Consider the following 69,084-nt stretch of genomic DNA (forward strand, 5'->3'; position numbering starts at 1 on the left):
GCTGCTGCTACGAGTCCAGATGGGAATACCAGGAGAGAGGGACTACTCCGACTCCCGGGATTTGGTGTGGGATATCTCCAAGGAATGCACGACCTGGGCTCTGAGGCAAAGAGTGGCTTCTCACTATTGCCTCCCTGTAGATAAAATTGAAATAGCCAAATACTTCCCTGAGAGATTTGAGTGGCTGCCAATATCTAGCTGGGTAAGATCTGGAATGACAGAATCCAACAGTTGTTGGAGAGGAGCATGTGTTGCATGGGTTGCAGTTGTTAGGGATTGAATTTAAGGAGAATTCCAAACTCTTCTGCTTTTGATTTTATTCAGACACAGCAAATATCCAAGAGGAAAAAGAGGAAAAAGCAGGAGAGTTTGCAGTCAGCACCTTATCACCTGAAGGATGGAGACATCATTGGGGTGAAGGTAAATTTCCCTGGATTTAATTGTTGCATGAGGATTGGGTTCAGGCAATGTCCCCTTTGCAGTGTCTTCATTTCTTCCTGGTTTTCTCTCATCCTTCTGCATTTCTGAGAGTACTGGGATGTGGGTTTGGACCTTGCATTGTGTTGATAGGAAATTTCTTGCTGCTGCTGCTTTTCCTTTTTCTCCTGGGTCTTTTTTCTTGCCTTCATTTTTTGACTTGTTTTTTTTTCGAATTCTGAGTAAAATCCAAGGAAGTGCCCTTTAAAAATCACAATATAGATACAAACCTTTTAGTTATTATAGGTTACTGAACTATGACAGTTCTATTTTAAGGTGTGAAAAGGAATTATTCAACATTGAACTCTGAGCTAGAAGTCAGGCTTAGAAGGAAGGAACATTCCAGCTGGGTTTTAGAGCAGTAGGAGAAAAATGTCATGTTCTCTCCTGCTGTTTTAGCCTATTGGAAGAAATCCATCCCTGGAAGTGTTCCTGGCAAGATTGGATGGAGCTTGGAGCAACCTGGAATAGTGGAAGATGTCCCTGCCCATTGCAGGGGTGGGACTGGATCATCTTTAAGTTCCCTTCTAACTCAAACCATTGCAATTCTAATTAACTTGAAATGAATCAGTGCAAAACTAGTCAAAAGGAACAATCTGGAAATTTAATATGTCAGTCAAGGAACAGCTGGGAGGTAGTTTGACCTTCTGACTTGGATCTCTCCAGTCCAAATCTCCAACCTAATCTCTCCAAACCTTTTTTCATAACAGAACCTTCTCCTTGATGACACCAAGGACTTCAGCACCATCAGGGATGACCTTGGGAAAGAGAAGCAAAGGCAGCTGGCTCTGGAAAAGAGGAAAAGGTAGTGAGCTCTTAGTTTCATTTTTCTTCTGAAATATTCAAAATGTTTGTGGCTTCTCAGAGGATCTGTGGCTGCCCTGTCCTTGGAAGTGTCCAAGACCAGGTTAGAAAGAGTTTGGAGCAACTGGGACAGTGGAAGGCATCCCTGCCCATGGCAGGGGGTGGCAGTGGGTGGCCCATAAGGTCCTTTGAAATCCAAACCATTCTATGATTCGGGCTAATTGGATAATTTTTGAGGCCAGTGGTAGCTGGGTGCTGTCAGAGCACACAGTTCCAGTAATCCTGCAGGGAGCACTTGGATAATTCAAGCTCCTGGCTCTCAATGTTCCTCTCCCTGGTGGTTTTTCTTCCTGGGATGCATGGTGGAGGTGAAAATGAACCCTTGGCTGGCCTGGCCTTGCACAGGCTGTTTTCACAGCTCATTGGAGCTCAGAGTCCAGGCCAGGCTCACCCTGCTAAGGCCCAGCACTAAACATTAACCGTGTCATTTCTGTTTTCCAGCCGGCAGGAGCGTGTCCAGGATCCCTTTTTCCCCGAGGAGAAGCTCCCCACGAAGCCCCGCAAACCAGAAGTGGCTCTTTCCATCAATGTGGGGGTTTTCAGATAGCACCAGGAGCTGCTCTGCCCACACCACCCTGTACTAACCTGGCCTGCAGGGCCTTAGTTCCAGCAGCAAGAGGGGCTTTCCCCAAGGATCCCTGAGGCACAAACTGGCTGTAGGACTCAGGATAACTTCGATTTTCTTCTGCTCTCTCTTGGGGAAGTGCTTTAAGGTCCCTTTCTCAGTGTGGTACTTACTCTCAGGCTGAGTAAATGCACTTTATGGAGGAGGAAAAGGATTGATATATCGTATAACCCCTCAGTGACTCTTTTGTAACCACCCCAAACACTTTGTTGGGTCAGATGTGACCTCTTGCACCATCACTACTGAGATTTAATGCAGTCATAATCATCTCTTTTTAGAATTTTTTCCCATCTCTGGTCACTGAAGTTGCTGCTGATATCAGAATTTGCTTTTCCCTCTTTATCTCTGAACCTAAGTCTGTAGGAGCTGGAGTCAGCCATAAGAATGAAGGGAATATAAAAATCTCTGAGCAAAGTGTAAGAAATTGGCTCAAAAAGAGCAAGTCCAGGATCTGTCAGGATGTAAAACCTGGAGAGACCTGCTGTGGTATGGAATAACAGGGACAAAATCTTAGATTTTGAAGTTTCTGGGGCTTGTTTTGTTGCCCAGAAACTTCACTTTTCACTTTCTAGGGTGTTTTTTTTTGACCCTAGACTTCATGAACAGACAAAATGGTTGGAACAAATGGACAGATCTGTTGTTTATTCTTCAGTGGGTTTTACTGTACTCAGGAAAAAGGCTTGTGTTTATTTTCAGAGCTCCTCTTCAGAGGAATTTCCCTCATTTCTCATCTTTCCAGCTGTTCTGATACCCTGTTACATTGGAGAACCTGTTTCTCTTGGTGTCCTGAGCTGACTTTGAGCAGCTCACTGAGCTGGGCTCCAGGTCAAAGGCTCTGAAGTATGAACTCCAAAGTGAGCCTGATTATCCTTTATTAAATCTGTGCTCATGACAGGACAAAACAGAAGCTTGCTTTTGGGGGCTGCAGTAAATATTTTACCTATTTGCTGTAGATTTGTGTAGATTTTGTAGCAGGAGCTGCCAGTTGAGCAGATTCCTCAAATTTTGGCTAACATGAGATTTTTTCATGTACCTTTTATAGGTTAACACTATTCTGGTATTTCAGACAGCATAAAAATAAAAACTGACACTGCAGCAAAAAAAAGAAGTGAAAAGCACCGTGAAACACACAATTATTATTTATTTCTCTGCATATCTTTAGAGTTCAGCAGGTGCTCCTGTGCTTTTCTGGGGCTGATGCTCTGCAGCAGGGGCTGTTTAATGTCCTCACTCACTTGAATCCTGAAATCCCGGTTTCATGGATACATTTTCTGCCTGAGGGAGGGCAGTGGATGTTGTTCCATCTTAATTTGTGTCACCTTCTTTCCGTATCAGGTGTTCTTGGGAGCCTGGGTTTACAGTAGGGATCAGAGGTGCTGATTCCAAAGGTTTATGTTCCCACATGGTTCCAGCCCATTGGATTTATTTACTGTCACTTTAGTTCCTCTGGTTCTTGCTGGAGTGAGCTCAACCTTCCCCTCTCGAATAACTCTGGTCTCTGCTTGAGAACACCAAGTTTGGAGAAACTGAAATGCAAATTCCAAGTGGGAATTTTGTGCCTTTTGTTCAAGTGTAATGTAGCAGCGCCTGCACTGAACCAATCTTTGATCATTTCTAATGTTGGCTCAAAATGCTTTTTGGTTTTTTTTCTTTAAACTCTCGTGGGCCATTCCACAGTGAGAGAGTTCATGGAAAACAAGGCTGGGGAGAGGAAACACCTTTTGGAAACTGAGTCTTTGTGACTCCATGGGTTCTGATGATTATTTGCAAAGCCTGGAAGAGCTTTCATCTTTCTTTTTCAAGTGTTCTTCACAAAATAAAATATCATTTTTATCTGCCTACTTGGGTTGTCTCTGCATGTCTCACTGCTTGGGAATGGTGCAGAATGGTTTCTGACATTGAGTATTAATTAGCTTAAATTTTCTAATGTTCCTGAACCAACATTCCCATCTCTGGGGGAGGATTCCCCATTCCTTGTGTCTGTTGTCTTTTCCTGAGGCTCCTGGCTTGGTCCTAGCTCAGGGCTGAGTGTAGGAGTAGCTTTGTTTGTCCCATGTTTCCAATCCCTGTGGAGGAAGGAGTGAGGATGGCAGGGAAGGTTCCTCCATCAGGACACAAATTAAAGCCACGCTGGAGACTTAGAAAAAGCCTTGGAATTTTTTTTTTTTAATCCCAATTTTAATGCATTGTTTGGACTGGTTATTTTGAGCAACTGGTTTTGACTGAAATTAGCAGTTAGCTTCTAGAGACTATTAATCCACTTTCTGGGAAATTAATTCTTTTTAGGGTTCTGTTTGTTTCTTTTTTTTTTTTCTTTTTGGTCATCTGCTCATCCCATCTTGCTCAGACCTTTCTGGGATTCTAGACCTGAAGACTGGGGCTTTCCAGAAACCAGGTATTTCTCCCAGGAAATTCCCAGAGCTGAGCTGAAAGATTCCTACATTTCTCTCAGCATCCTTCCAGACAAGCAGGATGCAGAGTTCATGGCATTTCCAAGAGGATTAGCAGGGTTAAGTGGGATATGGGGAAGAAATCCTTCCCTGTGAGGGTGGTCAAGTCATGACCCCTGGCTTTTGGCTCTTGAGTTAAATGGAGCTGTGCTTCCTTGGGGTGCCTCTGCAGGAAAATGGGCAAATGAGGCCAAGTTTAAACTTCCCCCCCAAGATTCCTCCTCAGGCATCTCAGATCCATTGTAGAGAGTCAGTGGAAAAAGATAAACCCAAAATAAACATCCCACTCTGCCAGAGCAGCTTCTTCCCAGTTGTTCTTGCTTCCTCTGAAGCTTCTTCTGTTGCCCTCAGATGTGGAAGGTGTCAACACCTCCTGTCCTTCCCAGGATCACCAGATCCTGGAATCACAGCCTGTCTGGGAACCTCAGCAGCAGTGGCCTGGGGGGGATATAAAATTCCCTTCCCTCGAGCACCTGCTGGCAGGACCCCAGCTGAAATTACCCATTTGGCATGGAAGTGTCTGCTTCCCTTTTGCTGGAAAAATTTCAATACCTGCACCACAGCTAGAGTGATTTGCTTTGTAATGCCTCTCTTTATTCCCAAATCTGATTCTTTAAAAGAAAGGTGTGGGTTGGAATGGAACAGGTGAACCAGTGCCACCCCCTGCCATGCACAGGGACACCTTCCACTGTCCCAGGCTTCTCCAAGCCCCAATGTCCAGCCTGGCCTTGGACACTTCCAGGGATCCAGGGGCAGCCCCAGCTGCTCTGGGCACCCTGTGCCAGGGCCTGCCCACCTTCCCAATATCCCATCCATCCCTGCCCTCTGGCACTGGGAGCCATTCCCTGTGTCCTGTTCCTCTGTCCCATGTCCCCAGTCCCTCTCCAGCTCTCCTGGATGCCGTTTAGGCTCTGGAAGGTTTCGCTAGAGCCTTCTCTCCATGTGAGCACCCCCAGCTCTCCCAGCCTGGCTCCAGAGCCTTGGAGCATCTCCCTGCTCTCCTCTGGGTGTGCTCCATGTGGTCCCTGTTTTCCACAGAGTCACCGTTTAGTGATAAAGCAAAAATAATAAAAAGAAAACTTTTCCCCGTGTGATTCACCTCCCACTGACACGCACCATTTCTCCCCAGCACATTTTATCCGCTGCCTGTTGTGTTCAGGGGCAGGTGGGGCAGTTTTGAGGCTTTTTCCAGATTTTGGGGCTGTTTCCAGGTTTTGAGGCTATTTCTAGGGTTTTGGGGCTGTTTCCGGGGGAGGTGGAGCTGTTTCCAGGGTTTTTTGGGCTGTTTCCTATTGTTTTGGCACTGTTTCCAGGCTTTTGGGGCTGTTTCTGGGGGTTTTGCAGCTCTTTCCAGGGTTTTGGGGCTGTTTCCAGGACACTTGGGGCTGTTCCTGGGGATTTTGGGGCTCTTCCAAAGAGTTTTGGGGCTGTTTCCAGGGGTTTTGGGCTGTTTCTGGGGTTTTTGGGGTTGTTTCGTGGGGTTTTGGGGGCTGTTTCCAGGGTTTTGGGGCTGTTTTGGGGGATTTTGGGGCCCTTCCCAAGGGTTTTGGGGCCGTTTCTGGGGATTTTGGGGCACTTCCAAGAGTTTTGAAGCTGTTTACAGGGGATTTGGGGACTGTTTCCTGGGGTTTGGGGCTATTTCCAGAGGTGAGGAGCTCTTTCCGTAGGTTTTGGGGCTATTTCCAGGGCGTTTTCTTAGTGTTTCTGGGGGCTTTGGAGCTGTTTCCAGGGGTTTGGGGCTGTTTTGGGGGGTTTCGAGGCTGTTTCTTGGGATTCTGGGGCTCTTCCAAAGGGTTTTGGGGCTGTTTCTGGGGGTTTTGGGGCTGTTTCCCGCATTTTTATCCCCTGAGGGCGGAGCGGGGCGGGCCCGTTGCTATGGCCGCGGTGCCCCTTAGCAACGGGCCGCGCGCACGCGCCGCGCGGGGCACGCCGGGAGCGCCGGGCCGGGGCCGGGCGGGTCCCGGTGTGATCCCGGTTCGAGTCCGCGCCCGGCCCGGTCTCGGTCCCGGTCCGGTCTCGGTCCCGGTCCGGTCTCGGTCCCGGTCCCGCTCCCACCGCGATGAACGAGGCGGTGTCGCGGCAAACGCGGGAGACTCTGGGGCAGGTGATCCGCAAGCCGCCGCTCACCGACGCGCTGCTGAGCAAGCCGCCCTTCCGCTACCTGCACGACCTGATCTCCGAGGTGGGGTCCCCCCGGGCTGGGTGGCAGCGCGGGGGATCCCCGGTGTGCTGTGTAAATCACGGGGGAGTTGGGGCATTTCTGGGGTTTGGGGTGGGAAAGGCGCGTGTAGTGGTAGGAGAATGGAGTGAGACTGACAGAGGCAGGGTTATTGGGATATTGGGAAGGAATTGTTCCCTGTGAGGGTGGGCAGGCCCTGGCACAGGGTGCCCAGAGCAGCTGGGGCTGCCCCTGGATCCCTGGCAGTGCCCAAGGCCAGGCTGGAGCCTGGGGCTTGGAGCAGCCTGGGACAGTGGAACATCGCAGAATCAGAGAGTCACTGAGGTTGGAAAAGCCCCCCGAGATCACTGAGTCCAAGCTGTGCCCATCACCTTGTCACCAGCCCAGAGCACTGAGTGCCACGTCCAGATGTTCTTTGGGCACCTCCGGGGATGGGGACTCCACTCCAAGGCCTGAGCACCCTTTCCATGAAGAAAGCATTTCCTGCCACACACACAATTGACTTTACTTCATTTATCTGGTCTTTTATTATTTATTTTAGTAAAAAAATCCTTCTGATTTTATGTAATCACTGGAAGACATCATCTCTATTGAAGGGCAGTTGGGGCAGGTTATTTTTAGGGTATAATTGGGAAACTGAAACAAATATGATAATTGAGGAGGTAAAAATATCTCTTAATTGATGTTTTATCAGGATAAGGATTCCAAAATCAACTTCCTTCAGAAGGCCATTGATGCAGTTGTGATGGTGACAGGAGAGCCACTGTCAATGAAACCTGTGCCACACAAGATTTGTTGAGCAGAGGCTTTAAATGTTCCTAACTTACCCCATTTCTTCTGTTCTTTAGGTGATCAGAGTAACAGGCTTTCTGAAAGGACTTTACACGGATTTTGAGTTGAAGTCAGATAATGTCAAGGTGGGCATGGGACTTCCTTATTTATTTAGCTCCGAGTGTTCTTTGCAACTTGCCACAAGGTTTTTTTTCTCTTTTCTGCATTCAGCACCAAGAACGTGATGTTATTTTTGTGAAGAAGTTGTAAAAGCTCCTGCCTGTGGGTTATATTATGCATTCCATGGGGTGAACACCTATGGATTTGTGCACAGATAGGTTTTAAATAATCTTGTGGTCTCTCAAGAGAATCTATGGCCCTAAACTTATTGCTTTATATATTTGTGTGTGTATAAATACATATACAGGTGATATATAAATACATACCTTACATATCGTTTTTTAATATCCCAGGACTAACCTGTCTAGGATTTGCATTCCACAGTAGCTTTACTGCAGTATAAAACTGGCTGATGGCTGAAAGAGGAGGTTAATGTTATTACTGAAAACTCCTTTTCTTACATCCAAGGGTTACTTTACTCTCTGTTTGCTGCTTTCCCCTGATTTTTGGCTGAGCTGATGCTGAGTTCTCCAATTCCAACCTGATTTGGGAGCTTTGGTTGCTGATTCCTGGCAAGCAAAGCAGTGTTTGTGTGTTGCCACTTAGGCAGCTGATCCCGTGGTGTTTGTTTAACGTAGCAACTGAAGTGTGAGCTCTGGAAGCCTGACTTCTCATCCCTCCAGCCAGTTCTTGCATGTTTTAGTTGCTGATTAATGCATGTGTTTATTTCTGTGACTGCTCCTACCCCTGTCAGGATAACTAAAATTAAGTCATTTATAATCAAATTGTTGTTTGTTTTGGTTTTTTTTTGATAGTGTCCTTGTTGACTCAAAAAGCAAATTTCTTAGCAGTTCCTGATCACATCTTTGTTGCATCTGCATGCTGCTGTCTTTCTGAGAATTTCTTTCATAAGTTTCTTTCACAGCCCATGAGTCTGTGGGGTTTTCCAGAGATCAGGCAGAGGAGATCAAAATCCTGGAGTGTAGGGGAAAACGTCTCAACCTTAAGTTCCTCTTCCCAAAACTGGTCGGGAGGAAGACTTGGCTGCTTCCTTACTGTGATCTCTCTTGGAGTTGTAGAAGATCAGGAGAATAATTTTTATCTGAGTAATCAAGAGGAAAGAGCTGTAAGGAGGACTGAAATCATCAAAGTTCCTTATTTGTGAGGACTTCTATAAAATTTTAATTGGCTTTACTTCGTTTATCTGGTCTTTTATTTTTTTTTACTTCTGATTTTATGTAATCACTGGAAGACATCATCTCTATTGAAGGGCAGTTGGGGAAGATTATTTTTAGGGTGTAATTGGGGAACTAAAACAAATATGATAATTGAGGAGGTAAAAATATCTCTTCATTGCTGTTTCACCAGGATAAGGATTCCAAAATCAACTTCCTTCAAAAGGCCATCGATGCAGTTGTGATGGTGACAGGAGAGCCACTGTCAGTGAAACCTGCACGGGTTGTGGCTGGACACGAGCCCGAGAAAACCAATGAATTCCTTCAGGCAATTGGGAGGTGTTGCTTAAATAAGGTGGGACAGAGTTATTCAGATTATATGCACACAGCAAACAGGGACAGGTGGAGAGGGAATGGCCTCAGGCTGGGCCAGGGGGTGCTCAGGGTGGACAGCAGCAGGAATTTTCCCTGTGGAAAGGGAGCTCAGGCCTTGGCAGGGGCTGCCCAGGGAGGTTTGCAGTGCCCATCCCTGGAAGTGTCCAAGGAACACCTGGATGTGGCACTCAGGGCTGTGGGCTGGGGACAAGGTGGGGATCAGTCACAGGCTGGACTTGATGGCCTTGGAGGTCTTGTCCAACCCAAATGATTCTGTGCCTTAATTACTCCTCTGCTGTCATTAATTGCACAGTAGAGACCCTGTAATAGCAATAACAGCAGAGAGAGAGTTCATGATCTTTAGCAAGAGTTTGAGCCAACTTCCCACACAAATGCATTCTGAATATTAAGGATTTTAATGTTCACTTTATTTGTTTGTCTTTTAATAACACTTATTGGATTTGAAGCACAAAATGAAGCCTCAGAATCTTTAAAATTTTAGGGTACAGACACACCAATTATACCCTCAGTTTCTCACCTTTGACTTTATCTCCTTTCAGTCAAATCTATTAATCGTGGAATGAAAGTAATTTTTCCACTTTGTTTTTTTTAATTATGGAAATTCAATAATGGGGAAATTTGATAACTGGTTGAAAACAACTGCAGGGGCTGTTGTTACACAGAATTATTGCATTCTTTCATGAAATTATTATGTTTTTACACTGAATTGTTACATTCTTAAAATAATAATTAGTGCATTAATTATTTAATGAAGCAGTTTGTTCATTTCAGTGGTGTTTTTCTGTTCCTTGCAGCTGTCCAGTGATGCAGCTGTAAAAAGGGTCTTGGCTGGGGAAAAAGCTGATATTAAAGGGAAACCTCCACCCTCTAAACCTCGAGATAAAGAAAGCAGAGAGCCCAAAGCAGAAGAACAAAAAAGCCATAGGGATAAAGAGGTATCATTTGCATTTTTGGGGGGTTACAGGGGTACCATGATTTATTTGTTTGGGGTTTTTTTAGCATTTTTGTGTTTGTAGAGTCACTGTGGGGTTGAGTTGCCATGTGTTGGAATTAATTTTTAGTGTTTGCTTTCTTTTTAGAGCAGGAGAGACACTGAAATTAAAGAGAGAAGCTCCAGCAGAGACAGAAAACCCAAAGGAGATTTGAAAGACAGCAGAGAAAGAGAAAAGGAGAGGGATAAGCAGAAGAATAATGAAGAGAGGCACAAAGACCCTGAAAGAGACACCTTGAAAGAAGCAGAAAAACAAGAGCGGGAGAGAAGCAAAAGCAAAACGACCAAGCAAGGAAGAGAAACAGAAAAAAACAAAGGAAAAGGAGACCCGGAGCGAGGAGATGACCTCGGGCATGATAAAGGACAGGGAAGAGAGACAAGACATGAAGGAGGAAGGGAAAAGGACAGGCTGAAAGGAAGAGACAAAGACAAGGCCAGGGACAGAGAAGGAGACAAAGATAAGACCAGAGAAGGAGAGAAAGACAAAGAGAGAGGGAGAGGAAGAGATCGGGACAGAGGAAAAAATGGGGAGCATTTCAGGGAACATGGAAAGGAGAAAGCAGAGAAAAAGGTAAGTGGAATGTTATTTTGGGGAAGAACTTGCCCCATGCTGTGGTTGGGACTGTGTTCCAGTGGCCTTCCATGTTTGCATTCCTGCTCATTCAAGAGGAAGGGACCTCATTCCAATCCCCTGCCATGGGCAGAGACACCTTTCACTGTCCCAGGCTGCTCCAAGCCCCAGTGTCCAACCTGGCCTTGGACACTTCCAGGGATCCAGGGGCAGCCACAGCTTCCCTGGGCACCCTGTGCCAGGGCCTGCCCCACCTCCCAGGGAGGAATTCCTTCCCAATATCCCATCCATCCCTGCCCTCTGGCAGTGGGAAGCCATTCCCTGTGTCCTGTCCTGCTCCAGGCCCTTATTCAATTCCCCCTCCATCTTTCTTGCTGGCTCTCCTCAGGTGCTGGAGGGCCTTCTCAGAGTTGGAAGTGGATGGTGTTGAAGGTCTGTTCCAACCCAAACCTGGGTCCCAAGTCTGGGATTCAAGGATTTTAAGTCTTAAACTGCCTTGAGAGCCACCTCTTCATTGCGTTCCATTTTGTTATTCTTCTATTTCCTCTTCCTCTAAATATTTCCCATTCGGTCATTCTATTCTGTTGGTAGAAATTCAAGATTGATGGACACCCAAATGCTTCTCTTGGATCTAAACCAGTTCATTTCTTTCCAGCCCTCAGATTCAGAGGAATCCATGCTTAGAAAACCACAGAAGCCAACTAAAGACAGCAAGTGCCAGCCAGACACTGAGGTTAGTAGTGGAGGAGGTAGGAATATTCAGAGTGTTGCATTTTGATTTGGGAATCCGCTTGAAAACAATGGAGGGTTGAAATGTAGGGAAATGTCAAGTTTTAGGGCTGGGAAATACATGAGATAGATGTTTCCCTGGATTTTTGGTTGTTTATTTATTAAAAATTTCTCTGACCTTGGACCAAGGAAAAAAAAAGTCTACTCCATTTATTTAATTTTGCAGATTTTATTTCTGTGTATTGATGTTTTGGACACTTAGGATCGCAGACTGGTTTGGGTTGGGAGAAAGCTTAGAGCTCATCTCTTCCAACCCCTTGCTGTGAGTTTTCTTTGTCCTCAGAATCTTTCCTGGAAAGCTGATAGGGTTTTTGTATTTATTTTTGAATTTTAGCACAAGTTACTGTTTTGGAAAGAAACTGAGTCCAGTGTTGTTTCAGGGTCCATGCTTTGCAGCTGGAAGAGCAGCTCAGTGCCCCTGCACAGAAGCTGCTGCTTGTGACACCATTGTGCCTCCATCTGCTGCTTCCTGATGACCTGAGGCAGTTTGGGGAATTATGGAGCCACATGGCCAAATGTTTAAAGAGGGAGACTTCAGTCAATGAACCTACACAGGCTGAGGAGAAACAAGGCAGGATCCCAAGTCTAGCAGGAGTCTCTGTACCCACTGACATTGTCTTGTCTTCCCCATGAGATGACAAATCTATGGCTCTTCCTTGACTCTTTAAGTTATTGGCAATGGGAGGGAGAGCTTATAAAAGAGGTTTTTATTTTTAGCCTCCAGCAAATATTCATGGCCAAGTCAAACTTCCTGCAAATTGGGTCCCTAATGGAAATTCTGAGCCTCATCCCAAACTCTCGTCGTGCTCTTGGGCACCAGAATAATGCAGCGGGGCAGTAAATTTTCATTTCCCCTCCTAAGTGCTTTTGGGAGGGATTCCAAGGTTTTGGAATTATTACCTGAAATCCAGATGGCATTCCTGCCTCTGCCTGCTTGTGTAACAGCAAAGGCTGCTTGTTTCTGAGGTGATGAAAACACAAACTTTAGAGCAGAGTGTGGCAAATGTCATAATCTTAAAGCTATGGAAGGGAGAGGTGACATGAAAATGTGCCCAGTGAATTTTGGGAGCTGAGATAGCTGCAAAAAGTGATTTAGAGGGAATTCCAGCAGGAAATCATTGGGAATTACGTCTGCTGGACTAGGGTTGATCTTCTGGTCCTCACAGAAGTTTGCCAGCCTTTATTTCCAGGGATTTACCCTGGTTTAACCCCTGTGGCTCCACTTGAGTCACGTGGCAGGGAAACAAATGTATTCAAAAGCAAGCAAACAACTTTCTGTGCACATGAAGGACATTGAATCATATTTTGTGGTCTCTGCTGCAGAATTAACTAAAGCAACTCTCTTTAGCTTTTTCTATGTATTTTTTCTATTGATAGTTACTGGATACATATATATATATATTCACTGCAATAGAAGTGAAACAGTTCGAGGCAGTACCCAACAAGTCAGCCACTGTTTTTTTCTCCTCAGGGTTAACCTATTTTAACTTTTTACAGCATTTAGTTTAGAGAACAGATCAATTTAGATTTTTTTTTTTTAAATATTCTACAAGTACAGCAAAGCTGTCACTTCAAGTTTAGTCCCTGGCTTTGCTTAATGAGATTTTCTCTATTCATGCAAATCTCAGTTTTTCTTGCTGCTAATTATCGACACCAGCTTTCAAATCTGCTTAAGGCTGACTTTTTTTTGTAATTTAAATGTATTTTTCTGTTGCCAAAGAAACTCTTTGTGTTACCCAGTGTGCAGTAGTCATCACATGGGTATCCATAATTTTCTGGAGCTAGAAGAAAGCAGGGATAAGTAGGAATTAAGAGACATTTGGCTACCACATGGCAATCAGAAGCTGCCTCAAGGCTGGCTCTTGCATCCCGCAGTTTAGGATCAGGGTTGAGTCGTGTTCTGTTCACTCTCAGTCCATCTCAAGATAAAAATCAGATTTAAAATGGCCTTTTGGACATTCTAAATGATGAAGATCATTATTATTTAGACTTGACAAGAGGTGGAGGAGGTCACAGAGCATCTGGTGCTGGTTGTGGCCACAGAACAGGTAAATAATTTCCCCCCGAGGCCAAACACCTTGGAAAAGTCTCTTCCATGTTTCCCATGGCAGCTGGAACTCTTGGCTAAAGCTTTCTGTAATATCCTGTCACTTCTGACCACTTGCAGAATGGGTTTGATTTTTGCCCTGCAAACTCTATTGCTCTGGAAGTGGTCACTTAAAGCAGCCTCTAAGTCCTGCCTAATGAACTTCTGTTCATCTTGGAAGTTATTTTGGTTATGTAATGAAACTGTGGAATTAAAAAAAAAAGTCAGCAGAGAGAACCATTCCATGGAAATCTGCAGGAAGTGGTTCAAATATTTCTGTTCTGGAGCTGGGAATGTGCCTCTCTCTTTGGTGTCACTACATCAGAAATCCATCATTTAAACTTGCTTTAAAAACAGAGATTTTCCTCATCTCTTTGTGTTTGAGAAGTTTTAATTTGCAGAATCTAATACCAATAAAACATCATCTTGCAAGACTTTAGGTGAGGAAAAGATAATTGGTCGATGTTTTCCTAATAAGTCTTATCAGCACAGCACTCAAGTTGGCCTTAGCAAGTGGAGATCTTTCCTTGTATGTTGTTTTATTTATATAAAATTGTACCTGCACACTTTATATTGCAGAGATGGAAAAATACCTCCTGGCACTGTGGATTTAATTAGGAGAAAAGTACTGTGGAGGGTTGATGGAATAAAACTGCTGTTCACAGACTTAATTCGTATTTATTATTAGAGAACCATCAGTAGAGCTGATGAATTAGAGGGGGAAATCACAGTGGCTTATTTTATAATGAGCTCTGAAACACTAGCAAATGTTTTCTTCTGTCTTGAAGTGAGATTTGGCCTCTTTAAAGGTTAATAATGAGGACAGAGCAGCAGCCTGGATGGTTTGCAGAAGGCTCTGGATCGTCTCCACGTGGAAACATAATTACTCAGGCCTGGGAAGCGTGCATGCATCCATCAAGGATTCCACTGTAATGTGTTTTTTCCAGGATGGTGTGAGATGAAGTGTAAGATTTCCCTTTAATGGCTCCAGCGGCTGCTTTTCAAAGCCTTGAAGGGGAATAACCTCTTTTATCTCCCTTTGGAAAGCCCCCCAGTCATAAATATCGTGGGCTTTCTGTTTCTGTGTGCTGCCATAGCGGGTAAACGTCAGCTTTCACCCTGCACCTGCTGCACCAGGCTGCACATGTGGCTCCACAAAAATCCTGTTTGTAGCCATATAAATAAATGACCAAATCCCCTCTTGCAGCAGCCTCAGCCCCTCTTGCCAGCTCCCTCCCCACCTGTGCTAATAATGACCTCACCCAGAGAGCTGCTGGGGCTGGAGTGTGCCAGATGTGCTTCTGACGGGGTTGGAGCTTTCTTTTCCCTCCTTCCGTGGTGTCGGGCTTGCGGAGGTTATTATGAAGAATTAAAATTAAGATGCATCACTTGAAGGTTGGAATTCTGCCTGGTTTTCCTTAGAACATGCCAGAATTTCCTAAAGAGGAAAACCACTTCCTTCTGGCGGAAGGTGTCCCTGCTCTGGGCAGGGGGTGGAAGGGGATGAGCTTTAAGGTCCCTTCTACTCAAACAATTCTTTGATGGCATAAAAATGGCAGAATTTGTGGTTCTCAGGTTATCAGTAGAAACATTGGAGGTCTTTTCCAACCTTTATCATGATCAACAGGGCTGACAAAAAGTCTTGGATGAAAACTGCAAAAAAAGAAAAGCACATAAGGAGGAAGATCCCGGGAGGTGCTAAGCATGTCTCAGGATTTTGGGTAATAGGCAGGATTTTTATCCAGGGAAGTTGCCATTTAAATAATGGACTGTACAAGCTTGGTAGTGCAATTTTTTCAATCCTTGCTTCTGTTTTGGACTGAAGTCTAAAAGGTTTTGCATCAGGTTGAAGAGGAGCTGTGTGTCTGATGCAGCTGAAACACAGAGGTTTGAGAGATTGTAGGAATCTTCCTCCTTATTGTAACCTTTTTATTCCATGGGGTTGGATACTCTTAGTTTGGAAGTTGTTTTTCCATCAAATAAGTTCACGTGAAAGAAAATATCTGCTATTCACCCAGGAAAAAATATCCACAGGTTGTGAGGGAAACAAACTCAACATAAATGTGTGGATCAATTATTAAGTCAATATTTGATATCTGTATAATACTAAGAAAAGCAACACAAGGAAGTAAATTTTAGATATAATGATATAATATTTAAATCTACTGTTATATAAATTTGTGGGCTTTTATTTTTTTTTGTTGTGTTTTGTTTTGTTTTGTTTTGTTTTCCAGAATGAGACTCCTGAAAGAATATCAAAGCAGCCTTCAGCAAAAGGATCAAGGTATCGCTCCAAGCCCGGAGGAGAAGGTAACCACAGGGAGGATATTGTTATTTCTGTCAAATATGCTGGAGGGTTATTGAGTTGGAATAGCAGAAATACTTAAATATCCTCGTTTATGATTGTCAGGGTTTGGTTTGTACTCCCAGCCTGCATTTGTGAATCCAAGAGGCAATTTTGCTGCCTGGATTTGGGATATAGGAAGTGAGACTCGGTTCTGTTTGCTCTCATTCTCCGTGCACAGTTGCAGATACAAATTCAGCCTGCTTTTGGTATTTTCTGTGTAATTACTGTCTAAATTACTCTCTAAATGAGCCTTTAGACTTGTCTGCAACTATTTCTGACATTTAACATTTGTTGAATGTTTACAGCAGAGCAAAGTGAAGGTTTGAGCCTTGAAATGGCTTTAATTTGGTTTAATAGGCAGTTGGGCCAGGCTTTCCAAATATATTACTTCTCTGTGGAGGTGCTTCCTTGGAATTATGTCACCAACTTTTGTAGTTCAGCCTTTAAATATTGTATTTACACACTGCCTGGAACATGGATTGTCTTCAGGATATCCCAAATATTGCACATCAGGAAGAAAGGAATCTTAGCTTAGCACTGCCATCCCTTTGTGTAGGAAGCCAGGAAGAAGAGCCTGGAGAAACTCCTGGATAAAGAATAAATGTGGCTGGTACCCAGAGCTCAGACAGCAGCAGTGGAACTGCAATTTCTGTCTGTATTTCAGTGCCTTTCCCCCTCCTCTTATTTCAGTGATTGAGCCTAATTCCCTTTCAGTGCTTTGTGCCCCTGGTATTTTAATCCTAAAGAAGAAGTCATTGTACACAAATCACGTTAATGTCTCTGTTCAGAAGATTCAGTGACACCTGTGAGTTGATGCCTGTTAAAACCAGGCAGTACTGGTTAAAAATTGGTGCTGTTTAGACTAATGAAGATCTTCATGCACTTAATTTTCCAGTCTCATTATTATTAATCTATATAGAGAGATGGTGTGTTGCTGGGTATCTTCCCAAGCACCCATGTGGTTTTTGGATTTCTGTTTTAGGTTTTCATGTGTCTGAGGCAAAATACTGGAGTTATAGCAGTCCTGCTTGCAGGATAATGAATAGCCCTGTTTGGGCACCTTGAATACCGTGGAAAAACGCTGGCACTTGGGATCTGAATGTGTGTTAATTTAGGAGCCTCATTCAAGTTGGTGCCAGAAAATAGAAATTTTGATGTCACATCTCTTGTGCTGTGAAGTCTGAATAATTTGGCAGCTGAAAAATCCCTGTCTGGATTCCATTAAAACTTCAGCCTTATTTTACTACTCAGTGATCCTTAGCTTATCCTAGAACTTCTTTTATTTCCCAAGATTTCAGTGTGATTTGTTTTATATGGCACTAAACTGCAGTGACCAGACACACACCATTTATGGGATTATCCCTTTAAAACCAGAATCTAGTTTTCCTGGTAAGTTTAATGCATGGAATGACTTTAGGGTGAATATTTTAAAATATTTCTCCTTCCCTGATGCAGCACTTAAATTTTAGTTTACCAGAGCCAGGAATATTTTGGGGCATTACCCCTTTTTTTTTGACACAGTGGGGCTGCCATAGGTGAGTAATCCAGAGGGCAGGAAAACTTTCTGGAGCTGTGCTGATGCATGTTGCACACTGGTGATTATGATCAGAGCTTTTTATTTTATCTTCTATTAATTGGAAATAAATCAGTGTACATCAGGAGGGAATATCTCTTCTCTGTGGGCAGATAAATTATAGAGGTTTATGCTGAATATTTCAGGAGTTCAGTCAGCACTCATTTGAAAAGTCTTTGTGCACCTTGAATGTGATTTATTGACACTGAAGAGGGTTTATTAAACCAGGGTAGCCCTTAAATAAATCCTAGCAGGTATTTAGTTTGGCTTTTTATTTTGAATTTTTATTGGCTCTTGGGTTTCATTTGGCCATAAACTGGTTTGTTACAGGAGCTGTGGACACGAGGAGTGTGGCAGATTGCATTTCAGAGGATGGTGCTGCTGAGCTGCAGGAGAGAAATGAACCAGGCCTTGCAGAAAAACAGAAAGGTAGGGAAAGTGCCATGGAAAGCCCAGCTGGAGCATTTGGGTCAAACCAAGCTGCACAATGATGTAAGGAGGGTGATTGACACTTAATCCAATGGCTGCCACACATTTTAATCACATCTGATTCATATTCTGCCTTGAAAAACGCCCTTCCCCTGATAAAGGAATTCTAATTTCTTTTTCCTATTCTTCTTCGCTATCCTTTTCCAAGAGGCAGATGCTGCACCTGAATCCCTTGGTGGCTTGTTCTCTGTAAGAAGTGAATCTTTGCACGTTGCCTTTTTGTGCAGCTCTTTGGGAGTCTTGGTGTTTGCATTTTACAGGGTTCCAGAGGAAAATTCCACCATCCCTGCATTCTTACTCCTCCATTTCCCCCCCGCCCCAAGCTGGATATAGCTCCCAAGACATGGATTTGTATCCAGCTACAACACCCATGGAGCCATGGAAGCAAAATGCAGGAGGAGGAGCTGGAATTGCAGCAAAAAGCTGCATTTTTGTTCCCTCCAGATCCACATGCTCAAGCTGCTTGGCAGAATGGATCCCGTGGATGTGGGAGGTGTTCCCAGCCCACCTTTTGGCCTCCAGGGCCTCTGGCTGTGGCAGCCTAATGAAATATGGATGGATGGCCAAGACATTTGTGTGACCTTCCCCAGCTGGCAGAACTTCCCTGCAAATTCCCTTGCATCTCTTGGAGCTGGCTTGTCATTTGGGATGCGTCTGGGATGGAAAATGAATTCATGTTATCATTGGGGTGGATGTAAGAGGAGTACCCCCAGGTTCATTATTGATTTGGATTGGATCCCCTGCTGGTGTAAGAACCAAATATTCTGAATCAGAAGAATAATGAAAGTTGGAAAAGATCTCCAGAATCATCAAGTCCAACCTATATCATCGAGCTCAACCTTTATTTTATTGACTGATCTTGATTTTCAGCTTTATTCACCAAGGCACTGTAAACCCTTCATTTTTAGGTTCAGGACCTTTAAGTTCCCAAATCCAAGCCATTCCATGAGCCCAGGATTATAAAACATTGTTTATTAGCTGAAATAAACTGATTTTCCTGGATCTTTTAGAGCACTATTTCTGTCTGCTTCAGTTATATTTTGTTGCAGAGCAATGAGGCTCTGTATCCCAATTTTCCTGGCCCTGGGAGTAGTTCCCAGGTTCTGGATGTAATTCCTGTTGTGTGCTTCATGCCTGACTTGATCAGATTGCAGAATAAATAGAACTTTTCTGAAAAATCAATGTATTTGTCATTTACAGATTAATTTGCCAGAGACTCAGTAACATTCCAGTGACAAAAGAGCAGCATAATACATAGCTGAAAACTTTAAACACAAAAAAGTGCTTTTTAATAAATCAAGCCCTTCTCTAATACTTTTTGTCCTTTTTCTGATGTATTATGGAATCTTCAAACATAATTGGACTGTGTTTAGATGCTTTGAGTAGGCTTTACTCAAGGAGTAGCCACCACCTCAACCAAGAATCCCAGTAGGGGAAGGGAAACAAAAGCATTGAGTGAGATGACGTCATTTTCACAGAGGGGGGATTTTTGCAATATTAAGAAACTTATGAAGAATTTTAACTGTTTATTTCAGTGCAGTGCTAAGATTCCAAACACTGTCATAAAAACCCGAGGTTTTCCTAGCCCAGCTAAGCCCCAATTTTATGTTGTTTTGTTTAATAGAAAGAGAAGAGGAGAACATGGCTCCTGAAAAGCCTGGAAATGGGGAAGCACCTCCTGATGTCGCACCTCAGCCTGCCCAAAGGTGTATTTCCATCCTTTATTATGTTCTTAGTCTATAAACTGTTTCCATGGGATGTTAGCAACATTTTTGAGGAGAATATTGCATTCCCTCTGTGCATTCCCTAAGGATGGGTGTTATGGATAAGGTGAACTTGCTTTTTAATTTGAATGTTTGAATTTTATTTTTTTTTAATTTTTTTTTGGCTCAGCAAAGGCTTGTGTTGCTGTGTGAAATGAAATGTGAAATGTGTGAAATGTGAAATTGATTTTTTCCCCATTCCCACTATTATTCCAGGCGGATTCCCCGTCCTGGCAGCGCAAGGCCAGCACCTCCACGAGTGAAACATCAGGAGAGCACTGAGCTCTTCATCCCAGAAAGGTGAGGGATGAGGGAAATGCAGAGTGGATGCTCCTTGGAGCACACCCTTCCCAGCTCCTCTGGCTTCACCAGTTTGGGGTGGTCACCTCATGGTGGGGACATGTGGAATTCCCATCCCTGGAGTGTCCAAGGAAGGCCTGGACGTGTCACTCAGTGCTCTGGCTGGGGATTGCTCACAGGTTGGACTTGGAGAACTTTTCCAGCCTCAGTGATTCTGGGGTTCTGTGATCTTTTGATGGCTTTTAGTTGAGTTTAGTTTATTCTGGATAGATCTCAGTATTTCCATTCATTCCCCTTGTGTCCCTGGCAGGAGCAGCAGTGCCAAAACGGCCCCAAACGTGATCAGGGAGCAGCAGGATTCTGATGAGGAGGATGAGCAGTTTGTGGTGGAGACAGCAGTGCCCCTGCCAGAGATGCCAAAGGTCTGCTGCTGGTGCAGCTTACTGAACCTTTTTCCCTATTTTGTTTGGAATGTCCAGCCTGGAGAAGAGAAGGCTCCAGGCAGGGCTCAGAGCCCCTTCAAGGGCCTAAAGGGGCTCCAGGAGAGCTGGAGAGGGACTGGGGACAAGGGATGGAGGGACAGGACACAGGGAATGGCTCCCAGTGCCAGAGGGCAGGGATGGATGGGATATGGGAAAGGAATTGTTCCCTGAGAGGGTGGGGAGGCCTCAGGTTGCCCAGGAAAGCTGTGGCTGTCCCTGGATCCCTGGAAGTGTCCCAGGCCAGGCTGGATGGGGGCTTGGAGCAGCCTGGGACAGTGGAAGGTGCCCCTGCCCATGGCAGGGGTGGAATGGGATGAGCTTGAAGGTCCACCCAAACCATTCCACAATTTCCTGCCTTGTTGAGCTATCCCCCAGCTGAATATTTTTGAGTAGTTCCATATTGCAGCAATGCCAACTTTTTTGCAACTAAAGCTCTCTTCCTGCATGTGTAGGAGCCAGAAGTGGAGCTGGGTGAGGATCAAAAGCATGGTACGTTTGCTTTTATCTATATTTATAGAGATCTAGAATCAACCCCTGGGTTTAAACCAAATGCTGAACACTTAAAATGCTGAACAGAGCAGTAAAATCCCTCCTGAGGGAAGGGGTTTGCAACGTTTGCAGGAAAACCAACTTATTTACCCAGGCTTGTTTTCCTGTGCAGCTGGATTGACAACTGTGTTAAGGACACATTTTCTATGCATCCTCAACGTCAGCAGGATTTAAAATTCTGCATAAAGCTCATGAATTAAAGTTTCCTCAAGTGTCAGGTACAGCTTGTCAGCTCTGAGATACGAGGCTGGATTTAAAGACAAGTTCTAGAAAAGTTTGGGAGAAAAAAGGTCAAATAACAAATACCTTGTGTGTCAGTGTTTAAAATACAAAATAAAATGCTGATTATGTTGCTCTAAAAGTTGTCTGCATTGAAAAAACAAACCAGATGGGTTTTGTTTTATTGACTGAATGTTTAAAACTGTTTAGTGTCCACCAATGCTTAGAAAAATCTGGTTTTTCAACAGGTGGGCTGGTGACAAGAATCCTAGAAACAAAGAAGGATTATGAGGCATCACAGAAATCATCCCAGACCACAGACAGGGTGAGGTGGCAATGGCCTTCAAAGAACTGGGAGATCAAATGTTGCAATTGTGACCTTTTTCTTTGCTTTGAATGTGTTTTATTCCAATTATGATCTGTCGTGTCTTGTTTTGCTCATGTGATTTTTTTCCCACAGTTGAGAAAGGGAGGGTGGGTTTTGGTTTTGCTGGGTTTTGCAGGGGTTTTTTGCTATTTTGATCACTTAGAAAGTGTGTGGGAAGGATCTAGCAGTGCTCACAAACCAGAAGCAAAAGCTTGTACCCCCCATATTAGAGTGTCTTCCTCTTACAGTGGAGAGCTCTAGCTTTGTCTGCCTTGCAGAGCTCCTGCTTTGAGAGGCAGCCAAGGCTGAGATGGACCCTTGTGATCCCTTGGCCCCATGGAAAATTCCTAAATCCATTCTGATGTGCTGGGGAGAGGCACTGAGACATTGAAGTGAAAAAAGTTTCATTAAATTAGACAAGTATGTGATGTTTTGGGGAGGTGAATGCATTTCATGAGTTCTTATATCTTCCAATCACATTTAGTTTAATCTTAATTCAGTATTGTAGGGTTTTCCTACATTTCCTACAATTCTTTTCAGGAATGGTCTGTGGTGTTTGAGACCAGCTGTTCCCAGAGCTCTGTGAAATCAGTGGTGATTCTTGAAGACTTCTGAAGCAGACTCCTGTCTGCCTCTTTTGGCTTTTCCTTTCTTTTCCAGCACGTTGGGGTGGCAGATGTGACTCTTGGGGGAGTATCCTCCTTTCTGGAGTTTGGGATTGGCTGAGATCCAGGCCTAGGAGACAGTTCCTTTTGTGTATTTCAAGGGCTGGGGTTGATGAGCCCAGGTAGGGTTAGGTGGGATTTGGGGAAGAAATTCCTCCCTGTGAGGGTGGGCAGGCCCTGGCACAGGGTGCCCAGAGAAGCTCTGGCTGCCCCTGGATCCCTGGCAGTGTCCCAGGCCAGAGTGGATGGGGCTTGGAGCAGCCTGGGACAGTGGGAGGTGTCCCTGCCCATGGCAGGGGGTGGCACTGGATGAGCTTGAAGGTCCCTCCCAGCCCAAATTCCTCTGGGATGATTCTGTACCTGAAGAAAGCAAATCCTTCTAAAAAGAAGAAGCACCTTTAGATTGCTGCCCATGATCTGTTGGGAGTGGTTTTAGCTTTATCCAACTGCTGAATTGCATCCATTTGTTAGAAATGCACTTCTTGTGGTCTCTGTGCTCACTGGAACACCTCTGGCTGTTTGGCATGAGTTTATCCAGCGGGAAAATTTGCCTGCTTGACGAAATTCTGCCTTTTGAGAATTGTTTGGAGACAACGAAGGGTTCTAGGTTGAATCTGCTGTTTCTGCAGCAGCTCCAAAGCTCATTCCTGAGCTGGCACTTGAGCCCAAGCCATGCTGCTGTCCCTGTTCCCGGGTTTCTAACTAGATGGTGCTGTTGGATCATCAGTCCCCAGGCTCAGTTTAGGAGCAGCATTAGGAATTCATTAATGCTGTTGCTCAGCACTCCCTCACTGTGGGCTGCCCTGTTTGGTGGTGTGTCCTGTCCAGCACTGGGCATGGGACAGGATGGAGGGGGAGGATTCACACAGTCACATGGATTTCAAGCTCAGGAAACTTCCTCTGGTGTCTGTGCTGAATTTTCAGGTTGGCTTTTTTTCCTGACTGTGAGTAACAAACTAAACCAGTCCCTTTTTGACCCCTTCACTATTTTTAAATGGCCAATTGTGACCCTCTACAATCACCATTGAGTCCTATCCTGGTTTTCAGCCCCTGAAACATTCATTCAGTGCTTGTTTGGCTTCTTTTGCACTCTGGAAGCCCTGCTCTGCGTTAGCAGTGCCGAGAATAGACAACTCATTCTGGAAAAAAACCTGCTGACTTCCTAGTCCATCACGTGGAAACCTGCCCAAGCTCCTGGAATACCATGGGATCGCCTGTCCAAGCAGCTGGCTGCTACTGCAGGAGGTTCCTTTGCTGCTCCTGCTTTTCAGATTATGGTGTGGAAGTGCTTGGGAACCAGAGAGGGAGTCTGGTTCTCCTGAAATTATGATCCACAGAGAAATGTGGTTCTCCTGGAATTGTGATCCAGAGAGGAGTCTAGTTCTGAAATTGTGATCCAGACACGAGTGTCATTTTCCTGAAATTGTGATCCAGAGAGAAGTGTGGTTCTCCTGAAATTGTGATCCACAGAGAAATGTGGTTCTTCTGAAATTGTGATCCAGAGAGGAGTGTCATTTTCCTGAAATTGTGATCCAGAGGGAAGTGTAGTTTTCCTGACAGCAGAATTGAATGGAAAAGATGATTAAAAATGCTTGGAGTGTGTGACAGGCACTTGACAGTTCAGAAAATAAGAGTTGGAGACACGATTGAATCCTGGGAAATGATTTTAGAGAATGGAGTTGCTGTGACAGTAAAAGTAAAAAAAACCCAAATTTCCAATGTGGCCTTGCCTCTGGGGATATTTCTCTGTTTATTTAATCTGTTTTCCATCAAACTCCCCAGGAGAAATGTCTTCTGCATTGGGGTACAACTGTATTCCAAACTGTGTTGTGCATCACAGAGTGAAATTAAGGGTACTGCCATATTTTTGCAGTAAGGTATCCAAAAATCCAGTGAATACTTGAAAGAAAACTGGCTTTGGGAAATTGCATCTTCCTTCTATCTGTCTCTAGAATGTTCATCCTCCCTCATTTTATTAAACAATTCAATACATCCAAATGAAATGAAATATTTTCTCACTTCTATTCATTAGTCTTTAAAGCCTTGATCTGCTGCCAGTTGGGAAAATGAAGAGGGAAGAAAATAGCAGGCTGAGTGCTGCAACTTTTGTTTAATACATTATTAGCTCCAGTATTCAGCAAAAAAAAATGATCAGTGGGTATACCTGATTTATTGGGGATTAATCAACCAGAAATGAGGTGAAGTTGGTGGATTAATACTTAATCCAAATGTAACACTGGTGCCCTCTCAGGGATGTTTCACACCTTCCAGCTGCTGATGGCTGGGGAACATTTATTTATGTTAAAAACATTCCTCCAAAACCCTTTCTGTGCTGTGTTTCCCAAACATGCATTTGCTTTTTGAGGAGTTTTAATAAAGGAAAAGAAGGGAGAAGGAAGGAAAACTGGGACTTTCATCATCTAGGTTTCGCATGTGCAGAAACTTAAAATAATATACACAATTTTGAGGTCAAACAAAGAGGTCACTCTGGAAATACACAAGATTTTTGCTGCCTTGATTAGCTGTGTTCAGCCTAACAAATTCCTAAAAAAACTTCCTAAATGTATTTGTTTAGAATCTAAGCCTCTAATGTTAACCAGAGAAAGAAACAGATGTTCCATTTTGTATTCCACTTCATTTATTTGACGTGTGGAAAAACGTAGGCAGGTTATTAAATAGCTGAAGCAAGTGGGGAGAACAGAATTCCCATCTTTGCACTATCCAAAAGGGCTTCAGAAAAGCAGCGGCTTGGAGGCTTCTGGGAGGAACAAGTGGGATTGAATAGCTCAGCACCTGGGCAATATTAACTTGAATTAGCAGTGTGGTACATTATGCACTTAGAGCTTAGGACAGATCTAATCAGTGCTGATTCTGTTTGTTTGAAGAGCTGCAGGTCATTGATTTTGACATTAAAAAATCACGTTTTTACATTAGAGCTCTGGGTGTGCCCTCCAGTCCATGCAATTAATGTGCTGTGTTAAGCAGCTGGAGTCAGAAATCCCATCATTTAGGTGTTTGGAGGAGGCTCATCATTCCCACCACAGCATCCTGCCAGCTTGCTGTGTCCTCAGGAATGCTGACAGGGAAATGGAGGAGTTACCTATGGAAGGGTTTTCACCTGTGTGACATCTCTGCTGATGCTGATGTGACGCTAACTCAGCGGGAAATCGCGGCTGCAGGCCCAGAGCTCCTCAAAAGCAGGATTTTTAATCCAGCAGCTGAGCAGCACAGGAGCTCAGGTGGGGAGGGAGTGTATGCTCCAGGCTCCTCACACTGCTCCCAGCTCGCAGGGAACAAAAATGTGGCCCCCAAGCAGTCGTGCTAGAAGCTGTGAACACAGGAACAAGGCTCTGGCCACTCTTGGGATAATCCTGGTGTCAGAGCTCCTTTGTGCCCCAAACCACAGAATTTCTGTCCTGTGGGTGCAGTATAAATCCAAGTGAGCCAGCAGATGGATCTGTGGACACAAAGGATGTGTAAAAGTGGTGAGACAGCTGTGGTTGCCCCCCAGGAGGGGTGCAGTGTGTAAAGGACACAGCACAGGGCCTGTCACATCTTTCAAGGTGCTGGGGCACAGCCTGGGGGGAGGGAAGTTGTTTAACACAAGGAGCAGGTTTATTCCAAGTCCTTTTTCACCAGGAAAGGCTGCTCTTTTGAGAGGAAGAGGTTCTGCACACAGGGAGTGTGAGGAGGAAGGGAAGGCTGGACACAATTGGCACCAGTGTGGCATCGTGGGTGAATTAATGTGCTCTGCTGTCACTGATTACAGCTGGAATAATCTGGCTTGTCTGCTCTGACTCAGAATTCACAGGGCTGGAGCCCCTCTGCTCTGGAGCCAGGCTGGGAGAGCTGGGGGTGCTCACCTGGAGAGGAGAAGGCTCCAGGGGAGACCTCAGAGCCCCTTCCAGAGCCTAAAGGAGCTCCAGGAGAGCTGGAGAGGAACAAGGGATGGAGAGACAGGACACAGGGAATGGCTCCCAGTGCCAGAGGGCAGGGATGGATGGGATATTGGAGAGAAATCCTTCCCTGGGAGGGTGGGCAGGCCCTGGCACAGGGTGCCCAGAGAAGCTGTGGCTGCCCCTGGATCCCTGGAAGTGTCCAAGGCCAGGTGGGACATTGGGGCTTGGAGCAGTCTGGGATAGTGAGAGGTGTCACTGGAATGGCAGGGGTGGGACTGGATGGGCTTTAAGGTCCCTCCCAAGTCAGACCATTCCATAATTCCATGATTTTGCTTTGTATGCTGAATACTGCCCCAAATGCAGGAGATTTTGGGAACTGACTTCTCCCCAGGAAGGCAAGGTGGGTGTGTGGGCTGGTGTGGGTGTTCATCAACAGGTGAACATTCCAGCTCTTTTTTTTTTGGAAGGATTAAATATGAACTGAAGGGAAAACCACCACCCTCCAAAAAATAGAAAAAAAAAGAGGAAGAAAGAGCCATTCTTTTATTTTCTTGTGGATCCTTCCAGCTCAGGAGCAGGTCAGACTGAGTCTGGGAAATGTAGTGATAAAGAACATTGTGTCTCCAACTCCTTGGCCTGTGCCTGAACCCCATACCTGGCATCAGCAGAAAAAGCATCCTGTTCATTTGAAATGCTTTAACATTTACTGTTTCCCCCCTGGTTCTGTGAAAGAGTTTCTTATGGGGATCCCTGGTGGATAGTTACAATCTACTTAAAACACAGACTCTGTAAAAACCAGGAAAAGAAAACACCATTTATGATCAAAAAATATATTTTATACAATAAAAAAAAAAGGCCCCACCTTGTTGGTTTTGCACTGGATATATCCCAGTTACTTGTCCAAAATGAAGTTTGTGCCCTCTCTTGTAGAAAGAGGTGGGGGGAAATGGTGGAGCTCAATAAAATTGTGATTACTTGGGTCTGTTTTCCTAGTGGGACATAATAATAGAGTTAAAAGGGGCTGCAGAAACTATTAAAATGCTTGATGGATGCTTGTACTAATTTGACTCCTATTTAAAAAACTGTTAATTAAAAAAAAAAAAAAAGAGAAACAAAGGGGAAGGTCTAAAAGTAAGCAAATGCTATTTCTTGAAATTCTAGTGGTTTCTGGAGCCTTGTTGATAATTTCCCCCTTCTTGATTAAAAGAGAAAATTCCTGCTTTCAGATTTCTCAGGTCCCTGCACCCAAGCCCACATTGTGTTCTGCTCACATTGAGGTAATGGGAAAAGCAGCCTTTTTTTCCCAGGAATCCAAAGTAAACATTTATCTTGGTGCCTTATGAAAAACATGGAGGAAAGGAAACGTGTTGGGCCTACAGAAGTGATCCAGCCTTTTATACAGGGATAATTTATTGATTCTGGGGCTGCTGTGAAAGGGGAGTTGGTTGAGGTGTAGGGCCTAATGAAAAAGCCTGGAACAATTCGGATTCTGGCATTTTTCTCCCGGCTGAAAATCTCCTGTTACGCGTTTGTGCAGAGCGAGCAGAGGTGGCACTCGGGGCTTGTACCGCCCACGTTGCCGGCTGTAGGGAACCATCTGCCATCATTCCCAAGATTTTAACCCATAGCTGCAACTCTGGAGCTGGGAACAGGCTCTAATGGATTTCTCTCCACTTGAATTCTTTAAAATCAGTGTGAGTTGGCAAAGCTCGAGAGTGTCACGGTGATAATGCTGAGCCTTGCAGGATGTGGAATCGTGGCTGTCCTGTCCCTGGAATGTCTGAGGACAGCTTGGACGAGGCTTGGAGCATCCTGGGATAGTGGAAGGTGTCCCTGCCCATGGCATGGCTTTGAGGAACTGGATGGGCTTTGAGGTTCCTTCCCACCCAAAGTTCTTCCTTCCCAGGTTCTGGGATCCTGGTAGCACAGGTGTTAATGAGACAAAGGAAGAATGGACGGTGATTTCTGACTTGTGGGATGAGGGACACAACGAGCCCGTTGAGCTCCTGGGCCTTCAGGTTGGGAACTCTTTCTTGGGAGGAATTTTTTCTTGGATTTTTCTTGAAACTTGTGAGCTCTTACACCACTTCAACATCATATGAGTGTTTCAAAGACACTAATTTTTAATTTTCTTTTTCTGTTTTTATTTTTAAACAAGCCTGTTGATGAACCTGTATAAATACTATTTGCTAGATTTTTATTTCAAATAGCATTTAATAGATTTTTAGTGGTGTTATGTTTCAGTTCTTGCAATACCAGTTGGCCTTGATGATCCTAAAGGTCTCCTCCAGCCATGACAATCCAGTAATTCCAGGACTGACTTTGGATGGGATAATATTTTCTCCTTTTAACCTCACTTTTAAAGTATTCAACTCCACAAAGAACATGCTGGAATTACAGGGACACTGGAATTAATTTTCAGTATTTACTAATACACTTTAAGGAACTGATTCATCAAAAATATTCCAATTTTTTTTTTTTTTATTTTGCTTGAGCTTTTCAAGCAGCTGTGTATTTTAGCCTGGAATATTTCAGATTGTGAGCTGGACCTGTGTTTACAGACCTGTGTGTTTGTAGATCCATATATAGATATGTTCTGTATCTAAAGCATACAATTCTGTCTCGCTTCTTTACTGAATTGTGGGGTTTTCATTTCTATTTTATTTTTTTATTTCTATTTTATTTTGATCCTATGCTTCCCTGTGGAGGGAAGTGTGGCTGCTTGGTCTGTCTAGGTATCATTACAAGAATGAGAAATAGAATCACAGAACCATTTTAGTTGGAAAAGGTCTCCAAGCCCTGGGGAACCCCACTGGTGACCAATCCCAGCTGGATGTGGCCCCATTCCCCTCTCTGGGCCAGTTTTTATCCCATGAAAACTGCACTTATCCAAGCCACAGGCTGCCAGCTTTTCCAGCAGAATGCCTTGGGAAACATTCCAAAACTTGGCATTTGGAAAGTAGAAGTGAAGCAGGTTTTCACACACCAACCCCCAGATAATGGCCTGGCTGAGTCTTCTCCCTTCTGAGAGAGCTGGATTTGAAATAAATTCCTTATTTCTTGGCTGAGCCTTTGGATAATGGATGGTGGGGAGGAGAGGGGTGAGGGCTTGGAGCACTTAGCCAAGGAAAAACAAGGGAATGGGATTTTTTTCCTGGGAAGCTGTTGGGTCTGATACAACTCTGCTGATGGACTGGACTTCCCAGTCTCATGTGGAAAATCCAGTGCTGTGGATTGAGCCTTTCCTCTGGCTTTGATGAGCAGAGAGTAGGAAAAGGAGTAGGAAAAGGGTCAGGATAGAGAGAGAAGGGCTTGAAACGCTGTGAGATTGCAGCTCTTCCATCCTAAAGGCCAACAAAGGCAGGGATGGCTCCAGGAGAGCTCTGGGTGCTGTGGTTCTGTGTGGTGTGCTGTGGAAACACCTGCTCCTCCAAACGGGAGCCAATTCGAGGCCGTGTTGTTTTTAACAGCTCAGCCAGCGCTCCTCAAGTGACTTGGACAGCAAAGGGACGGGGTCAGCAGCATTTGCCAGCCCAGCCCAGTTAATTTGCCAGCTCTAATTAAACCACTCAGACATAAACCCCCAGTAAAGTCAGAAATCCAGCGTTTTCCTGCGCCACGTGTGTGGCACAGCACGGGCAGCAGCCCCGAGCGAGGCTCAGCCTTCGGATCTTGGGCAAAGCATTTTCCTCAAACACATCTCTCCGTGTCCCCGAGTCCTCCAGCCAGCCCAGGGCTGCTGAAATGTGCTTGGCAGGAGGCCCTGCAGCCTCCAAGAAGCCAGCTGAGCAAACAGCCCCTGGCTCACACAGGAAGCCAGGCAGCTGGGAGGAGGGCAGGAGGGGACAGCAGGATGGATTCCCTGTCCCAGCACTGCCACCTCCGTCTTTAGCAAGAATTGTGTCTAGGAATTGGCTCACCCTCTGTTGGGGTGGCAGGGAAAGGCCTTCCCAGTTGTCTGGCATGTAATAAACAACCAGAATGACTTTAAATAAACTCTACTTCAAGCTCTGTGTGTCTGGGTTTGAGGATTTGACCTGCAGGAATGTTGGAAAGAAAGAAAAACAAGGTTGTTTTTTCTGTGTGGGGGAGAAAATCCCAGTGGGCTTTTCCTTAATGGCTTTGCCGGAGTAAGATCATTCCAGTGTATTAGCAGTGTGGCATCACTTTGCTCTTTTTCCAGCATCCTTTTGCTCCTGCTGGCTTTGCCACTGGAGCAAACCCTGAGTTTGACTTGCAGTGAGCTGAGAGGCCTCAGGAGCTGCACCAGAGACTCTGCTGGCTGCACATGAGGGAAGTAGCACAAGCCCAAATTCCTTTGGAGTAGTGAAGTTTATGGAGGCCACACCTGCAGGCTGTGTGGTTTTCCAGCCGTGAACAGGAGTGTAGCAGGGGATAACCACGGGCTGTTTCAGCTCCAAAGTGCTGTTGTTAGGAGCAGCATTAGGAGCTGGAAATCCAGATATGGAGAGTGGAGGGAGAGAAGCATCTCGAAAGGGCTGATGCAGAGGACTTTGGGATGGGTTGGCACAAAGAGGAGGCTGTGCCCTGGAGCTCCCACACAGCAGCAGAACTTGCTGCTACTTTCAAAGCTTGCCCAGAGAAGCTGTGGCTGCCCCTGGATCCCTGGAAGTGTCCAAGGCCGGGTTGGACAACTGGGGCTTGGAGCAACCTGGGACAGTGGAAGGTGGGACAGGGGGTGGCATGGGATGAGCTCTGAGGTCCCTCCCAACCCAAACTATTCTGTGATTCCACGAAGCTTCTCTTCCATTTGAGACTGTCATAAACACTTCTCCAGCTACTTCCCAGTTTGCAGTCTCCAAACATCCATCATTCAGCCTGCAGCAACAGTTTTCCCTAATTCTGATGCTTTCCCTGTTCGTCCCTTTTGTTAGGAGAAGCCAATTGTCTCGGAAGCATCCAGGAAGAGGGAGAGAGACTTGGTAGCCAAAGAAATCGAGAAGTTCCAGGTGTCCATTCAGACTGTGTGCCAGAATGCCTTTAGGCTGGGCAGGATCGTGGATTACATCCAGGAGGACATGGATGCCATGAGGAACGAGCTGCACAAGTGGCGCCAGGAGAACAGGGAGCACGCGGAGGCTTTGCAGAGGGAGCAGAGGTGAGTGGGGCCAGGGGCAGCTGGGGTTCTCTCTTGAGGCAGATTTTAGGGGCCCTTAAAGCTTATACTGAACCCAGAGCAGGGCTGGATTCCTAACCCCCAGCCTGCTCTTTGTGCCATGGATTCAGTGTGTTCTGGTGTGAATGGCAGTAGTTGAGACAGCTTCTTTGGCCTTCCTTGTCTCACCTCTGTGTCTTTACTCTCCTTGAAAATAGAACATCCCTTCCAGCTGTGTGTGCTGTGATCTTAAACATGGGGTAGAGATCCCATGTTCGGGATCCATGTTTTTGGAGCCATACTAAGCCCAGAGAAATTTGCTGCTCCCTGAATCCATGTGCAGAAGCAGCATGGAGGGATTTTTAGCTGAGCCCTCTCCTGGTGCATGGCAACATGCCAAATGTGAGCCCCACATCAGTGCAGTGAGGCACTTCCAGTCCTTCAGGAGAGGATTACAGAGCAGCAGCCGTGAAGAAAACAATGCTTCCTACATATCCTGGCATTGGGAAGCTCATCCCTGTTTGCTTTGCTTCTGTGACAGACACTTGCAGGGTCCCAGTGAGGGAATACCCGTGCAATTCCTAGCGATGCCTTTGGTGATTTATGTGGTGGAAAGGAGGGGAAAACCAAATGATTTGGAGATCTGGACTTTAGCTGGTGAGCCCTTGAGTGACTGGGTAATTCAGAGTGGCAGCAGGTTCCTGCAGACTGGCATTTCCTCTGGCTGTCCAGTGTCCTGAAGATGAGCAACATTATGGAAGGGGACACATTTGTTTGAAAACCATTTCCTCATTCCCTTAAGATGCAACCTGTGTTCATTAATGTAGGATTTATGAAATTTCCTGTTAGTGTCGCATTGCCTGTCCTTGTCAGCAGCTCCTGATGGCTCCTTCTCTGTATCATGGAATCATGGCATAGCTTGGATTGGAAGGGACCTTAAAGCTCATCCAGTGTCACCCCTGCCATGGCAGGGACACCTCCCACTATCCCAGGCTGCTCCAACCTGGCCTTGGGCACTTCCAGGGATCCAGGGGCAGCCACAGCTTCTGTGGCTCTTGTTCCAGAGTTTAGCAGAAAAACCAGATGAGCCAAGAAGAGATTTTTACTGTTGAATTGTAGGTGATCTCGTCAACAATATTTACCTCTATCCATATTATTAGCTTTGTCTTTCTGCTTCTTGTTCCAAACTTTCTTTCAGGAAGGGTGGGAACAACTTAAAGGCCAGGCTGGACAGGGCTTGGAGCACCCTGGGTGTCCCTGCCCAGGGCAGGGGGTGCAACTGGATGGGCTTTAAGGTCCTTCCCAACCCAAACCATCCTGGGATTATGTGATTCCATTAAATACTTTGCAGACTTTCAGGTATTGAAATGTACTTTCTTGGAGGATGAAATAACCTGAAGCAGCTTGAAAGTTTCCAACAACATCCTGCTTCTTTGTGTCTCTTCCAGCATCACAGACAGCGCTGTGGAACCACTAAAAGCTGACCTGGCTGAACTGGAGCAGCTGATTAAAGACCAGCAAGACAAGATCTGTGCTGTAAAAGCAAATATTTTAAGGAATGAAGAGAAAATCCAAAGAATGATTCTTAGCTTGTCTTCAAGAAGGTGAAGAAGAGGGAAAAGAAATGGAAGAGCCTTGGGACTCACTGACTGACATTGCTACCAAAAAACCAAAACCCAGATAGCAGATATGCCTTGTTCAGATATAAAATGTTTAGGGACCAGAGCCCTAAAGATGATATAAAAACCCCATTGTTGCATTGATTTTTAGATATTGATGTTATGCAGGGTTAAATTACATTCATTTGAATGCTCAAGTTGCAGAGCTATTAAAATAACTTGTTTGTTTAAATGTGAGCTGCTGGTTCTCACTTCCCTGTCCCTCCCTGGCCACTTCTCCCTTCATCTCCTTCTTATCTCCCCTGAAATTCCCTCTGAGCACACTGTCCTGATAAAAAGAACTCGTTTTCCCTCTTAAATGTTCCAAACTCCTGCAGGTCAGAAGGTTCCTGAATCCTGTTCAGGGCTATCAGGAATCTGATTAGGACCAAGTGAAAATGCAATTCAAGCATCACCACATAAGGGAGCTGAAGTGTTTTATCTGCGCAGGTGTTAATTCCATTTTTATTGCATATGTTCATTTGGAAAGGATTAATTTAAGTACCTGTTTCCTCCCCAATGTGTGTCCTTGTAGCTTTTTCTATGGGAATAATTCCACTGATTTTTCTTTAGTGAACTGCAGATGTCTGGAGTGTTTTCCTAATGACCCTTGGAGTGTTCTGCCCATGAGAGTCCAGCCTTAGTGATTCCTAAATCTGCAAAGAGTGTTAGTGCAGACACAACTGTATGACTCTGTGCTGGGTGCAGAGGCTTTAGTCCCCTGCAAGGCTGTTGCCAAGGATTTTATGATGTTGTTTGGGTCATGGGTGAAATGTTAGTGGCCTTGTTTTTCCTTCCTTGATTGGTGTATCTAGTTTTTTTGGGTTTGTTTTTTTGGTTGGTTTTTTTTATATTTTTTCTTTGTGGTTTCTTTATCTGGTGTCTGGACCTAAAAATCTACCAAAACATCATCATAACGTGAGTGTTCAGGGCGTTAAGTACAGACATTTGGAAGGGTGGGAGGCTTTGCTGTGTGGGGTTTTGGAGGGGGTGGAGAAGCATTTGGGGACTTGGGAAGGAAGAGGAGAAATATTTTGGTCTCTTGTAACAACAGCCTGCGACACTGAGCTCTTTGTGTTTGCATGGCCCTTTTCCAATACCTGAACTGCATCCTGGGTCTCAGCACATGAAGGAAAAGGGGTTCAGGATGTCCAGCAGCACCCCGAGAGCCCACAGCTGTGGGTGAAAGCCTTTTCCCTTTAAATACTTGGATTGTACAATGCAAGGTTTGGTAGGATTGCTCGGACTCCTGCTTAGGTGGTGTTTGCCCCCATGAGCTTCCCGCTGCTCCAAGCCACCCCTAAAGGGCACAGAGAGATTTGTCACCTGTCCCCCAGCCTTTGTCACCCTTTGTTCCCCTCCCACACCCCCTCTGCATGCACAAAATCCAATGTGGTGCTGCTGGAGCCTGGCACTGGCAGGAAAGCAGGGTAGGAGTGCCAGCAGGTGTTCTCCAGAGAGAGAATGGAGGGATTTCTGGGTTAAACAGGATTTCAAGCATGATTTTTCCTTTCCCTCAGCTGCTCCATGACGTTCCCTTCGGTCTGCCCTCATCCTGTCCCTGCTGGGCGGGCTCTGAGTGGTCTTTGCCTGGTGACGTGACCCTTGTGTCCATCTGTCCTGGTGTTAGAAGAGCCTGTCCCTTCTTGGGGTGGGGAGTTTGGGCTTGGAGGGCTGGGAGAGCTCAGGGATGACTTTTTTTGCATCTTTATATACCCATTTTCTTGTGCTTGCTGACCAAATATCACTTCAAGCAAGAACTGGTCGGTATTAAGGCTTAACAGCATTTTAACTCCCTGGGTTTGTTCTGTTTTCCAGGGATGGAACAAAGCCCCGGAGCTGAGGCAGGCTGGGGACACGGCACCAGAAAAGCAAAGGGAGCAGCTGTGCCTGGAGGAGGGGATCGGGATGTGTGTACACAGCCAGGACCCGGAGTTGTGTTTCAGCCTGCGGGTGGTTCATTAGCAAAGGAAACTTTGCCGGAGCGGTGGTTTGGGATTGAAAGCCCTTCTCATTGTCAGCCCCGGCGGTGCTAAGGGAGCCTGACAGTTCTGGGAAGCAGGATTTGTGTTTCACGGCGTTCCTGACATTCCTCTGCCAGCCCCTCTGCCTTCGGGCCGGGAATGTTCCTCAGCTGGAAATGGTGGCTTGGCAGGGAGGGACACGAGGGGTGACAGGACCTCCCCAGGCCAGGAGGACTCGGGGACAGAGGAGGCTGGAAGGAAGGGGACAGCAGGGTGAGCTCGGAGGTCTCCACTGGAACTCAGACATCCATGAGTGCTCTGGGTGGTGGGGGCTGTTCCCCAGGGTGGGAATGGCAGAAGTTTTGTTTTGTGTTCAGGAGTGCAAGGGAAGGGAAGGCTGGAGGGCTGAGGTGTGTGCCAGGGGATTTGGATGGAATTTAGGTACGAGAGGGTCCAGCTGGGGTTGTGAGGGACCCTCTGCTCACCTGGGACCTCACCAGAGACACCAGTGCCCGGTGTCCCCAGTCCAGCTCCCCTGGTCACCTGAACTTCTTCTATCTCCACCTGATTTCTTGAGCACCAGGACCTGAGGGAATGGCTGGAGCTGTGTCAGGGCAGGCTCAGGCTGGATTTAGGGAAAGGTTCTTCCCCCAGAGGGTGCTGGCACTGCCCAGGCTCCCCAGGGAATGGGCACAGCCCCAAGGCTGCCAGAGCTCCAGGAGAGCTTGGACAGGGATTCCCAGAGTGGGAGCGTTGGGGTGTCTGTGCAGGGCCAGGAGCTGAATGATGATCAGTGATGCTTATGGGGCCTTTGCAGCTCTGAACACTCTTATCCTCAAATTCCCACTCCCCTGGTGCCCTGCAGTGGGGACAGAGCTCCCTCTCGCTGTGGCCCTGCTGGGACATGGTCCTGCTGGGAAATGTGTGGCTGTGGAAGGAAGATGTGTGGAGTGGTGTGGAGGTGTTGTGGAAGCTTTGACCTCTGAGGTGAATGCTGAGGACTTTTGTGTTTTCCCAGGCTGTGGCTCCAGGCTGTCTGCTGACCTGGGAAAAGAGCTCTGCCTCTGCTCCCGTCCCGTTATCCTCACCTGCATTGCTGTTTTGGCCTTAAAATCAGGAATGTCCCATGTGTGTGGAACATCCCATCTCAACTCAGCCATGATGTCCCCGAACCCAGTCTGGGTTTCTCACTCTCTTGAGCCTGGTGCCTGCTCTTGCTGGTCTTACTCCAACAGTTTTGCTTAAAATACAAAATATTCCAGTGATTTTTTAAAAATTTTTCTTCCCCCAAAACAGCTTGGATCCATCCACTGGGGAAGCAACCACCACAGACTGATGCTGTAGGAGAGAAAGGCAGGACTGTGGCTTGTGTAGAAGTGTTTCAAGGATTTTTGGGATTTGGATTCTTCTTCTCCAGCAGGAGAATCCAAAGGGATGGGTTGGCACTAAGACTTTACTTACCTAAAACGGCTGGACTCTGCCTCAGATGAATTTGTGCTCTTTCCTCCTCCCAGATTTACCCTTGTGGAGGTGAGCCAGTCTAGCACAAGGGATGGATTTGGGATCTGCCAGCCATGGAGTCCCCTTCAGCTCTTGGAGAGTCCCAGGGACCCCCCACAAGTCCCTGGAAAACTCCCTGCTACACCAAGGCCCGTCTCTTCCCTGCCCTGTTTTCTGAAAAAACACAGCAAAATAACATTTCCGTTTTCCAGGGAGAAATTTAATTAAAAGGAATTAAGAGGTATGGTTTATGGTTTAATTTAATGTGATGAAAGAGGGATTAGCTCCCACCCCCTCCTACCCAAATCCACGAGCCGATGGCGGCCGAGGGCCACAGGAGGGAAACGTTTCCCAGGAGAAAAGGGAGAGGAATTCTGCCCCCCCAGCCCCAGATTTATGACTTGTGAGGCAGAGGTTGCTGGGGTCGGCCTTGTTTTATACCCTGCTGGCTCCCACAGGCTTGGCTTTGTTGTGTGCCCAGGAATGGGCAGGGAGCGGGTGGGTTTGGCTGGTTTTTGGAGGTTGCTCACGTGCTCAGGTGCTGGCTGGGTCCCTGAGGCTCCTGGCTGGGTATGTTCAGGTCTGGGGGCAATGTGAAAGGTGGGCTTTGCCCTTCCAGCTGTTTTCTTTCCCCTTTTGGGCATTTTTTGGCTGGTGAGGAGCATCAGGCAGATGGCAATGGACTTACTCTGCCCTGTGCAGCATCAGGCAGAGAAGGAAAAGGAGAAACTATTAAAGTACCTGAAGTAGCAGATCCAGCCCAAATACAGACACAGAAGGAATTTCCTTTCTCTGGGAAGGACAGCAGATCCTGCATGGCCAGGACATAACAGGACCTGTCCCCTCTCTGAAGAAGGGTGGGTCCCTTTTCTTACACTGAACTGAAAAAGTTTTCTTGCATCCAGGACAAAACTCCAGCATCCCAACTCTATCCCACCCTCCTGAACAAACCTCAAGGTCCAGCAGAGAGCTCTGATAGCAAATAGGAGACGGAGAAGGTCCAGAAGGAAGGGGATGGGAGGTGGGGCGGGAGCTGCCCATGTCTCCTCATTCCTGGGCTGGCAGCCCAGCCACAGGGATTGCTTCCGTGCCAGCAGTGTTCCCTAGGATTAGCTCGGTGGCAAGAGGTGCTTCATTTCTCCTGTGTTTTCAGATTTTCTCTGCTTTTTGGAACAGCATCTGCTGCTGCTGGAGCCCAAGTGTCGTCTGAGCTTGGGAGGAGCTGGGGATCCACGTCTGGGAAGGAGAAGCTGTTTGGATAAGCAGCAGTTGCTCCAGGCTGGAGGTTCCAAGCTGCTCTCACGTTAATGCTGGGAGGGAGAAAGGAAGTTTTCCTGTCCAATTCAAATAATCTCAGCAGAACTTCCAGTGCACATTACAGGGCTGGAAACTGGAGTGAGCCTGAGGTGGGGCCTGGGTCAGCATCAGGGGCTGGAGCTCAGGAGGGGACGGTAATGATCACGAGTGGCACTGATGGCCAGAACACAGAGACCTGGAATTTCATGGAGTCCCAGAGGGATCTGGGCTGGAAGGGACCTTAAAGATCATCCCATTCAACCTCCTGCCATGGGCAGAGACACCTTTCACTATCCCAGGTTGCTCCAAGTCCCATCCAGCCTGGCCTGGAACACTTCCAGAGATCCATGGATCCATGGACAGCCACAGCTTCTCTGGGCACCCTGTGCCAGCAGCTTTGTCTCCTCACATCCTGCTGAAGGCAGACAAACAGCCCCTAATTGTTTGCACAATGCTGTTTGATTTTATTTTACTTTATTTTGTTTTAACTGGAGAGGTGGCCTTGGGCAGAGAAAGAGCAAGAGATGCTCCTCTCCACAATACCTGAGTTACTCCCCTGACCATCGTGGTGGGTTAACCCTGGCTGCCCAGAATTCCAGGTGCCTGCCAAAGCTGCTTGATCATTCCCCTCCTCAACCAGACCGGGAAAAAAATGCAAGGAAAGGCCCAGGGCCTGGGATAAGGGCTGGGAGACACCACTCACCAATCACTGTCATGGGCAAAACAGACTCCACTTAGGGAAACTGGATTTATTTATTATCAGTCCCATCAGAGTAGGGCAAGAAATAAACCTGAATCTTAAAAATACTTTCTGCACACCCTTCCCTTCTTCCCAGCCTCAGCTTCACTCTCTCTTCCCCTCCAATGGCACAGAGGGACAGGGAATGGGAACTGTGGTCAACTCATCACTCATGGGCTGTGCTGCTGCTGCTCCTCTTCCTCTCTTCCCTGCTCCAGTGTGAGTCCCTTTCCATGGGGTCAGCCCTTCAGGAACTGACCAGTGTGGGTCCCTCTATCCATGGGGTCAGTCCTTCAGGAACTGCTCCAGTGTGGGTCCCTCTATCCATGGGGTCAGTCCTTCAGGAACTGAACAGTGTGGGTCCCTCTGTCCATGGGGTCAGTCCTTCAGGAACTGAACAGTGTGGGTCCCTCTATCCATGGGGTCAGTCCTTCAGGAACTGAACAGTGTGGGCTCCTCTCTCCATGGGGCCACATGTCTTGCCAGGAACTGCTCCAGCACAAGCTTCCCACAGGGACAGAGGTTCCTTTGTGCATCTCCCTGCTCTGGTGTGGGGTTTTCTTCCCTGTGGAGGAGAAGCCTGCAAGGAGGGGCGGAATTATTTAGGTTGGATAAAGATGCAGGGCCCTTGGTGGGATGTGCAGCTCCATGCACAGGAAGGTTTATCTATTCTGGTCTCACTAAGAGCTTTTCTCCTGCTTCTTGTTGCTCCTGGCAGGGAGGCAGCTGAATAAAAGTCCCAAGTTTGAGTCCAAACACCAATGTCCTGACAGGAGAGCAAAGGGACATCAGTTCTGGAGGGTGCTTCAAGAGACCTGGATTTAAAGTGAGCACAGAATCCCAGAATAGTTCAGGTTGGGAAGGACCTTAAAGTTAATCCTGTGCTATGGGCAGGGACACCTTCCACTGGACCAGGTTGCTCCAAAACCCATCCAACCATGATCCTGAGCAGCCTGGATGGGGGAAGCTGCTGAGCAGAAGAGCCAGTGGAGAGTTTCCAACAGTGTCGGGTTTTCAGTGTGAAAACCGCGCCTGTCCCCACGCACAGGATGAGGGGAGGAGAGCAAGAGATGGTCTCAGCATTCCTGCAGGGGACCAGCCCTGCAGCCAGGAGGAATTCCAGGCCACCCACCATAGCTTTGTGCTGCTCAGGTAACCTGGCAGGAAGGGAAGGTGTTCTCCTCCAGTTTCAGTGCTCCCGAGCTCCCGGCATTCCAGTGAAGTGTCAAGAAAGGGCTGGTTTTATGTTTAATCCCCCTGGGCTGGGAACTGGGAGCTCCCATTAATGGGATCCTTGTCTTTGGAGCAAGGTGGGAGCCCCAGGTCTCTCACACCCAAATACTGTTCCATTGTGCTGGCTCCAAACCTGCTGGTGGAGCCACCGGGAGCCGTGTGGGAACGCGCTGAGAAGGTGGGATTTTGTTCAAATGTCACTTTCTCAGGTGTCAGGGGCTGTGTTTGCTCTCTGTGTGTGACTGCCCAGAGCTCCAGGAGCACGGGACCACCCCAAGGCATCCAGCTGCTTCCAGAGGTGGGGAATGTGTGGGAGCTTCCACTGCTGCCCTCAGCACCAGGCTGGGCTTTGTGGGGAGCCACTGTGGGATGGCTCCCCAGGGGAGAAAAGTGTGCTTGGAGCTGCTCCAGAAGGCAGGAAGCCCTTCCCAAATCCATGGAGTGGTGGCTATGCAGGGCCTGCAGGAAAGGAGCTGGTGGGCAGGAGGTTCTGTTGCACTTTTTGGGAAGTGTTGGGTTATCAAGGGCAGGTTTTGGTGCCCAATTAACCCTGAAATTTGCCAGGGATTTGTGTGAAGTGTCTGATGCCCACTGGGTTTAGCTTCCAGCTCATTCCCAACACCTGGCCAGGAAATGTGTCCTTATTTTGTGCAAGTGCAAACTGCCCTTTGTTAAATCAAATAGTAAAGTGTGGACCCGTCCTAGGTGACCTTCACAGTGCTCCCAGTGCTTCCAGCAGGGATTAATCAATGTGGACGTGTTTAAATGTGGTCAGCTCCCACTCCTTTTGATTGGATATTGGGAAAAATATCCAGCCTGGGCTGAGCCGTGTCTCTGCACTCCAAGAATCCCAGACTGGCTGGGGTTGGAAGGGACCTTAAAGCTCATCCAGTCCCACCTCTGCCATGGGCAGGGATACCTTCCACTGTCCCAGGCTGCTTCCAAGCCCTGTCCAGCGTGGTCTTGGACACTTCCAGGTTATGGATTTCCAAACTGGAGCTCAGAGTGAAGACTTGTGCCACCGGGAATTAATCCATGGAGGCAATTAGTGGAACAAGTCTCCAGGGCAGGAGGAGGAAAATGCTGTTGGGGGCAGGAATGAGGATAGGCTCAAAGAGGACAAGAGATGTGTTTGTCAGCACCAGGGAGAACACCAACAGCTCAGGGAAACTGAGACATTATTTCTGGGGCAATGGAAAACTTTTAAAAAACTTCCTGATTGCTTTCACTGCTTGATCTCGCAGTCCACTATTATTTTTTTGTGTTCCATTTCCCAAAGTGCCCTGAAGAGCAGGGTGTGAAAAATCCAAGGAAAACCTGGGATATATTTTACAACCTCTGCCAGCTTTTCCCCCAGACCCCTGCAACCCCTTGAACCTGCCCAGTGGCCGATGTCACTGGCAAGCTGCTCCTGACCTCGGGGCACTCTGAGCCCACCCATAATTAATGATGGACTTGCCAGCATGATTAAAAAAAAATCTGTTTTTATGGAAAATCTCCCACTGGCTCCAGGAGAGGCTGGGGCAGAGCCTGGCCATGGCTGTGCCAGAGGAGCCACAGGCTCTGTACCACCCACGGCCTGACAGCAAGGCAAGGAGAAGCACCTCATTTTCGAGTCTTTGGGGTGGATCAGGGTTTTCAGACCATGGCTGGGCTCGTCTTTTTCCTACAGTGTTTGTAGCAGCTCCCGAGCAGAATTTCTTTCCTTTGAGTTCCACAACAAGAAGTGAGGTCAGAATTATTTATTTTTTTCTTTATTTTTTTTAGATTTTTTTTAATAGGGAAAGTTTCTTGCCTGGGGCCAAGCGCAAAAATGTGGAATGGATTTGGATCAAACTTACATTTTCTTTTGGAATTATATTTAAAGTAAAAAGCAAAACAAAACAAAACAAAAAAAACAACAATCCAACAAACTAGCACCTCGGGCAAGAGCTGAAGCATGGAAAATTTTATCCCAAAAAGGTGGATGCTTTGTGAAATTATGAGCGTGTGAAAACAGGTGGTTAAACCAAAATGGTTTCGCAGATTGAAGTACAGAGGGTGCTACCAAGAACCTGCTATAAATCCTGGAGTGAACCCTTCCTGAAAGGCAGAGGCAGGAGAACAGGCCATCAGCGAGTAACCTGAGCCACCACCGAACCCACAGGCGGCTGCGGAGCCGCGGGAGAAGCCAAGGAAAGCGAGGAGAGGTTTGTGGAGAGGTCAGTGAGGGAGCCAAGCCTGGGCTTAAAACTGAGGCTCCCAAACGACAGCCCCGTGGTGGGGTCTGGCTGGGACAGGCTTCACTTGAGGCACCTGATTCCAAGACCTGCTCGAGTCGATGGGAAGCTCCTCAGAGGGTTGGATCAGGGCCTGAAAAGTGCAGCCAGGAGGAAAAATGTGTAAGGACAGGGCTGCAGCACGTTGCAGGGTGGAGGAAGGGAAGGATTGGTGAGAGGACAAGGGGGAATGGCTTTAAACTGGAAGAGATGAGGTTTAGGTTGGATTTTGGGAAGGAATCTTTCCCTGGCAAGGTTGGCAGGCCCTGGCACAGGGTGCCCAGAGCAGCTGGGGCTGCTCCTGGATCCCTGGAAGTGCCCAAGGCCAGGTTGGACACTGGGGCTTGGAGCAGCCCGGGACAGGGGAAGGTGTCCCTGGCTTTATGATCCCTGCTAACCCAAACCATTCTGAGATTTCATGACCTGTGAGTGAAAGGCCGTTTTTGGTGGATGAACATGCCCACATGTGATTGTGCTCCAAAGGACTCGTGACTCCATTTTCTGCCCTGTCAGACTTTTATCATCACACACAGATCATTCTCCTGCTTCCCTTCACACACAGATCACTTTCCTCGGTGTTCACGACACAAAAGGAATCTTGTTTTTCCCCTTCTGTCTTACCCCTGTCCACAGAAATGCAGGACCCTCCATAATGTGCCTCGGCTCATCCCGGTGGTTGCCACAGAGCCCTGCCAGGAAAACCTGCAGTGGGAAGCATCCAGCAGCCCTGCTGGAGCTCAGTAAGGAATGAGATGCTGCTCCCAATCCCCCTGGATCACCGGGAAGGAGCTGATTTCTGTCAGGTTACTCCAGTGTAAGTGTGATTATGAAGTGTTACGACACAAGGTCTGCGGTGTTTTACAGCTGGGTCTTAAAGGGATCAGAACGGGGTGGGGGAAATGAGCAAGGGGCTTAAACTGGAAGCCAGGAGCGTGGTCAAATTAAGGAGTGCAGTGGCAATGCTAATTAAAACCCCTGGAGAGAAGGAAGGAGGAAATGGCCTAAATCCCTGCACTTTCATGGGGTGGTTCTTGCCCAGGGACGAGCCTGGGAGATGGGACATAAAACCTGGACCCCTCCAATGCCCCTGCCACAGAGCAGCTGTGTGTCCTTGCCTTGCCAGGAGACCCAGCAGGGAAGTATCAGCCATGGGAAAAATGTTGTTTGAACCCTTTGGTGCATGGAAGCCTTCAAAGAAGGCCTCAGCTAAGGGGGAGAGCCACAGCCTGCTGCGTATCCCAAGGATTTCCATGATTTCTCCTCACATTAGGCACTAAATGGTCTCACTGTCTGCAGGAGGAGCTGGTTAAAAGCACAAACCTGAGGTGTCTCCTGTGGGGTTGGTGTGAATCTCCTGCAGAAGGATGGGATGTTCCAGCCTTGCACTTCTCACCCATCTGGAGACGTGGGCCCCAAGATTGGCTTTTTCCTTCAGACCAGTCCAACTGGAAAATGTTTAGGAAGTGCCAGCCTTGCTGTTCTGTGTTCCCTCTGTTCATCACAGCACCTTCCACTCTCCCAGAGTTTTAGGAGTTATTCAGCTGAGTTGATCCTTCCTGTAGCCATAACTTCTTCAAGGGGAATGGCTTTAAACTGAAAGGGCATGGGTTTATTTCAGGTATAGAGAAGGAATTCTCTCCTGCGAGGGTGTTGAGGCTCTGGCACAGGGTGCTCAGGGAATCTGTGGATCACTGGAAATGTCCAAGGCTATGTTAGACAAGGCTCGGAGCAGCCTTGGATAGTGGCAGGTGTTCCTGCTCTTGGCCACAGTGGAACTGGATGAACCCTTCCCACCCAAATCCCTCTATGATTCTGCATTTCTCCTGCATTATTGGCACTTCCCTCACATTTCCCACTTGTGTTTGGCAGATTTGGAAATGTGGCAGCACAGTTTTGTGGCACTGGAAGCCTGAATTAAAACTGGTCCTTGCAGACTCATTTGTGGTACCACTAATGCACTGTCTGGAGTGAGAAGTGGAAACATTCCGTCACCACAATGAGGAAGGAACCAGGACAGGGTTTTGTAGCTGGCAAAGCTGATCCTCCCTGCTCTGCAGATGGAATTGCTGAATTCCCTGGATTTTCTTTAAGTTTTTTTTGTCTTATGCCTGAAATGGGCTTTTATTCATGGACTTTAAGGCCGTGTAGGTGTGGCACTTGGAGACGTGATTAGTGGTGCTGGGAAATGGCTGAACTTGGTGGCCTTAGAGGGCCTTTCCAACCCAAGCAATTCCATGATTCCATGCATGAAGCCAAGCTGATTTTCCAGTCCTACAGCCTGGTCACACATGTTCCCTCACCAGCCAGGGCACACACTGGACACTCTGGAGTGTCCAGTTCCTTGTTATCTAGAGGAAAAGCTGTTTTTGCCTCCCTTTGGAAGCCAGGCTCTTTTCCTCAGGGAAGGGAAGCTGCTCCTGATGCAGCTCCCAGGGGATCAGGATGAAGTTGGAAGGTGGAACAAGAGCAGAACCCAGGAAGGAGGAATTTAAGGGTGACAAAGGGGCAGCGGGCTATTTTTTCCAGCTTTGTCGCTTCCTAAGGGAAAGAAATAAACACTGAAACCTGAGCAATTGTATCCTGGAGGATACATTTCCTGGGAACTGGGATGACTGGAAAATACATAAAGTTTTTCTCCTTGGAGCTGGGAGACTCCAACCAAGCCCTTGGTTAAAGAAATGACAGTAAAAGTAACTCACAACACCCACACCTGGAGCAGCCCTGAAGGTGAGGTGCCCCTTTTGGGGGGGAGGGGTGTCTGTGACCCCCACTGTGAGGGAATTCCAATTAAAGGGAGGGTCCCATCAAGATACAGCTCCCAAATCCATCAGGAATTTCATTTCAGGAGGAGATACCAGGATTTTACTGTGGCTGTCAGCAGCATTCTCCAGGTCATGCTGCTGCATGAAAGAGTGTTAGAACCTGGGACTTAAACTAAACAGATTTCCTATAGGAAACACACACAAAATTACTTTGCTTCTAAAGTTACTTTTATAGACGTTTTCCCTGAGAAATATTTCTCCCTGGAAAAATAAATTCACAGGATGTAATTAAAACAGTTCTGTGCATGCACTGGGCTGGCCCCCTTTAAGTGCTTCACCAAATGCACCAGCGAGGAAAGGAATGAAAGGCAGCTTTGTTGGGATCTATTAGTGACAATCTGCATTAATTAGAAAATGAGGCATTGTTCTCTTGGTTTATGGCTATGAAAATGGCTGCTAATGAGGCTGAGGCTGGAGTGGCCAGCTTTTGGCTTGTCTGTGCCATTATAAGGCCCTGAAAAATCGAAATAATATCTGATTTGTCAAATCTTGAGCTGATGAAGGCAATGGGAATCAGATTCCATACCCTTGGATTCTGGCATTAACCAGAATCTTTATGGTGACTGGGGTTGGTTTCTTTTGTATTGTTTTGTTGTTTTTTTTATTTTTTTGTTTGTTTTTTGCCACTTTCTTTAGGTTTAGCTTTTAATTAAACAAACAAAGTAAGAGTGAACTGCATTGTATTAGAGCTTAACTTTCATTCCTTGAGGAGCAAAACCTTTATAGGTTTGTATGGATTCCTAATTAGACATAATAATTATCTCTGCTCCTCTGCCCCAGCCCAGCCACGTGTAGTAAAACTACTCACCCCCCTTTGCAAGCCTTTTTGAGTGCAGAAATAAAGCATTCTGTGATTCTGAAAGCTAAAATCACACCTTTCTAGCAGCACTTAAAGTTTTTATGCTGTATTACTGTCCTGATCACAAGTAAAATATTTTTATGTCCTTCAGGCATGACTGGCTGTATTTTCTGTGTCTCTCAAGCACAGCAGGGTGACATTTCTAATGCACCTCCGCTGCATGATCTCTTTTTGAGCGGAGAAACAGGAACTCAGGGTCATTTGATAAAAGAAATGTTGCATCACCAGTGGGAGAGATGCTGTGAAAAGGATCATCAGAGTTATTTTTCCACAGAATAATGGAATTTGGGTTGGAAGGACCTTAAAGCTCACCTCATTCCATGGTCAGGGGCACCTTCCACTATCCCAGGCTGCTCCAAGCCCTGTCCAAGCTGGCTTTGAACACTTCCAGGGATCCGGGGGCAGACACATCAGCTCTCCGAGCAACAAGACTGGAAGCTGAGTTTTGGTAACTGAAACATTTTAAGTAACGTCCCTGGAGCCACTTCCAGTTAAGAAAAAGAGACAACATAAGCAGAGAAAAGTGGCCTGGAATACCTTGAAAGAGAAATCCCCTTCCCTGGGAGGGAACGTGTGGAGCTGAGGGTTCATTTCAATTTCTTAATTGGCGTGTGGCAGCCAGGCCGGGATGGGAGCGGAGCAAACAACGGTGGGAATGTTTTGTGTTCACACCCCACCTTGGAGGTGGGCCAGCATCCAGGGCCTGCTGGAAAGCAGGAATGCTGCTGCCTGGAACCCTGCTTGGAATTCCTGCGCCCCTCCTTCCCAAAGACACCTTTCTTTCCTTCCTCAGGGAAGGGTTTGGAGCCTGCGGCGTGCTCGCGGAAATCGTGGCTAAAAAATGACTTTGGGGGTTCTTTTTTTAGCACCGGGCTTTGAGTAGGGTGGAGGTGGTTCTTGTTTTGTCAGGTTTCATTAAATCCCCTCCTCAGCAGAGCAGCCCAGGGACTTCTTTCCCCCCCTTTTTGTTTCTCTGAGGGCTCCATTCAATAAATACACATCCGCCGCAGCCTTAATGAAATTGTGCGAGGCACTTCCAAGAGAAGGATGTTTATTTTTCTCTGCTGGTTCGCCGGGGCTGCTCTAGGTCCCGTGTGCCTGGGGAGCTGCTCCATAAAGAGACCCTTGTGCCTGGGGCAGCCCTGAGTGCTTGCACTCACTTGGCACTGGGATTCTCTAGCTGCGGAGCAGGCGGGTGGGCAGCTGTGTTTTCAGGGCATTTTGGGGGGAAAGGGAAAAGTGTGCTGAGAGCACGGTGTTAAGGTGGGAAAGTCAAGCACTTGTAAGGCTGGAGCTGCTTGGAGAGCCAGCTTAATTCAACTGTTTATGTCTCCTATTTTTGCACAGTCCCCTGCTTGCTGTATTTTCTCCTTTTTGACAGAATTTGTCACTTTTGTGCTCTCTCCATAGATGTCTGTGGAGCTCCTGATGCCTGTTCCTAGCTGGATGCAGCTCCCAAGCCACCTCCTCTGAGGGAATGTGGAGGTGTAGATGCTGCTGTGGGGTTCTTGATGAGCCTTTTGTCACTAATGCAGGTTTCTGACAGAGTTACTCAGTGCTGATCACACCAAATTTTGCAGCAGACCTCATTTAAAACCTCACTCCCAAGGCACTGGGAGCTGCAACCCTGGGCATGGATCTGGACTGCCCGAAATGCCTTCATGGATTGGACTGGGCGATCTTTAAAGGTCCCTTCCAGCCCAAATTGTTGTCTAATTTTATTAAATATTCAGTGTTTGATGGGTTGGACTGGATGATTTTTGAAGGTCCCTTCCAACCCAAACCATTCAGTGATTTCTATGAAGCACTCAGTGTTTGACCTCTCTGTGTGTCAGAAACGCTGGTTTGGGATGACGTGGACAATGGCCACACTCAGGGGAAGAGGGAGGGATGTGGAATCACAGGATCACTGAGCTGGAAAGGACCCACAAGGACCACAAAGCTCCAACTCCTGCGCATGTTGGAAATGAGCTTTTCTCCTCCCCAGCTCTTTTTTCACCCCCTACTCTTGCTTTTCCTTGAGCTATTTCTTCTGACAATTCCACACGAGTGCTGAAAGAAGTTGTTCAAGTGGCAAAAACACTGAGGGGGGATGGGAAAGAAACCCTTTCCAGTTTTATTTTCCAAAAAAAATCTGAATATTTTTTGAAGAGGGAAAAAAAAACCCAGCTAAAAATATAAATAGATCCCTTTTGTCTGCAAATCCCCTGGTGGGAGTTGGGCTGAAATGTTCCTGAGTGACTCATTCCTGGGCAGCCCTTTGCTGTGGATGGAAACTTGTCCTCAGCAGATTTTCTGGTATTTTCTAACCTGTCGGTAAGGAGGTGTTTCCTTTGTGGACTGAGGCAAAGGAGGCGCCTGCTTCTCCTGTGATATTCCCACATCTGCCATCAAAGGATAGCTGTTTCCCCTGGAAAATGGTGATAAAAACTGCATTGGTGTCTTCCTTCCCTGCCTCAAACTTTTTGATGATGATGATGGCCCTGCAGAAAAAAATATCTGCAACTGTGCTTGATCCATGAGCCGGGAACCTGTGGCTGGATCCTGATGGAGACACGAAGACCCCAGGCTGATGGATTTGGGTTCTTCACGCTCCTGAGGGGTTCCTGCAGCACAGTGCACAAGGATTTCCAGAGCCTTCCATGCCCTTAACAGAAATAAATTATAGGAAAAGAATGAGAGAAAAGCAGGGAATCCCGTAATTTAATTGGGAGAAATGAAAGGGATGTGTAGGACAAGCCCTGCTCTGTTTCCTTCCCAACAGGCACCCTCTGGGCAGGGCTGAAAATCCCAAACAAAATTCCAGCAATCAGAAGTGGTGTGACCCACACCCCTCTGGGCACAACCAGTAGGGAATACTCTCTTTTTTTGGGCCATTTTTCCTTAATCCTGTTAATCCTGGTGGTTCTCTGCTCAGTTTTTGTCCCTTTCCCCTCACTGCCAGGATGGATTATCCCAGTTTCTTTGGGATCAGCGGGATTACTGTTCAGCTCTGTCTCATCATGATGATGATGATGGATGATGATGATGGGTGGGATTTTCTAGTCCCTGCCTTTCTGTGGTGTTGCAGTATAATCTCCACTCCACGCCCTCCGTTTTCTCCCGGTCAGGGTTGAAGGAGAAAAGTGCTGGACAGCTGATGGAAGGTTAAAATTCAGCTGGCTGATGCATCAGTGCTGCCTGTTTTCCCTCAGGACAGAGGTTCCTAGGCTCGTTTGCAGCAGAATTAACTTCCTGGACTCCAAGCAACCTTTCTGTTATCATCTTTCTGCTTCCCAGTCCTAATGACATCCTGGATGCTGGAATTCAGTTCTCCTCCCATCTTTCATTCCTGTTTTCTGTTGTTAATTCACGCCTTCATGTCCACTTGAGGAACTCCACCAATTCCCCAGGAAAACGTCGGGCTGTGCTAAAAACAGAGGGATGAGGGATTTCCCTCCCCCACCTCTTTCCCCACAGATGCATTTATCACTAGGGCAACTTCACTTGAGAGTTCACTACAAATCCAAGCCGATGGCTTAGATCCAGGCAGGGAGAAGTTTTATGGACTGAGCTAAGCATGAATTACACTTTTTTTTTCTTTTTTTTTCTTTCTTTCTTTTCCTTCACTCTGACCCTGCATCGATGCAGTTACAACTGCAAAGCTTTTCATAATGCAGCTTTTTTCCTGCTGCTTGGAAGACCTGGGAGGAACCTGGGTGGATTTGAAAGGTGCCCCTGGAAAAAGGCGTTGGAGGTGGTGGTGGGACTAACCACTGGTTTTAGCATCAGGTATAAATCATTGTCCTTCTCAGGCAAGGCTCCCAAGATTATCCCATGTTTATCCAAGAAAGAGAGGGAGGGAGGTGCATTTTCTTCTCAGTCTGGCACTACATGCAACCACTGGATTCATTCCAGGGGGTAAAAGCCATGGATTAACAGGAGTTCACTCCTGCACCCTCTTGGCCACGTTCAGGGGAGGGAGGGAGGGAGGGAGGGAGGGAGGGAGGGAGGGAGGGAGGGAGGGAGGGAGGGAGGGAGGGAGGGAGGGAGGGAGGGAGGGAGGGAGGGAGGGAGGGAGGGAGGGAGGGAGGGAGGGAGGGAGGGAGGGAGGGAGGGAGGGAGCCCAGTGGATGGGTGATTCCTTTCTAGGGCTCCTTTCCAGTATCAGGACGGCTGAACTTCTTTGGAGCATGAGGAGCATGTCTGGGAGAGGATGGGGAGTGGGAGGATGTGTCTGCTCAGGAAGGGCAGTGGGAAATGGTAGTGAATGTGGAGGTGGTGGTTGAGGGATCCTCTGGAGCAGCAGGAGGAGCTTTATTTGCTTTATTCATTTAGTGAATTTTAGCGTTTTTGTTTTTTTTTTTCATGGCTTCAGGCTTAGGAGCTGGAGAGCAGGGTGAGACAGCTAATCCAACTGTGTTGGATAAGTGGCTATTTTGAGACCCTGGAAGCCTCCCCCTGGAGGCTCCAGTTTCTGTGTGGATTGGCAGCAGCCTGTGCCCTCAGCTTGGTACATCTGGCAGGAGCAGTCAGGATATGCTGGACAAAACAATTTCTCCAGACCTGGAAAAAGTGTTTCCCAGGTCTTCACCAAATGGTGAACTGTTTGCAAAATTCCACTTCCCCACTGCAGCCACTTAGAGTGATAGAAATTGGCAGAGTTTAGTGCATTTCCCCATGGGATTTCTCTGAAACACCTATGGATTCCCAGAGCTGGAGGCTGTCTGCACACTCACTCCCTCTCCCCACCACTGCACAAGAAGTCATCAGGACAATTTGGGATGTGCTGCTTTTCACGTGCATTTAAGGAAAAGTGAAAAAAAAAAGGAGAATAAAAGCCTGGTTCAGGAGACAAACTGCTGGGAAATCTGGTGGGATATGATATGTGAGAACTTTCGGCCTTCATTGCAGCAAGAACTGAAGGAACTTTGAACCATGAGCAACTCCAGCTTTGTCTGTCCTATTTATCCACTGCTTAATTCCCCTCTCGGGCTCTGCTTTGCCCACATGGATATATAGCAAATAAACAGTGCTGCATCCTCTGCTCCCCTTTCTTGCCTGTCCACACTTTCCCTGCAGTGAGAGAGAAGAACCAGCTCCAAATTAAAATAAAGCCCATGGACCAACATGTTTTTTCCTCCAGATGAGTCCCCATCACTCCACTGAGTCTGGAGGAGCTCATGAAAGGTGTTCCCGTTAAATGTGTAAGGGATGCAGCAGGGAACTGGGTGTCTGGCTGCTTCCCTGCCTGGGAGTGGACATGGAATGGGTCACACAGAGCCTCTGGATGAAGCTGTAAATTTGGATTGGAAAACAAGCGATGAATTCCTGGCCCTGGGTGTACCTCATCTAGTGGCATAAGGGCATAAGAGAAGGTGGCAGTGCTAGTGAATCTGAAATTCCCATCAATCCCATCCCCTCTGATCATCCAGCAGGCAAAGGCAATGGGTTTGATTTGCAGATTGTGCCTCTCTCCTGCATGTTCCTCAAACCCAAATTACAACAGCCTGCAGCCAGAGCCTGGTGCCTGGGGAGGGATATTGTGCCGCAGAGCAGAGGGAGGGAGGAAGGATGGATGGATGGATGATGGATGGATGATGGATGGATGACAGATGGATGGATGATGGATGGATGGATGATGGATGATGGATGATGGATGATGGATGGATGGATGGATGGATGGATGGATGGATGGATGGATGATGGATGGATGATGGATGGATGGATGATGGATGGATGGATGGATGATGGATGGATGGATGATGGATTAATGGATGGATGGATGAATGGATGGATGGTTGGATGGATGGATGGATGGATGGATGGATGGATGGATGGATGGATGGATGACCAGCATTCCCTGCTGCCACTGGGGACTCAAAAATGTGCACTCAGAAGCCGATGGTGTGTTTTAAATGCTTGGAGAGCAATAATAAGTACACAAAACTATTGGAGAGTGTTCAAAGAAAGGTCACAAAGATGGTGAAGGGAACAGAGAGAATGAAGATGGTGAAGTGATGATGGACAGCTGAGGGCACTCGGCTTGTTCAGCATGCAGAAGAGGAGGAGGAGGAGAGAGAGGGAAGAGAACTCAGCATGGCCTGCATCTTCCTCCCAAGGGACAGCTCCAATCTCTGCTCTCTGGCCAGGAACAGCATCCAAGGGAGCGGCTGGATCTGTGTCAGGGCAGGCTCAGGCTGGAGATCAGGGAAAGGTTCTTCCCCCAGAGGGTGCTGGCACTGTCCAGGCTCCCCAGGGAATGGGCACAGCCCCGAGACTGCCAGAGCTCCAGGGGCTCCCAGGGATGCCCAGGGTGGGATTGTTGGGGTGTCTGTGCAGGGTGGATGGATGATGCCCGTGGATCCCTTCCAAGTGAGGATCCCGGAAGCTGCGCTGCGGGAAGAACGAGATAGGATGGGGAAAAGGACGAGAAGCGGGGAGAACAGGAGCCCATAAAAGCTGCGGGGAACTGTCCGATCCCTGCCGCAGCTCCGCCGCTGCCCGCAGCGGGAGGAAGGAGCCGCAATTCCCTGAAGAAAACAAGCGGCCGGGCCGGCGGAGAGAATCCACCTTAACGGGAGCAGGAAGCCAAGCGGGGCCAATCAGGCCGGGAAAAGGGAGGCCGGGAAGGAGGGACCGAGGGAGGGAGCGAGGGCGAGCGGGGCCGGCGGGGCGCGATGGCGGAGGGCAGGGACCCGCCCGCCCCGGGCAGGTACCGTGGGCAGGGGGGTCCCCGGGGCTGGGGGGACGGTGCTGTGGCCCCCCCTCCCTGTTTGCCAGCCCTTTCTCATGCCGCTGTGTGCCTGTCTCCAGCGCAGGTCGCAACCTGAAGGAATGGCTGCGGGAGCAGTTCTGCGACCACCCTCTGGAGCACTGCGAGGACACCCGGCTGCACGACGCGGCTTTCGTAGGCGACCTGCCCACCCTGCGCAGCCTGCTGCAGGACGAGAGCTTTCAGAGGTGGGCATGCAGCCCTGGCCACACGGCCCCGCCACCTGCCTGCTCCCCCCGCAGCGCACAGCCTGCCCCGCATCCCTCCCGCATCCCTCCCGCATCCCACCCACCGCGCTGGCAGCGACCTCAAACAGCATCCAGTGCCAGCCCTGCACGGGCAGGGACCCTTTCCACTATCCCAGGGTGCTCCAAGCCCCGTCCAGCCTGGCCTGGGACACTTGCAGGGATGGGGGTTTTGTGGGGAAGCTGTCGGGGAGGATACTTCACTCACCGTCCTCACAGCTGCGCCTTTTGGGGACTCCCTCTCAGGCCTTTTTTCTTGTGAGAGATGTCAGGGTGTTTTTCCTACTGTTCACACAGCCTGTGCCTCCTGGGGACTCCCATCCCACACGCTGTTTTTGGGGAGAGGCGTTTCCTAGAATGCTCTCGCTGTCCCCACAGCATGCGCCTTTTGGTGACCCTCATCTCATAACTCTTTGGGTTAGAAGGGACCTTAAAGCTAATCCCATTCCACCCCCTGCCACAGGCAGGGACACCTTCCACTAACCCGGGGTGCTCCAAGCCCCAGTGTCCAACCTGGCCTTGGAGAATTCCAGGGATGGGGGGTTTTTATGGGAGAGGTGTCAGGATTTCCCCCAGATCATTCCCCTGGTTTCCCAGGAGGCAAATCCCACAGCAGCTCATGGGGCTGTGGCAGCTGTGCATGAGCTCTTTTCAGATCAGCACAGGAATGTGATAGCAGGAAAACAGGAGCCTAGGGATAATGGGGAAAACATACAAAAGGGATTACAATCAACTATAAACCTGAAACACCCCATGTTACAAAATCTGCCCAGTGCTAACCCTGTGACTGCGGGGATAGTTAATTAATTTTCCTGCATCATGGAGAAATCTGCTTAGAGTGCTAAAAGTTTCCCAGCCTCAAAAAAAAAAGAAAAAAGGTGTTATTTCAGCAAAAAATGAGAATGAACCAGCCCTTCTTTCTGCTACCTGGGCAGCTGGGGCTCTTGGGACTCTTAGGCTGAGGGTTTTTTGGAGGAAAAAAGCGCAAGAGTTTGACAGGGAGAGGGGGGTGGGGCCTACAACTCCATTCCACAGGTGATGGAGTGAGCAGAGAAGTGATGTCTTTGAATTTGGAGGTAGATGTGGACCTCAAAGCTTATCCCGTTCCACCCCTGCCACAGGCAGGGACACCTTCCACTGGTCCAAGCCCTGGCCTAGTTGGACTTGGGCATTTCCAGGGATGGAGCAGGCACAGCTTCTCTGGGCTACCAGTTTGGGACATCTCCTTTTAGAAGGGACAAAACAACAAACAAGTCGTTTTGAGATTTTTTTATAGGTGATTTTTGAGGCAGGGTTTGTTACAGGTGTGCAGCCCCTGGCACAACTGAAGCACTGCTCTGCTTCATCTGTCCAGGCAGCGTCTGTCAGGTGATTGACAGGAGCTTTTTGGGGGCTGCTAAAAGTGCCAGAAATCAGAGGATCATATCTTGAGTGGAAGAGACCCACAGGGATCATTGAGGCCCTGCACAGACCCCCCAACAATCCCACCCTGAGAGCGCTGGCCAAACCCTCCTTGGGCTGTGGCAGCTTTGGGGCTGTGCCCATTCCCTGGGGAGCCCGGGCAGTGCCTGAGCTTCCAGGGAACACCCTCCTGGAGTGAATGGGGGCTTCCCTAACTGCGTGCTCCCCCCAATGCAGCCGGATCAACGAGAAGTCGGTGTGGTGCTGCGGGTGGCTGCCCTGCACCCCGCTGCGCATCGCGGCCACCGCCGGCCACGGCCCCTGTGTCGACTTCCTACTGCGCAAAGGGGCCGAGATCGACCTGGTGGACGTCAAGGGACAGACAGCCCTCTACGTGGCCGTGGTCAACGGGCACCTGGAGTGTGCCAAGATCCTGCTGGAGGCCGGTGCTGATCCCAATGGCAGCCGGCACCACCGCAGCACCCCGGTGTACCACGCGGCGCGGGTGGGGCGCGCCGACATCCTGCGGGAGCTCATCAGGTCAGAGCTCGGGGCTGGGCTCAGGGCTGCCTCTCCCTTCTCCTGCTCCCTTGGCATCCCTTCCCTCCTCACCCAGGTGAAGCCTCCACACCTCTGGAGCTGGAGAGGAGAGGGTGGAGAGGCGCCCAAAGGGACATCCTTGGATTTCCTGTCACTTGGCTTTGGCACCGGCTCTGTTCCCACCTGTTCCAGTCCAAGCCCAAGAGAGGAGTCTCTGGTTCTGAGCCTGACATCCAGTCAGATCCAAACCTTGAAATTCCCTCTACTTCCACTGTGCCCCTGACTGGAGTTAGGAGGGAGGTGGATTCCCCCAAAAAAACCTCCCTGGGTGCTGGGTTTTCCCTCAGGAGACTCCCTTGGCAGCACCAGCAGGGCTCAAGGTGTTGCAGGAGGCTGTGGGGATTTGAGTTGCTCCTTCTGTGGCATGCCCTGATTATTCCTTTTTTTTAAATTGGAAGATCTCTGTCCAAGGGATTGTGCTGGACAGCTGTGTGGGCAGTGGATGCCAAATAACAAGGGATCAGTATGGGAAGATGTAGGCTCTAGGGAGAAATAGCAAGAGAAGAAAATTGAAGGAATCCCTTTGATGACCTCAAATGTTAGAAAACGACAAAAGGGTTTGAATAGGAAAAGATTCAAAATCCTTGGGGATCTTCTTCCTTTTTCGAATTTCCATGCAAGTGTGGCTTTGAGGAAGAAGGGGAGATAATGCCCCCTCCTTGCTCCTTTCCCAGCAAGCTGAGAGGAGGATGCTCCCATCAGCACAGGCTTGTTGATACAGGGTTCAACTTGCTGCATTCCCAAAAATCTCCCCCGCTCACTCCACCCAGGCAGGGTGAAATGTAGCAAATGGTATTTCAGCAGCACGGGGAGAGCTGATGCCTTGATTTATGTGTCTGCTCCTTGGGATAGCTCACCAGCAATATTAAAAGCAAAATTTTGGACAACTTTCAGGATTAAAAATTAACTGGAGTTTGTCCAATCTCTTCTTATTAGGCAATGTCTCTCCCAAGGCTGCTAAGCTAATACCAAATTGTCAGATTGCCCAAAATTTCAAATATCTCAGAGTAGGGATTTCACAGATCTGTGCAGAGTTGCTTAGTGAAAAATGCAATCTTTATGTTACAGAGATTTTTAAAGCATTGGATCTACAGGGTTGGGCAGGGGGAGTGTGACGAGGATGACACTTCTCCTGAGACAGGAGGGAATATTTTGAGAGAACCTGAACCCAGTCAGGTTTTGCTGCAGGTGTCTAAACATCACCTGGTTTGAAAATCCTGTGGTAGCACCATTGGGATCCCTGAGCATTCCTGCAAGGGCTGAACCAAGCAAGAGGTAAAATCCCATCCATGAATAATAAACCCACACGTGGCTGTGGAATGGGGATCCATTTTGCTGGGAGGCTGCCAGAAATATTTAGGGTTCTAATGCCAGGGTATGAATAACGTTCCTTATAATTTGGGATCATGCTGTGGTGGGATCCACTGCTACCTGCAGTGGAACTGAGGGTAGCAAGGGTGAGAGGATGCTTCTGCCACGCTAAAACTGGGAAAAAGAGAGCTTCCAGATCACCCCCATCCCTCAGGTGCATGCCTGACCCTGCTAAAAGTACAATTTGGGGGGTTGCTTTGAATTGAGGACTTCCACCGAGAATTTTGGTGGTAATTGGAGGAAGATCTGCTGCATGTGCTCAGGAGCCCTGTGGAAGCTCCACAGCAGCGTGAATAACCCTGTCCAAACGCTTGTGTAATCTGATTTTAAGGGGGAAAGTACGCTTTGTGCCATTTGCAGCTCCTAGAAGAGTCTCTCAGCCCTTGTTCTGGGTGTGCTTACTTTAAATGAGAGTCTTCCCATGCTCGGAACTGAAGGATTTGGTTAAATATTTGCCGGATAGGGAGCGGTCCCCGCTGGTTTCAGTGAGAACTGTGCCTGCTTTGAGGTAGGATTTGTGCCCAGGTATTTTCCTTACTTTTATGAACTCCTTTATGAAAGGAATGTAATGCTGTCTAGGAAAAACCCTTTTCTGAGTGCTCACTTTGCAATCTGGGGAGGGGGACAGGTGGGTGAAGGAACCTTTTCTCCCTCTGTGGGTAGAACAGACAGGGCTTTGCAATTGAAAACCAGCTACTCCTTAGGGACTGTGTTGTCTTCCTCTTTCTTCCCATCCAAGCTGCGTGGGAGGAACATGGAATTACTGTCCCCACTGCCTGGGGGAATCCCCAGCAGATTCCAGCCCCTCCAGTTCCTTTGGGATCGGGGGTTTGTCACAGATGTTTCACTGTAGAGTGCAGATTCCTGTTTCCACTTCCCTGCTGTTTGGGATCGAGTGCTTGTGTTGCTTTTTTGGCCCATTTTATCCTGGTAGGGAAGTTATTTCAGCATCCCTCTTCAGTGGAGTCATCTGGAAACGTCCCTGCTCCCCAGGCAGCTCGTTAGCGTCCAGCATTACGTGGTGCTGGCTCAGGGCTGAGCCGCCTCTGGTGCCAAGACATGAGAGGAGAGAAAATACAGCTAAGGTTCCTGGGTCGAGATAAGGAATGGGAGAGATAAGGAAGGGTAGAGAGCACTCACCAAATACCATCACCAAAGCAGACTCAGCTTGGGAGTGTCAGTTTAATTTATTCCTAATAAAATTAGAGCAGAGTAATGAGAAGTGGAAGAAATCTTGAAAAACACCTTCCCCCACCCCTCCCTCCTTCTCAAGCTCGATCTGTTTTCCCTCATCCACTACCAAAACGTGGCCACGCAAACCCAATCCTTAAGAGGGCAAGGATGTTGCTGGTCTTCCTCTCTCCAAATCCCAGGCTATCGTGGGCAGGGAAACATTTTTGCTTCTGGGAGGTCAGGCTGTGCTGGCCTCACTGTCCCCACTCAGAAGTGCTGCCAGGCCCACCTGAGGGTAGGGCAGGGCGGGTTCCAGATGTTCTCGCTCTGCACAGTGTCCTTCAGCCCCATCCCTTCCCCTTGCCAACCCTCCCTCTTCCTGGAGCAGGTACGGGGCGGACGTGGACGTGAACCACCAGCCGGCGTCCCGCGGGCCCGGGCAGGCGCTGCGGCCGCTGACCACGCTGGTGGTGTGTCCCCTGTACATCAGCGCTGCCTACCACAACCTGCCCTGCTTCCGCCTGCTGCTCCAGGCGGGAGCCGACCCGGATTTTAACTGCTGCGGGCCCATCAACGTGAAGGGCTTCTCACGGGGCTCGCCCGTCTGCGTGCTGGACGCCGTCCTGCGGCACGGCTGCGAGCCGGCCTTCGTCCGCCTCCTCGTTGACTTTGGAGCGGATCTCAACCTCGTCAAGGTGGAGGCCCTGGGAGTGGAGGCCACGGGGAGGGTCAAGGTGAATGCCGAGGCGCTGGAGGTGTTCAAAGAAGCGAGGGGTGAGTGGATTTGGGTGGGTTTGGGTCCCTGGAGCGGCGCTGTGGATGTGGGAGAGCTGTGTGGAGGGGCTGTTTGGAAGTGAAGGTGCTGCTGGAGGTGGTGGGGTGGGTGTTGCTGTCCTCACTTGAAGGGCCTTCAGCCATTAGCTAACGGGGTCCCACAAGCTGACAAACAAAGCATTAATGACTTCTCCACTCCCTGCTTTTCCCCTGTTGCATTCTGTACCTTCACATGGTGCTCTCCCCTCTTGAGTCCCTCAGCAGCCCAACTTCTGTCTGTTACTCCACCTTTTTCATCTCTCCCAGCTCTTTTCCATTGCCCATCCATGTAGGCAAGGCTTAGGGGTCCTATCTGAGCTGGGCTTTGGAGCTGTGGATCACCAGTGGCACCCAGTTCTCCAGAGCCACACAGGTGTGTCCCAGCTGTTCCTGTGTGACCCTGGGCTCTGGAGCCAAGAGGGAATTTCATCTGGACAGACTGCTTGGGAAGGAAAGCCACAAAGGCTGGTAAAAAGGGGCAGGGGGAAGCTTGGGTGAAGGTGGAAAAAGGTGGAGAAACCTACCTGGTGAACCCAGCAGGGGTAGAAGAGGGGTTTGTTTCCCTTTTGAACTCCAGAGAAATTTCAAAGGGATTCAGGCTGTGGGATACAACTTCCCCAGGTTACTCAGCTTTGCGTGGGCCTGGTTTTCAAGCCTGCCTGGGCTTCTGCAAGGGAGGCTCACATAAGCTGGAGTTCCATTAGGCCTGGGTTGAGGAGGCACGTGGGACTCCTCAGGTGGACCATATGGGATAATGGAGCAATGCCTTGGAGGTCCAGTTCCTGAATCAACGTGGGCACCGCCATCCTCTTGTCCCTGTGCTGGAAGAGCTCTTTCCCCAGTAACTCCTCCCTGTGTTTTTCCTTGCAGGCCGCACCCGGAGCCTCCTGTCTCTGTGCCGCATAGCTGTGCGGAGAGTCCTTGGCAAATCCCGCCTGGATCTGATCCACAGCCTTCCAATCCCAGACCCCATGAAACAATTTTTACTCCACGAACACAGTTAAAGGAAAACTGGCTGCTTTTGGGGACATTTTGACTTGGTAAAAGAGTGCCCTGACGGAGCCAGGTGCCAATCCTGCCCTTTCCCCATCATGGAGTGCACATAATTCCCTGCTCCTGTGGATGTTTTTTTTCCCTGCCAGATTTAGGGTGCAGTGATCCCGTGTGTTTTATCTCCCTGGGGAGAGGCTGCTAAACGTGTGTGGGTGTTGCTGGAGCAAATACAATATATCCTGTAGCTGTTGGCAAATGTGTAACCTCTGTTACTGATCTGTGTCACACACACACACCTGGGGTCTCTGTGGCATTTCTGTGTGGGGAAAGTGCCCCATCTTTACTTCTTTTCCTATCACAGCACATAAAACCAGAAGTTCCTACCTACATTTTACTCCATTCCCCATGATAATACCAGAGAAAACCCACCCAGATCCATGAAACAGGTCTGTTTCGTTTGTGGAAAAGGGAGAAAAAAGGATTTTGTTGTTTTTTTTTTTTTGAGGAGTTGGGAGATTTTGTGCTTCTAATCACAGTGTTGCATCCAGCAGCCTGGGCTCCTTTGATTTCCAGTGCCTCTTCATGCCACAAACTCCCAGGAGAGTCATTCTGCAGGGAGTCAGCAGCCTTTTGTTGGGATCTCAGGGTCAGCCAGTGACGTGGCCGGTGCAGAGGAATCGTTGTCAAAACAGCAACTTTAGGAGGAGAGAGATGATGGTGCCTCAGGATCTCGGGAAAAATCTCAGGTGATAATTGCTTTAACTTTACTGATTCAAGTAAAATCACTGTGTTAGAAGTTTTGGGTTTTTCTGGATGATTTTTCTTTTTTCTCTTCTTGCCATGCTCATCCAGCTGGCAAAGGTGATTTTGCAGATGGGACCTTAAAGGTTAGAGAATCCCAGCCTGGTTTGGGTTGGAAGGGACCTTAAAGCTCACCTAGGTCCAAGCCTCTACCATGGGCAGGGACACTTTCCACTATCCCAGGTTGCCCCAAGCCCTATCCCTGGACCCTGTGGATTTACCCCATAGGCCTCAACACTGGTTCCAAAATCTTCTTTTCCCAGAGGCATAAAGAAAAGCAAAACCAAACCAAAGCAGAGGATATTTCCAGACCTTCTCCAGGTGGGATGCAGTGGATGTGGAGCTGTGGGCAGGTGAGGAGGGGCAGCTCTGCACTGTTCCCTTCCCAGGCTTGCAGCTGGTTTTGGTTTTCCCGGCGCTGGCAGTGAGTTGTGCACTGGCTTTATAGAGGTGTGAACATGCCTGGGAGATGCAAACAGGTTGTAAAGCCTCTTGGCACCTTGCTGGGGGATCCATAATGGTTTGCAGGAGCTCACCGTGCTCCTGAGCTCCAGTACAGGGAGGCAGAAAATGAGATGGGCTGTCTTGAGAAAATGCCACAGGAGCAGCTTTTGGGGTTGGCTTTTCCCTGAGGATTTTTGATTTGTTTGTAAATGGGACCCCCAGTTGGGGTGAGTATGGTAGGATGGGTATGGGGAGAGCTGGAAGGGACCCACAAGGATCATCCAGTCCAGCTCCTGGCACTGCACAGACACCCCAACAATCCCACCCTGTGCATCCCTGAGAGTGTTGTCCAAAGGCTTCTTTGGGCAGCCTCGGGGCTGTGTTCATTCCCTGTTCCTGTGATCAGCCACCCTCTGGATGGTGGTTCCACCTGGACTGAGCTGCAGTGACGTGCCTCAGTGGGAATGTCAGAGGGTGGCTCAAAGAAACAGAGAGAATGAACTCAACTCAGTCCTTGATCTAAGTCCAGTCTTTAATTATAGCTGAGCCTGTTACAATGTCAATTAGAGTTAATCCCATCCAAAGGATTCCCCTGAGCATGGATCTCTCCAGATCAAAAGATGGTTCTCCCAGCCCAGCAGCAAACCAGCCTGAGGTTCATCAATGCCTTGGAGATGTGCAGAATCAAAGCTTTGGAGTCCCTGGATCATCCATCCAACTTCTGTCTTCACTGAGGGACTTTGCCTCTGGAAAAGGCCAAGCCTTTGGCTTGAGGGCCCAGAGTGAGTCCAGCTCGGGGACAACTCACATAAAATTAAGCACAGGATTCTGTTGGAATGAAGTCCCTGTGGAGATTGGTTGCTGTGGCTACTTAAACAGCTCAGCTTTGCTGAGCTAATTTAATACACAGAGAATTTGGAATTTTCACCGTAGAGAGATAATAATCTTGGAATAGATTCAGGATATTCATAGACTTCATTGTCCTGTCCTATAGGGGCAAACCCTACATCCTCTGCCTTTCCCTGTCCTTTTAAACCCAGAAAACAATATGTTCTTCCAGTATGAAATCTCAGTAATTCCTGCATTTCTGTCCTTTCACACTATGTAAACAGCATTTCCTTTTGCCTTAGCTTGGACTTCACCATTCCCTCCTGTGTGGGGAGGAAAGCATTCCCTTTTGTAAAGGTGGTTTTCCCCATGTTGTCCATGGGGTGTGCTCAGATAGTGTGAGTAAAAATTGAGTTTTGTGAAGATGTGGGTGGGAAATTAAACATTTCTGCAGTGTACATGCCATCCATTGAAATATGCCCATTATATTTGTGCAGAATATATAAAGTGTGCGTGGCCTTGCTGGAAGCTTGAATGGGGCAGGATAAGAAGATTTGGAAAATGCTTGAAGAATCAATCCAGATCTGGAATCAACTGAGCTGCTCCAAAGCTGTCTTTTCACATTGGCTTTCTTGTCTTTGTTGCTAGGGGAGGATTTCCAGGGCATAGAATGCTGGTAGCTGGGATCCAAATATCATTTCCTGCTCATTTTGCAAAAGGTGGGGGAAAGGCATCTGGTGTATTTTTCAGTTGGTTTTGGAGGTTTTTTTGGTTTTGTTTTTTATTTTTTAAAGCCCTTTTTTGTCCCAAACCAGCCCTTGAGTTATAGTACCATTTTAGCCCTTCCTCTTCCAGTGAAGAAAACCGTGGCAGGACACAACAGAGGGGACAAAATGCCATTTCCAGGAGTGGCCATCGGATGGATGGCTCTGGATTTGGGAAATCCTGGATCCTCTCCCTGTCCTGTAGCCACTGGAGGGGGCCGGAGAACCGTGGTCCCTGTGTGGGCGTTCCAGGGACAGCACCGATGCCACCTCCTGCCTTGCCCCTCCTGGGCGGTTTTCAGGGCATCCTGAATTCTTTCTATCCTCACACCGGGCTGAAGAGGGCTCTTTAAACCTCTCACCTGCTCCTGCTCCCTTGGTAACTCTGGAAATGCAGGTCCTCAGTTTGTCTTGGCATGCAAGTAGATGTAATTCCTCAAAATATTTTGTTTCTTGTAACTTAGAAAATAACTTTTTTATTTTGTGGCATTTTCACTGGAAAACTCCTACAAGCTTGAGCAGCAAGAGTTTCTGCTGGTTGCTCTGTTTTTCCTGAGGATTAGCAGGTGTACCTGAGGATTTAGTCCCTGCAGCTTCCTCCAGGTGAGGGCACAGTTCCTTTTTTAGGATTCTTGCTTTTTTCACTCGGGAGATATTTGTCTGATCTGGCACCGGCGTTTCCTCTGAAGGCAAAACCAGAGTTTTTCTTCCAAAATTGGAAGAAAATTATCAAATGGTTTGGAATTATGAAGGTGAAAAACAAAACTGAACAAGCCCTGATCTTAAATCTTAACACTTCCAGCCTTGATATTCTTCTAATTTGGGGCATCTCCCCCCTGCCTCTCCATGCATCTCCCCCCGGGCCACCCCGAATTGGTACCCACAAGTCAGTGACAACATCCCTGTGCTGCAGCTTGGAACTGGAGATTTATCCTCAAACAGGAGAGATCTGTGTGTGTCCAAGCTGCCAGTTTGGGGACAATAAATGTGGAATTATTTAAAGGAGTTGCATGTTATTTACCTGTCCCCTCCAGGAGAGGCAAGCTGGGATTTCTGGCCCCCTCTCACTGAATTTCCTGTGTGACAGACTCACCTGAGAGCCTGTCCCTGCTTTATATAACAGCATTGCAACATGGTCCTTATTACTCATGCTTGTTAATCTGATTCTAAGATCTGCAGCAGCAAGGAAAAGGTTTCTTCTTGCACTGTGTGGTGCCCAAATATTCACTCTGGGCTATGAGAACTGACTCAAAATATTTCTTCTAGGATCTGTTGTTCCCACTCCCCAGGCACTGCTGGGGAAGCCCCAAGTTATTTAACTTTCTGTTGTTGTTGTTGTTGTTCCCCATCAGCTCCTCCAGCTCCTTCCCAAAGGAGCTCTTTGTGACCCCTGCAACTGTGAGGAAAAAGAAAGAAAAAGGGCTGTGGAAGAAAAAGAAGGAAAAAGTTCTGACTGCCCCTGGATGCCTGGAAGTGTCCAAGGCCAGGCCTTGGAGCAGCCTGGGACAGTGGAAGTTGTCCCTGCTCATGGCAGGGGATGGAATGGGCTTTAAGGTCCCTTTCCACCCAAACTTTCTGGGATTTCATGGAGAGGGCAGTGGCTGCCCAAGCCCTGTGCTCCCCCCCCAGCCCTGCACAATGACAGGAGGCTGCAGCCCCCATGGAGCTCCTTCTCCCACCTGCATCCAGCACTTTTCCCATTCTCCCACCTGCATCCAGCACTTTTCCCATTCTTCCCTCTGCATCCAGCACTTCCCCCCCCTCCCCGCCCCCGCCCCAACACACGTGCATTCTGTTCTGTTTTCCACCTCTTTTCACTTGTTTTGTTGGTTCCCATTGTTCGTGCTTGGGAGAGGGCTGCACAGTGCTGTTGTTTACAGGAAAGTGCTCTTTGTTTCCCCGGCGTGGAGCATCTGGTGTTTGTGAGAGGCACGCTGGAGCTTTCCAGCAGAAACTCAGCCAGCCCGAGGAGTCCACGTGTGCCACCATGGTCTGGCTCCTAAAAAGGGTCTGAAAACTCCAAACTGACACAAGCCAGGCTGGACAGGACTTGGAGCAGCCTCCTGGAAGGTGTCCCTGCTCATGGCAAGGCGTGGAACAGGATGGGTTTTAAGATCTTTTCCAACCCAAAGCGCTCCTTGCTCTAGCATGGAGAGATAAATGAAGGCAGGATGGGTAGGATGGAGCAGGACAGTGCTGATGATTTATGGCTCCAGGCAGGCCCCCCAAGGCATCAGGGTGATGGACGAGCCGTGCACACTCCCCTCCCCGTGGCACACGCTCTCCATGAGCTTTCCAAACATACCAGGGCGAGGTGATGCTTGCAGACACGGCATTCCTGCTGATGGCGCCTTTCCACAATCAGCTGAAAGCTGCTCCGGGAATTTGGGAAGCTGGGCGCCAGCCATGATCTGCTTGGCCAACCCTGCACTTGCCTTTAATTTTAATAATTTGGCGACATCCATTTATTTTAAGGTTTCGCAAAGCGGAGCCTGGGTTTCCTCAGAGAAAATGAGAGTTGAAGGACGGTAAAATGCCTCCATAAATTGGAAGTTAAATTAAGAAACAGCTTTAAGAGCACTGAGTGCTGTTAGCCCCATGTTGTGGTGTCACTCACAGCATTGTGAGCCTGTGGTACCCGCTGGAGGCACAGGAGATTTAGGAGGCACAGGGTGTGGGCTGGATTGTTTGGTGGGTCCTTCTGAGCCTACTTTTTTTTGCAGTTGGAATGTATTAATGGGTTCACCCCTTGTTTCATTTCCCACAAAATGCAGGTTTTTAAAAAAAAAATTCTTTTTTTTGGGTGGGGGGGAAATAATTTCAGCTACTGAGCATTTTATATCAGTGTGAGAACAGCTTCTGGGAATTTTATCCTTTTGATTTCATCTTTACACAAGGAGTGTTTACAGGAGCCTGGAGTGCCAGGACAGGGGGGAATGGCTTCCTGCTGCCAGATGGCAGGGATAGATGGAATATTGGGAAGGAATATTGTTCCCTCTGAGGCTGGGGAGGCCCTGAGGTTGCTCAGAGAAGTTGTGGCTGCCCCTGGATCCCTGGAAATGTTCAAGGCCAGGCTGGACAGTACTAGGAGCAGCCCAGGACAGTGGAAGGTGCCCCTGGCACCTGGACATTCACCTCCAGGTCCATCTTATGAGCTGGAAAGGAATTTGGCTTTATAATAAATAGATTGTAAGACTGTTGTCTGAAGGTGTTCCCGGCTTTATCTTCATCAAAGCAACCAATAAATCCTATAAATACCATTAGGCAAGCAGAAATCCCCACTTGTCCTAAGTTCCATTTAGTATCAGGTCCTTTAATTACCAACCTCCATTAGTGCAAACTTTCTCCAGGCTGAAGTATTATGGAGTCCCAGAGGGTCTTAGGCTGGAAGGGACCTTCAGCCCATCTCGCCCCACCCCTTGCCTTGGGCCATCACGCAAAGGGAGCCGGGGGCCGGCTATGAGATCTGACAACTGAGAGCTATTTTCAACCCAGCAGCCTGAGACAGTGTCTGGTTCCTCTTGCTGGGAGTTGTTCTTGCTGGGTGTTCAGTGAATTTTGGGCTGGATCCATAAACTTTCAGCTCAGTGATAACCCGGGATATTTCATGCATCGTGGACCGTGAAGGATGCAGAGATGTCAGCAGAAGCTGTTGTGCCAACGCAAACAAGGCCAGGAAGTTTTACTGTTCCCATTGCTGGGAACCTTCTTCCTCTTCCCTCTGTGGATGTGTCTGTGCATCAAGAGAGGCCAAAAGGTGCAGGTAAACAAAAATCCCATATTTCTGTGCTATCCAAAGACAAACAGGAGAATTAGAGATTATTTGTGCATTCAGACTTCTGTAACTCTGAGCTTTGTGCTGCTGTGAACAGCTGCAGGTTTGTGCTTGCTTCCCACAAGAGAGCATTCAAAATGCCGCTGAGTCATGGTGAAAATACATCATGTCCACTCTGAACCAGCACAGAATTCACTGGGAAGCCTTGGCTGGGCTTTCACTTTGGTTCCCAACTATGGTGTCCATCCAGCTAAAGGAAAAACTCTTCCCCCAGAGGATGCTGGGGCACTGCCCAGGTTTCCCAGGGAATGAGCACAGCCCTGAGGCTGCCAGAGCTCTGGGAGCATTTGGACAACGCTCCCAGGTGATGCCTTAAGTTTCAGCTTTCATATTTTTCATAGTCTGTGCTACCTAGGTATGTAGTTTTCAGCTTCATGTTAAGTGTTAGTGAGCTCTCTTCACAGAGCAGAAAGACAAAACATTTTCTAGCTTGAAACCAAGGACAATCATTACAAGTTTCATGCCCAAAAGCATAAACAAGGGTGGACTGAAGAGAGAAAACAAGAAGGATGGGACTTTATAACCTGAAGCTGTAATTAGACAATTAACTCTGATATGCAGATGGACCAAAACTGATAAAAATGTGAGACCTCATGACCAGTCATCCATTTTGTGACCATTTTGGGTCCCTCTTGGGTGTAGCCCTGGCCAGGCTCTTGCACTGCCCAAGGTGTGTCCTTTAAGGCCTTTCAATAAATACCTACTTTATTCTTAACTCTGTCCAGCCTCTGTTCCGGGTCAGTCTTCTCAAGGCATCACAGGGATGCACAGGGTGGGATTGTTGGGCTGTCCTATGCAGGGCCAGGAGCTGGACTTGGTGATCCTTGGTGGGTCCCTTCCAGGTCTGGAGATTCCAGGTTCTTTTCTCTGGCATGAAAAATGCTTCACCTGGCTTTGAAGTGCCCGATCTGGTTTGCAGGGGTCAGGTGTTTGGACATAACTGAGGATATTACATGGGCTGATTAAATCAAGGCATCTGGCATGGATGTCCTCCTGCAGATAGGTTTCCATGGTAAACAGTTCCCATGCCACTCGAGGATTAGATTACAAATCGGATGTATCTCGTGTGCTTCCTGAGACCACTTCCCTTTAAAATGAGGTGTGGGCTCCCAGATGGAGCTGGTTCCACAGCCCAGGGTGCTGCTCAGGGACTCAGGCACACAGCTCCCTCCTCCTGATGGGATTCCCAATGTCCTGGTGCAGGTGACTCCAACAGTGCATCAGCGTTTTGCCTTCCCAGTGTCTGGAGCTGCCTCTTGGCCTCCTCTGCATCCAGCAGCCACATGGGGGATGGAGCAATGAGCTCTCCAGCTTGACATGGCTCGAATCCCATGGGAACATCCAAGCCTGGGTGCAGCCAGGCCCATTTTCTCCTTGAATTCAGAGTTTTCCTGTCACATCTCTTTGCCCAGACTCTCCGAGTCCAAGCTGGTTGCTGTGGATGAGCGCCACGTCTGTGATTCACCGCCGGCGTGCGGGAAGTCCAACCCGGCGATTCATTTCCCTGCAGCTGCCGAGCACTGACGTTGGTTTAGCCCCACTGGGGACAGGGAGAGAGGATTTTTCACCAAATGGCCCCAAATGCTGAAGTCCCCACGTGTTTCAGCTCTTACTCACCCTCTCCTCACAGCAGAAGCAGCTGCTTTAAGGACGGGTCAGAGCCTCTCTTCGTGCAAGGTGACATCGCCCGCTGGAGAAGCAAAACCAGTTTGTACCAGAAGATTTTAATTGGTTCAGGACTTCCAAAGCCCAGTGAGAAACTGGACTCAGGAAAACTTTATTTTGCTGTCTGAGGCAGTGCTGCACCTTTCACTCTTGATTTTTGCCCCTCTGTTCACCTGCAAAGTTGACAAGGAGCTGTGGATTGTGGGCACTACAAGTTCTGAGTGTCCTGGACACAGCAGGTGCCCAAGCAGCACTGAGAGCCCCACGCTGGAACACGGAGCCAGGGGACAGAGGGGCCCTGGGCTTTTTGGGTCTCCAGGCAGATGAGGGACAGGCAGAGCTCGATTTTTGGGTATGTTGTGGCTCATGGGACTTGCGTCAGGCTGCAATTCAGCAGGAGCCGGTCTCTTGCCGGTGCTGCCAAGATCCAGGAGTTAATTCTTATTCCATGAGAAGGCCAGAGCTTGCATCCAGCCAGTTCCCTGGGGTGCAGGGAAAGAAACGCTCTGAGAAATAAACACAGACACAAACAAACACCAGACTTGGCGCGCAGCTTCGCAGGCAATGGGAATATCTTTTCGATTCCTGCCGAGGTAATTGGCCTGCAAGGAAGCTTCCCTGCTCTGCCCTTTGGCTCCCAGGGAGGCTCTGCTCGCCAAAATGCTTTGTGGTCCCTTGAGCTGTGCCTGGGCTGGACTCTGCTCTTCTGCCCAGCCCAGCCCAGCGCTCTCCCGCACGCTCGCCCTGCTCCTGGTCTAACCTATTCCCAGGGATGTGCACTGAGCCTCCTTCCCAGGAGCCCCACCCTCTTCTCATGCATTTTATTCCAGTTCTTGGTGCTCCTCACACAAAAGCTTCCCCAAATCTCCCTTGCTCCTGCTGAGGTTGTCCTTTGCCTGGGGTCTTTCCCGAGTTGCTGGGGCAGGATCTGATCTGACCTGGCTCTTTTCTCCCGAGCTTTTGTTTCTCCACACCTTCCTGGAAATCCAAGCCCAAATTCCTGGTTTTACCTGCACTGAATAATGCACCAGAGCCTGGATCCTTTCCTTCCCCTCCTCCTCTGCAAGGTAAACATGCCAGCATTTTCCAGGCTTTCAGAATTCATGGGGAATGTGGAAAATCCCACACCTGACAACCCCCATTTTTCTGAGCTGCTGCGTTTCCCACCATCCACCTTCCTTTGAGTTTCTGCAGCTTTCCAACTGTTTTTGGAGTTCTATAATGCTGCCAAATTTTCTCCTGGATCAGGAGGGAGAGGTACTTTGCTCTGTAGCCCCCAGATTGCAGGCTGGAAGCAAGTGGAGGTCAGCATGGCTCTGTCATTCCATATGGGAATGACAGAGGAAGCATCCCTGGCATGTGGTGAGCTGGGTGCTATTGATGAAACTTGTTTCAAAATCCCATTTCCAGTGTAAATGGAAGCTTGACCAAGAAAAATGGATTTTTAAGTGGGAATAAAAAGCACTGGATTGTGCGGGGTCTAATAAATACTCGCTTTGGGAAACCAATGGCTGGTTTGCAGCTTAGACTGGAGATGCTTTTAAAAAATCCATCACTGGCCCACAGTGAAAGGCAGTTTAATTCTCAGGGATTCTCCTTCAGGCAGGGACAGTTTTCCTTAGGAACCTTTCTGCAGCCCCAAAGCTTGACCTTGCTTCGTGCCAAGCAGGGAAAGCGACACCCTACAGTTTTTTGAATCACAAATGGAAAATCCATACTGTTTTGGAATAAACAGTGCTGGCCATTAGAGTCTATTCTGTTACCATTTGGTTACAACTGCATAAGGAACAGCTCCAGTGGAAAAA

The 69,084-nt window shown here is 48.0% G+C and overlaps 3 protein-coding genes and 1 long non-coding RNA gene across 5 annotated transcripts in view; all 4 read left to right on the top strand.

Moving 5' to 3' along the window:
* Positions 1–3,807, top strand: part of USP40 (ubiquitin specific peptidase 40) — a 24,332-nt gene extending 20,525 nt beyond the window's left edge. The window contains exons 29-32 of the mRNA XM_058839423.1: positions 1–202; positions 325–420; positions 1,188–1,282; positions 1,783–3,807. The exon at positions 1–202 is cut by the window's left edge and continues 9 nt beyond it. Coding sequence (XP_058695406.1) covers positions 1–202; positions 325–420; positions 1,188–1,282; positions 1,783–1,888 — 499 coding nt within the window. The 3' untranslated portion in view covers positions 1,889–3,807. The remainder of the gene's footprint in view (positions 203–324; positions 421–1,187; positions 1,283–1,782) is intronic.
* Positions 3,808–6,409: 2,602 nt separating this feature from the next.
* On the top strand, positions 6,410–33,119 carry TRAF3IP1 (TRAF3 interacting protein 1). 2 transcript variants are annotated; one of them, XM_058839658.1, is made up of 15 exons: positions 6,410–6,649; positions 7,444–7,512; positions 8,855–9,016; positions 9,852–9,992; positions 10,137–10,619; positions 11,275–11,352; positions 15,729–15,804; positions 17,745–17,843; positions 19,528–19,609; positions 19,883–19,966; positions 20,277–20,388; positions 20,901–20,937; positions 21,465–21,541; positions 31,043–31,266; positions 32,712–33,119. In XM_058839658.1, the coding sequence occupies exons 1-15, from the start codon at positions 6,476–6,478 to the stop codon at positions 32,869–32,871; spliced, it is 2,058 nt and encodes a 685-aa protein (XP_058695641.1). In that variant the 5' UTR covers positions 6,410–6,475; the 3' UTR covers positions 32,872–33,119. The 2 variants fall into 2 exon arrangements, with proteins under 2 accessions (XP_058695641.1, XP_058695642.1); XM_058839659.1 differs by having other exon boundaries at positions 6,410–6,598.
* Positions 33,120–41,751: 8,632 nt separating this feature from the next.
* LOC131579545 (uncharacterized) lies at positions 41,752–47,111 on the top strand. Its single transcript, XR_009277728.1, has 3 exons — positions 41,752–41,842; positions 42,545–42,725; positions 47,003–47,111. It is a non-coding gene; the product is annotated as an uncharacterized LOC131579545 (long non-coding RNA).
* Positions 47,112–52,190: 5,079 nt separating this feature from the next.
* Positions 52,191–59,198, top strand: ASB1 (ankyrin repeat and SOCS box containing 1). Its single transcript, XM_058839660.1, has 5 exons — positions 52,191–52,286; positions 52,388–52,534; positions 54,230–54,532; positions 57,525–57,910; positions 58,820–59,198. Exons 1-5 carry the CDS (start codon positions 52,252–52,254, stop codon positions 58,951–58,953), a joined length of 1,005 nt encoding a protein of 334 aa, XP_058695643.1. The 5' UTR covers positions 52,191–52,251; the 3' UTR covers positions 58,954–59,198.
* Positions 59,199–69,084: the final 9,886 nt, after the last annotated feature.

Source organism: Poecile atricapillus, chromosome 5 (assembly GCF_030490865.1).
Source record: "Poecile atricapillus isolate bPoeAtr1 chromosome 5, bPoeAtr1.hap1, whole genome shotgun sequence".
Lineage (NCBI taxonomy): Eukaryota > Metazoa > Chordata > Aves > Passeriformes > Paridae > Poecile > Poecile atricapillus.

Coding starts and splice junctions, on each gene's coding strand:
- ASB1 (XM_058839660.1), top strand. CDS start 52,252: ATGGCGGAGGGCAGGGACCCGCCCGCCCCGGGCAG. Junction 52,287..52,387: donor GACCCGCCCGCCCCGGGCAG/GTACCGTGGGCA, acceptor GCCTGTCTCCAG/CGCAGGTCGCAACCTGAAGG. Junction 52,535..54,229: donor CAGGACGAGAGCTTTCAGAG/GTGGGCATGCAG, acceptor CCCCCAATGCAG/CCGGATCAACGAGAAGTCGG.
- TRAF3IP1 (XM_058839658.1), top strand. CDS start 6,476: ATGAACGAGGCGGTGTCGCGGCAAACGCGGGAGACTCTGGGGCAGGTG. Junction 10,620..11,274: donor AGGAGAAAGCAGAGAAAAAG/GTAAGTGGAATG, acceptor ATTTCTTTCCAG/CCCTCAGATTCAGAGGAATC. Junction 31,267..32,711: donor GCTTTGCAGAGGGAGCAGAG/GTGAGTGGGGCC, acceptor TGTCTCTTCCAG/CATCACAGACAGCGCTGTGG.